Consider the following 72,089-nt stretch of genomic DNA (forward strand, 5'->3'; position numbering starts at 1 on the left):
ATTAATTTATTACCAAAGAGGAATTAATCACAAAGCAAGAGTTAAATTGAAAATAAAATAAAAGAATTGAATTGAGAGAAATCAAACTTGAGATATTATTTCTTAATTCTAAATTAAGATTAACTTGAAATCAAAAAAGCAATTAAAAGGAATTTAATTGCTTTCTCTAAAATTGGAACTCAAAGCTTTTCAGAAAAAGAACTTCAGTTGCATTGAAAAGACTCTTTTCTTGAATAAATCAAAGAATTATCTATTTTTATCATAAATGCATGGAATTAATTAAATCTTATTTCTAATGCAAACTCAAACTTCTTTTCTAATGCATTTCAATTAAACTATAATTGGAATCTATCTCAAGGTTAACTGAATCTGATTTCTAAATTATTTCAATTAATCATAAATTGTGTTTTTTCTTAATCTCTCTTGTGATTCTCTATAAATTCAGCCTTCATCTCTCATTCAAATCACCCGAGAGATTTGTTATTATACACTTTTTGCTCTGGAGTCATTGAATATATTGTGCTTGCTTTTTGAGATTATTGCATCTTAGTTTAGCTTTTTGCATATTTAGTTTATTCATGATTGCTTGAATTCGTTATTGCTTGAATTATTCATCCATCTTGCATCCATTTAGCTTAATCTCATGCTCATATAGATTAAATCCTTCATCTTGGTGTAGTCTAGTCACTAGTATTGCTTATACAAATCTGAGAGCAATCTTATACTCGCATCTTTTAGAAGGCAATTGGTTGATTTGTTATGGTTTTCGTATTCATGTTTATATCTCTCTAACCATACATGTAATGACTTAATTGAAGTGTTGTGCCTGCATGTATCAGACTTATTTCACTTTTTCACACACATAATGTTCTGACTCATTTTGTTGACTTGGTTGAGCGGGTGGGCTAGGCAAACCATCTCGCTCTACTTCTTCTGCGAGTAATTCAGTTATGACTAGAAAAGAAGGTGTTGGCAAGGTTGTACCTGATCTAAGATGTATATCACTTATATTGACAACATATGCAGGACATTGGTTTGGGTCAGTAGAATAAACATGTTGTTGTTGTGGTTTGTTGTTAGGATTAGGAAAAGGTTGTGTCGGCAATTGAGTAGGTCTAGGTGCACTAGTATTTGGGTTAGGAGGAGGCATTAGTTCTTGATGCTAAGGCTGTGGAGATGGTTGCAGGTAACTAGTAGATTGGTTTGTCCATTGTTGTCCTCCCCTCCATTGGGATGTCTGCTGCTAGTTCCCTTGAGGTGGTTGCCAGCCTCCTTGAGGTTTCTGCCAATTCCCCTGGGGTTGTTGTCATTGAGATAGAGAATTTTGATAATTAAGCCATGTATTTTGAGGATTATTCCAATGTTGTGAGGAAAAATTTCCATAGCTTTGTGGAAAATAAGGCGGCCACTGATTATTAGGTGTATAAGTATTTAGATAAGGACCATTAAAAGATAATGGGTTTGGTGACATACCTTGTCTTGGAGCCCATGGCCTTCTTTGTGCAATGTAAAAAAATTGAACATCATCTCCATCAACCGGCTTGAACTCTGGTAGAATTTGCTTGCTCTCAATACGGGCTACTGTTTTGCATTTTCAGTCTTTCTACTTATGTCTGCAGTGAGGATAGGACAATGTATCCAACTGAGTAGCCATATTATTTATGATGTCTTGCTTAAATTCTGACAACAAATGAGTAATTTCCATCCTTGAAGCTCCATAAGTGGAGGATTTACCCATACTAGATTGGTAACCTCTTCCTTTCTTGATAGTTGCTCTGTAATAGTTCTTGGATATAGTCCTGATGTCATCCCAAGGAACTTGGGTGATATATCCTCCTCCAATTAAGTCCAAGGCTTCTGTACAACTTTCATTAATCCCCCTAAGGAAGAGCAACTTTTGAGAGTCTCCATTGAGTGCATGATGTGGGGATTTCTTCAAACTAAATAGGAACCTTAAAATATAGTCTTCCAGACTCTCATTTTCCTTTTGTGGCATCCTAAAAATATCATCTCCCCTCATATCACTACCTCTACAATATTCTTTGTACTTTTCAAGGAATTTTGTTTTCATGACTTCCCAACTATCCACAACATATCTTCCTAAACTCATGAACCATCTCAATGTTGATTCCTTCAAAGTAGTAGGAAATAGTTTTATCCTGTGAGCATCAATAGTGTAGTCATAGTTCCTATAGAGGATGTCAAATTCAAATAGGAAAGTATCTGGGTCCTCTGCTACTAAGCAATAGAATTTAAGGACTGAAGCATGAATATTCTTAAGATTATTGACATCATTTTGGTCAGTGATAGGGAATTCAAAAGTGTCATGGTTAGGTGGATTTGGTGCAACCATCCTTGCTTGGTAGAGTATCAAAGAAAATGGATTGTCAAATGATTATGGTCAAATGGATCTTCAAAGTGATATTCAGGATTGTTTAAATTGGCAAATATATCATATAAAGGATTTATCTCTTATTCTTCTTCTTTTGGCTGATTGTAGAACTCATCTAAGTGATTATCAGGATAAGGGTCATTAGGAAGGAATCTCCCTAAGTCATCTCTTCTCCTACCTCTATGCATACAATGTTAACTCAGTAATAGTAGTGGATCATTACTCTATGAAACTAAAGGCTTTATTTAAAATTGCTACACTACTGGAAACAAGCAAAAAATGACTGCAATATACTCCTTTTTTTGACACCATCCCCGACAATAGTGCCAAAAATGTTTGTCTCCTATAATGGTTTTAATGACTAGGCCCTAGAGCCATACCTTAAGGATTGGACATCCATAATAAGCAGTTACTTCATCCTTATGAAGACTCATTTTCTATCAACCCGGGGCATGTACTTGAAATGGGTTAGCAAAGTATGTGCACTAGAGACCTTATTGTATCCACACTATTTATAACTGAAAGGGAAATGATACTTGGAAATGATACTTAAGTAAGGTGCATGAAAAGGAAACAACTAGAATGCTTAACAAAAACTACCTTCTAAACTAAACTCAAATGATTAACAACAATCTAATCCATGGCAAGCGAGCAGGAAACTACTCTGTCTGCTTTGGCTGTAAGAACACTCACATGATGTTTTTCCAGTGGCTACAGGAACAATCATCTGCTAGGACAACAACTATATACTGAATGAAAAATAACCGCTGAACACAAAGATCAGAATTATCATTAAGTGGGCCCCCTTAGCAAGTCTTCCCAAAACTGACTAAGTATTGCAAACTAGAATATTACCTTGTTTATCCAAAAACATTGTTACCTCATAATATTGCTAAAAAATGTTCTTTAATAAAACTAAAGACTAAAATTACAATATCTGATGTTCACTCTTTTTGAGAAGGGATATTCAAACTTTATTTTTAACCAAAGGATTCCTAACTAAGTCTAACTAATAGCAAGTCCACTCCCAAGACATTAGGAGGATGCTATTTATTACAACATAAGAAAAAGGAGAGGGAGTTACACTATGAATAAGAAACATTCAAGTTGTTTCGACTGTAGAGGAAATCTGTTGGCAACAACAACAAAGGAAAACTAAGAGGAGGGGGTGAATCAATTTTCACTAGATTAAACCAATTGAACACAATCTCAGATTTCAATCAACTGTAGCAAGAATAAAGATAAACACAATAACAACAACACGCATAACACAAATATTTTGATATGGAAAACCTAATTAAGGGAAAAACCATGATGGAAATCTACCCACAATAAGATGATACTCTGCAGTAGTATGTGTAAATGTTACAATGGGGAATGCACATGCATCCAAGCACACTGCTTAGAGCTCACTACTCAAAATACAATGACCCAGAAGGATCCAACCCTTGGGGAAGGTTCACTACCTTACAATAATGATCGAACTACAATCTAGACTACATGAACTGTAAAAATAACATCTAGTAATGCTTGATGACAGTTCTGGTTAAGCCCATTTGTCTGCCTTGCAACAATCTTTGTTCAATACACCATACCCAAGGATAAATTTTCTTATGCACACATACACCACTATCTGATAATGCAGACACCACATCTACACCCAAATTATATGAATATAACACCTGTTTATACATATCATCAACCTTGACTACTAGGTCAGCCAAACCCTCAACCCTTAATTACAAAATTATATCACACGATACATAAATCAACCACAAGAACAATACAATTCCATAGACGACATAGCATGGACCGAAATCAAATCTCCAAACATGCATCACCACTAGAAATCTTGCCACAATCAACCACAACACACTACACCACCAAAAATACTGCATAGCACGAAGAATATCACTGAATCAACAAAATCACCAATACCACGCACAAGGATCAATGCGGACCAACAAAAAAAAAAAGATGTGATCAAGAAACACCAACAAGTACATTATAACCATCAGTAATAGCTGCACCAACACCACTTATTCAAATCTTCATCAATTAACACACTAACACTCAAGAACACTTAACAACAACAATTCATACTAGAAAGATAACTTGCAGAGCACCAAATCACGAACCATCTGAGATGTAAATACACATGAACATCCAAAACACTCTCCCAAATCCACAACCAAATATATAATCATACCGAAGCACAACAGATCAAATACCAAAACACTGCAACATTGAACACAAAAGAACAGTCTAAATACCGAAATCCACAACTCGACCAAATCACCACATAGAATCAAGGAATAAAGAAAGAATGAGGTATCTCTAGTTGATTCAACATCCCAAACAGATAAACCAACCAGATCAACTCAATGCAATCACTGGAACATGTTGACATCAATGACAACAACATATCCTAGCAGCAACAATATCCAACAATCTCCCTCTTTGGCATTGATGGCAACATATGAATGTGAAAAACGGTCAATACAAAGGAATGAATTAACAACAACAAACTCACATGGTTCTGTAGAGGAAATCTAGCATAACTGCTCCCCCTAAATCTACTCTATTACAAGCATGAGTATTAAAATTTCATTATTACTCCACATGAGCTATAAATAATCAGTTGTTGACTCCTTCAATGTTTATCTTGGTGTAACTTTGTCTTCAATCCAATTAATTGGCATGAACTTCCAGATTGTGAGGACTTGACCATTTCTGGTGCTTCATTTATTCTTGCATCATGACATTAGCGTGCACAAAACAATAGGGTATATCCATTTCATATCAGAATAATATTTATCCAATTACATGCAAGATTAATATGAATAAACCACATAGCAAGGTCACCTTGTCATTTGTCATATTTAACCATAATGGAAGTATAAAGGGTTAAGTTCATGCCCACTTTTATCAAGTTCATGAAAACAACATAAAACCATCAATAATAGAGCCTTGAGACCTAAAACAATATCTAAAACCCTTGACAAAACTAGCAAGAACATAGAAGACATGGACAACATTGAGCCATTATTTGAGCTCATCAGCCATAATGATGTTGACGCATACGAATATACCAAGGACAAAAGTTGCTAGAGTATATGTGTCGGCGATGTACATGTCACTAGACTGAGGACGTTTAGAGATGGCTAAACAATTATGATATTATTGGAGAGTACACATATAAAGATTGTTTTTTATAAAGCCACTCCATACCATTTATGGAAAATTTGTGTGTTGGGATATTGTGTGAGATTTTGAGGTACATTGATAGATGGATGGCAGCTACTTATACCCGTGAACAACCAAGTATGAGTCACAACTTTGGAAATTGGTGAGTAGGCTACATTTGGAGTGAGGGATACACCGATCTATTTAGAAACTACAAAGCATATGATGTCTTTCTTTGGAGACGTAATTGATAGGCATCTACGATCGTTGCTTACAATGAAGCGTCCATTGGTCCTCATGCGGTTAAGGAGGTCCTAAGGCAGGAGTTTCTGTGGTCCTACCACATGCACCACATTAAACACTGACATTTTGGTAAAGTTCCTTGCCTTAGAGTTGTGTCATGGGGTGGCAAAGGAAAAGACGAAGAAGCTCCGTTAGATGCTATTCAAGCATGTCTTCCTTGGATAGATTGATGTTGTGCTAGACAATGTGGACAATAACCATAGGGTGCCCATGCCGCATCAATACTATTTGGAGAGTGAGCACGGGTATAAAGGTAAAATTAGGAGGTTTCCACTCATTTTGTTTGTGGAGCTCACTGAACTGAAGGAGAGGCTCAGGGACATTGACAAAAATTTAGAATTCTTGCAACATTTGGCGAGCATTCTCCCTCCCCCATCGAAGGACTGGATGAGAGCCAATATGGAATGAGAAGGTTTCTGGGTTGAGAGCAGTAGTGAAGAGGTTAACAAGGATTTAGTGGTGTCGATGTTGCTAGACTATGGCGAGGAATAATTAGAAGATGACCCAAGGTATGTGGAGGATGTGGCTAAGGGTCCGACTCACAACCATTGCAGGATCGAATGTTCGATGAAGGCTCCTGCAAAGCACACTAGGAGAATGAGGAAGGAGATGGCAAAAAGGGGTATGGTGGTGGATGTAGAGAGTCCCCTATTCATGACACTCTGAGGCCCCAAAGACACGAAGAGGAGGAGAACAAGCCAAGTCCTTTGCGACCATATTTAGTTATGTTTTTTTTTTGCAAAATGATAGTTTTGTTATAACAGTGATAGATAGGTTTTTTTGTGCAGACATTACGGGTGAAAGGGTTGGGGTAGATTATGTATAGGAAGTGTTTATGGCAGTGTATATGTTTAGTAGGTATGGGTACATGAAGCAACAATTCTATAATTTTGAATAGGGGTTGCAGTAATTTTTGATACATGCAGACATGGTATAATATGTAATTATCAGGAACAATGTACTCTTTTTTGGTACAATACAATGGGTGCTGGCCCAACTAGCTATTAACTTATCTGAAAAAAATTAATGAATTATTGTGGAATAATTATATTTTAATCTTTTATTTCTGTTTTCTTTTGATAAGAGAATATTTTAATTTTATCTTCTTTTATTAGGATATTTTATCTATTTTTTTATTAATTTATTTTAATCATCATCTTCTTCTTTAAAGTTTAATTTACATTAAGTTAAAATTTTATTTTGATTATTTTTGTCTTCTTATAGAGTTACAAATAATAATTTTGAAAGAGAATATAATTAATTTAATTTATATTTTTTCTTATAAAATTTTAATTTATTGTAGAATAATTATATATTGGAAGAATGTTGCAAATATGTGCTTGAGAGATATTTGAGAGATGTGTTGTCATTGATGTCAACATATTTCTTTGTCTAAGACAATGATGTAGTGAAGTTTAGTGAGTTAGTTTGTTCAATGTAGTAAGTATGATGAAGATCAGAGTTTGCAGATTAAAGGGTTTGTAGAGGGTTGTCTGTAGTTGATTCAGTTCAAGTTTTAGAGGTCCACATGGAGATTTGATTGAGTTATGGGTATCTGTGTTGTGGTTGGTTTTTTAGTTGTTCAATGGCGATAAAGTGACAGTATTTTGATCTGCATTGTAATATCTTGTTTTGCGGATTTGGAGGTATGTTTGGGATGTTGGTGTGTGTCCTCAATTCAAGTGGTTTGTGGTTTGGAGGTCCACAAGTGATTTTTCAAGGGTGACAATCATTGCAGTTAGTGTTCTCGAGGTTCGGTATGAAGATGCTGGTGATTCTAGAAATTTATGTTGGTGTAGATGTTGCTATGGTAATTCATGATGCTTATGGATGTCTCCGGATTGTGTGTCTTTTGTTTTGGTGGTCCGCATTGATCGTTAAGCTCGTAATTGATGTTTTTCTTTGGTACGTTGGTGTTCTTCATGTTCTTGGTTGACCAGATGTTTTGTAATGTTTTGTGGATGTTCGAGGTGTAATTCTTGGAGGTGTAACGTGTTCGTGGTGAAAGATTTGGGTCCGTGCTATGTCTTGACCGACATTGCTTGGTCCACATGTAATATTGTATTGAGTGTGGTTGTATTTTTGTAATTAGGTGGTGAGTGTTGAGACAACCTTGATGATTTCTCCAAGGTTGATGTCATGTATAAATAATTATAATAATATTTTATTCGAGTGTGAGTGTGTATGTGCGTTGAATGTATACATCTTTTGAAGGTAGAGAAGAAGCATGAAGGAGAAAGTTGTTTTGTACTTCAATGGAACTGAAACATGCATTAAGGAGATGATATTTCACAGTTTATAATTTTTGGAAGTGATCCGTGATTGTTTGTACAGGCGGTGAGCCTTTCTTGGGCAGTAAACCTTTTTATTTTGAGTAGTGAGCTCTAGGTAGTGAGCCTGAATGCATGTGCATTCCCCAAAACATTATTTTTAACAAAGTATACCTATATTGTGGGTTCATCCCCATCGTGGTTTTTCCCCTAACAGGGTTTTCCACGTACAAAAATCTTGGTGTTGTGTGTTTATGATGTGTTGCTGATTTATGCTTTCATGTCTAATTATCAGATCCGAGAATGAGTATAAGTAGTGTGAGTTTTTGAGACAACTGATTCACCCCCCCTCTTAGTTGTCTGCCCTATTTCCATCATTATCTTTAAATTTTTACTTTATTTATACAATAAAATAAATTTCATCTTAAAACCTAAATTAAAAGTTTAGAGTGAGAGATCAAGATAAATAAACTAACTTTTGATTATTAATTTCATGCTAATAATTTAAGGATATCATGTGTCCTTGGGAGTTATGCTTAGGGTAGCATGTCATTTGGATATCATCTGCATTGAGCTCTCTCCTATTATATCTCCTTACCTCTCCCTATATATCTCTCTCTTCTTCCTCTATCCTTCCAACTATATCTCTTTTGATATTCCCCTCTTTCTATCTCTCTTTCTTATGGATCCTCTTTTCATATCTCTCTACTTCTCCTCTACCCTCTCTTCATTTCCCTACCTCTCTCCCCCTCTCTATCTATTTTTATATATCTTTATCCCTCTATGTATCTATCTCCATATATTTTTCATTCGCACACTCATTCCTTGTTTCTCCCTCCCTATTTGTATTTGTATATGTATCTGTATCTGTCTGTCTGTCTGTCTGTCTCTATTTTCCTCTCGCTCATTATCTCCCTCTTTCTATTTTTATTTCTTCCTCTCCTTATTTCTCTCTCCTTCCATCTTTTCCTCTCTCACCCCTTTATATATCACAAATTGTATTAGCTTTGTCTCTCTATTCCTGTCTCTACCTCTTTCTATCCCTATTTATCCCTCTCTCCCTCTTTCTATCCCCATATCTCCCTCTCTACCTATTATCTCTCTCTAACTCATATACACACACTCCTTGTTTCTCCCACCCCATCTCTCTATCTCTCTCCCTTTCTCTATTACTTTTATTTGTCACCTTCTTTTTCACTCTTGTTCCCCGTGCTCTCTCATTCACTCCATCTCTCTTGTTACATATCTCTATCTCTCTATTTCTATATTTTCCTGTTGATCCTCTCTCTATCTCTTTCTATATACATTTCTCTATCTCTCTCCCTTTCTCTATTACTTGTATTTGTCACCTTCTTTCTCACTCTTGTTCCTTGCGCTCTCTCATTCACTCCATCTCTCTTGTTACATATCTCTATCTCTCTATTTCTCTATTTTCCCGTTGATCCTCTCTCTATCTCTTTCTATATACATCTCTCTCTTTCTCTCTCCCTATTCCTCCTTGTTTATCTATATTTTTCTTTATCTATATCACTCCCTCTTCCTCTCTCTTTCTCTTTCTACCAATATCTTTATCCACATCTATCTCCTTATCTCCTTATCTCTTTATCTCTCTCCCTATCCCTCTCCATCTCTCTATATTTTTCTCTATCTATATCTCCCCCCCTCTCTCCATCCCTCCCTCCCTCTCTATTCCCTATCTATCTCTTCATCACTACCTCTCTATCCCTTTCTCTCTTCTTGTATATATCTATCTCTATCTCTCCTCTTCCAATATACACCTATCTCTTCTTCTATCTCTCCATATTTCTCTTGCTCTCTCTCCATATCTATTTGTCTATCTCTAGTTCTCGCTATTTATCTATTTCTTTATCTCTCTCCCTCTCTCCCTCTCCCTCTCTTTATATCTTCTTACATCTCTATCTCTCAATCACTCTATCTCACCATCTATATATGTTCCTCGTTAGACTTCTCTATATCTTCCTCTCTATTTGTCCATCTCTATGCTCCTATCTTTATATGTTTATCTCTCCCTCTACATCTCTCTATCTATTTGTCCTCTTCCTCTCTTACTTTATCTTCCTTTCTACCTCTATCTTCCTCTCTCCCCCTCTATCTCTATACATGTCTCCCTCTATCTATTCATCTCTCTATCCCTATCCCTCCTCTTAGATCTCATTATTCATATCTCTTTTACACACACACACACACTCTCTCTCTCTCTCTCTTTTTTTTTTTGAGCTTCCACATCTATCTTCCTCTCTTCCCCTCTATCTCTATACATGTCTCCCTCCCTCTCTCTCTCTCTCTCTCTCTCTATTTTGAGCTTCCACATCTATCTTATCCTATCCGCTCTCTCACTTTATCTCTCCATATCTCTCTTCTTTTCTCCATCTTTCTCTTCTCTTTCTCCATCTTCATCTCCATCTCCATCTCTTTACCTTTCTCTCTCTTTCTCTTCCCCCCTCTTTCTCTCCCTTTTTTTATCCCTATCTCTACCTATCTCTCCCTCTCACCTGATTGCAAACATAACATGAGCTTGTTGGTAATGGAACTTGATTATCTTCCTAACTCAAAGGTTCTATTTCAATTATAATTGGAACCTTGTAAGTGGATGCAAAGTGGATTTGAAGCTATCACTTCTCCATTTTCTAAATGGCCTACCAATTGATCTCATTTACTAGACAAATTTATGTAAAAAATTGACCAATTTTTGCCACATTCCACACCTCTTCGGCATAAACATCACACACCAAATTACTAGTTAATATCAATTTAAAAATCTATTATTAAAATGATCTAATAATTCTACACATTACATTCGTCTTGCGAATCTCTCCATAAATATGAACTTTCAATCACAAAAGATAGTGGATTGAGTTCATATAAGAAATGCCTTGGACGTAAAGGCAATACATGCAGAAATCAAATGAGAATATTTTATTTTAAAATAAAAATAGAAATAGAATGTTTCCATACACGAGTTGTAGAAGAAAAAAGCTGCGGAGCGTTGATCCAATTTGGGGAAAGCTTGAAAGAAAGCAACACGTCAAGTCAAGGGTAAAATGAGGATAAGGTGGTAAAGAGAACGAGCAGAGTTAAATGAGCCGAGCCTGAATTCAGAATTGTAATTATGGATGAAATGAAGGAATGATTTTTGGAGACAAGGAATGGCGACGCCGATCAATGGAGCCACGCCTCCGCAGTGCTCAATCACCACAGGGCTCCCCAATGCAATTAAGCCGGCTCGATTCGGGCGACCAGAATATTCAGATGGGCATCAATGGGCACACCCACAAAGGATGGTTGTGGGTGGAGGAGGCAGGAACGTAAGCAGCAGCGTTTCAATCTTCCCTTCAATCTCCTCCAGACCGGGAGAGCTTGGGCCGGATTTCTGTGGGCGGAGGTCAACGAGGTTTGTTTCAAAACTGCATGTGGGTAGGGCGCGAACAAACTGTAGCACGGAGAAAGACAAGGGGAAGGGGAAGGGAAAGGGAAGGGAAAGGATGGAGGCGGTTTTGGAGGAGCTGCTGGAGGAGGAGGAAGAGATATTGGGAGTGCTGGGGCGGATGGGAAGAGATGAGGAGTGGGATTGTGGGTATTTGTTGAGAGAGCTGGGGAACAGGGGAGAATGCGGTAAGGCTATGCAGTGTTATGAGTGGGCGGTGGCAAGGGAGAGGAAGAGAAACGAGCAGGGGAAGCTGGCGAGCACTATGATCAGCGTGATGGGCCGCCTGGGCAGAGTGGATGTGGCGCGACAGGTGTTCGAGCGGGCGAGGGCGCAGGGCTATGGCACCACTGTCTATGCCTTCTCTGCGCTTATCAGCGCGTATGGCCGCAGCGGCCTCTGCAACGAGGCCATTCGAGTCTTTCGCCTCATGAAGTGCTGTGGCTGCAAACCGAATCTCGTTACCTACAATGCTGTTATCGATGCTTGTGGAAAGGGCGGCTTCGATTTCAAGCAGGCTCTGCTTGTGTTTGATGAAATGATAAGGGAAGGCGTGGAGCCTGATCGAATCACCTTTAATTCTCTCATTGCCGTGTGCAGCCGGGGGGGACTCTGGGAAGAGGCGCAGGGCATGTTCAAGGAGATGCTTTATCGAGGAATTGACCAGGACATTTTCACTTATAACACCCTTTTAGATGCGCTTTGTAAAGGAGGCCAGATGGACCTCGCTGCTTCCATAATGTCTGGCATGTCTCGAAGGAACATTCTGCCTAATGTGGTTACTTACAGTACTGTCATTGATGGCTATGCAAAGGCTGGACGCCTTGACGAGGCATTGGACATGTACAATGAAATGAAATATTGTGGCATTAATCTTGATAGAGTTTCTTACAATACACTCTTGTCTATTTATGCCAAGTTGGGAAGGTTTGAGGAGGCTCTTGCTGTTTGCCAGGAGATGGAAAGAGCCGGTATTAATAAGGATGCTGTAACATACAACGCTCTCCTGGGTGGGTACGGAAAACAGGGCAGGTATGATAAAGTCAAGTACCTATTTCAAGAGATGAAAATGCACTCCGTGTCTCCTAATGTGCTCACTTACTCCACTCTAATCGATGCATATTCTAAAGGAGGACAGCAGGCTGAGGCCTCGCAAATTCTAGATGAGTTTAAATGCTCTGGTTTGAAGCCTGATGTGGTGCTTTATAGTGCGCTTATTGATGCATTATGTAAGAATGGCTCTGTGGAAGAAGCTCTTGCTCTGCTCGATCAGATGACGAAAGAAGGCGTGATGCCAAATGTTGTCACTTATAATTCTATAATTGATGCATTTGGGAGGAATAGTCAGGTATGTTTCATGGCACACGCAGCGGTAAGTCTTTCCAACAGTACCTGAGTTATTTTCTCTTATCTCTTCATGAGTCCAATGTTTTGTTCTTCATCTGCTTCAGATCCATCCTAGAAGTTGTAGCGACAGTTCCAGTGTGCTGTCTATAGAGAATAATGTGCCCAGCAGTTCTTCAGAGGTTGTGAGAAGCTGGGGTACAAAAAATTCTATTGGAGACAAAGCCGAGGCATATGATGCAATAGCAATGTTTGAGCAGTTTGGAATCGAGAAAAGTCTTCCTCTATCTCTTGCCGAGGACATGAAACAGAGGTTTAAGGAGATTTTGTGCACAGTGAAAATGTTTCATAAAATGCACGAGTTGGGAATCAAACCAAATGTAGTCACATTTTCTGCCATTCTCAATGCTTGCAGGTATCAATCCATTCTTTTTTCTCTTTCTGTTGCTATATTTATTCGTTTTGAATATTTTTCTTGAAGTTGCAAACAATTGCAACAACTAAAGCAACTGATGGAATTTTTCGCTTGGAGGCACACAGACGTATGCCGCAATTATATGTTTTGGAGCTCTGGCATTTGCTACATTATGTTATTTTTCTTGTGGTAGTTGGCAATTTGTATTACCCCTAAAATAAGAATCAAAGAGCATGTGACGGAACACTGACATTTTACAGATAAAACCTGGCTTTTTTTGATGAAGTACATATATCTGAAGTTATGAAGTCCATCATATGTATTTTTAATTTTCTTTAGCATAATGCAGTCAGTGCTTCCTTTCAAATTCATGAACACTTGTTTTAGTCGGAATTCTATAGGTCTTATCATCCCAGGCCTAGTTAATCAATGGCTGTAAAGTTTAATCACTTCCTCAGGTTTTATCCCACCTTAGATCGCTTCCTTCTTATTCTTATTTCTAGTCATATTCAGCATTAACTGAACCTACGCTCAGATTACAGGGAAATTTTAACATCAGGCTTACACCTTTGTTCATAACTACAGTCTACACCTAGTCATACATTCTTGCTACCCAACGATGTTAATTCTCATAGATTGAGACATTTTTTGTGATGTGTCCGATTCGAGCATCAGTCTTTTGATTCACGCAAGGAGCTGCTGCTATTAAGGTTCCCATAGATCTCCCAAGGTTTATGGTTCAGAAGATTGGGTTTTCTATTAGGACAGATGAAGCTCTCATTAACGGGCTTATTGGCAGTTAAATGACCTTCAAACTTTCAAAGTAAGGCTCAATAATTGAGCTTAATCTTGTTCTTTAGGTTATTGGCGGCTATAGTCATTTTAAGGACTAGTTTGAGTGCAATATGGAAGATGGATGTGAGAAAATTTATCGTATCAGTTTTAATTTTTGGGTTATTTGTAAGGCTCAACGCTTAGCTGGTTTTCCAGAGCGCTACATAGGCCTTGCCTTTAGTTTAATTGCAAATCTCTGTGAGGGTTAACTCTTGATTCTGGTTAATTGCAGGGGTTGTGATTCTCAACCCCCGGCCCACATGGCCAAATGGTTAAATTTTAACGTGATAGCAAGGTTAGATGCAATTAATTCAGGTTCACTTTAGACAAATTGTTCTTTTTACTGGCACTGCCACATTTTGTAGATGTGATAGCTTTGTCCAATATGACTCTATTGAGATCAACATGTCTACTGGCAACAAAAGCTATTCTCTTAGAGGAAATGAGTACTATATGGGATCTAGTCTTGACAGAAATTCAATCAATTTTAATCTGCTTGTTGGTTCAGTTGACCATCTTAGGGAAAAGTACCTATTAGAGCAGGGATACCTTGCGATAAGGTATCCCAACGTGGTAAATCTTAGAAACTGGTTTAATATCCAGCAATTAAGCAAATTTTCAAACAAATTACTTTTCATAAGTTTTCGCTCCTAGGCATAATCATGAATTATCGTCAAGGTTAAACCTAACCTGGGTTAATTGCAGAGGTTGCAATTCTGACACCCTTGTAGTTAGAAAGTATGGACTTAAGAACGATGAAGAAAATTAATGTGGGGATACAATTCAATGCATATCAATTCATTCTGATACTTGTACAGTCCTCTAGAAAGTAGTTTAAGGACTTAAATTTGGCTCCAATTGTGATTTCACAGAAAGTAAACTCATTGGCACTATTTAATTGATTAAGTTCATTGTCTTATCAAGTAGGTGATGTTTTATTAGGATTCAATTGCATAGTTTTTGAGTCAATCTCATTGACTTGTATTTCATAAGTAGTGTTTCACAAGAATGCATCTCTCCTCGAACAGGAATCTAAGTGTTGCTCATAGGGGAGAAGCATTAGGACTTCCCAAGATGTCACCCATTCTAGTAGTACTCTGACTCAAGTGTGCTTAATCATGAAGGTCCCTCAAGATCAAACTCACTTAGCTTGCCACCCCATATGCAAAAGCTTCAACAAGTGTTGTGCTTTATGAACCATTTATTATAGAGCTCCTTAGCTCATTTATTATCAATTTTCCGCGGCATGTCAAATTATGTAATGTTTTATTAGGATTTGTAATGTCCCCTACTAGGAGGTTGCCAGTTTACCAATGATTAACATATATCATTAAATATTATTATGCCTTAAATTAAGTGTTTGAGATTAGAGAACAACTAATTCTTCATAATACAATCAATAACCAGTTATATTTAGGGGTTATCCTTATTATTTCCCTAACCCTAACAGAGGAATGAGAATTACTGTGCTAGGGCGCTTGGAAACCAATTTACAAGCAGGCTCCCTCAAGGTTTCAAGAACACAGGTCCTTACCCCATCTTGGGACTTCTCCCTCAAGGTTTCTGGAAGACCTGTCCTTACCCCATCTTGGGACTTCTCCCTCAAGGTTTCTGGAAGACCTGTCCAAACCCCTTCTTGGGACCTACCCGTCTTGTGAATTACTCTGCCTCTCACTACACAAACCAACCTATCCTCACAAAGGCATTAGCGAAGGTTTCTGGAAGACCTGTCCAAACCCCATCTTGGGACCTACCTGTCTTGTGAATTACTCTGCCTCTCACTACACAAACCAACCTATCCTCACAAAGGCATTAGCGAAAGATCAAGGACTAGGCTGTTTAATATATTGGTTTTTCATGTACTATGAATGCAATGAAATTAAGTATAACTATCATACATATCGCAGTCAGTCTATATTAATATTACTATTAAATTCTGCATAAGAACATTATCAGGCATCATATATTAAGCTTACATATTAAGCACATCCCTATGCATACCACCAAGAATAAGGATGTTACTGCCTGTAACTTAATAACAGTTCTGATCTGATCTGATCTGATCGATGGTGATGTCACTATATGCTTTTAATTCCTTTCCTTTATATCTCTCAATGTGAGGGAGAGGTCACACCTCTTCATCATGTATGCCCTTTGGCAAGAGACACCCTTTCACCATTAGCACCCTTTGAAAGAGTGCAACTCTTCATATTTCTAATTCTGCCCTTTGAAAGGGAACAATCTTTCACAATCAGATCTACACTTCTGATTCCCTAAATTATTCTCCCCTTCAATGAGTTCTCTTCTCCCTTTTATACCTCATATTTGGGAGAGTCACAACCTATCATTTCATGCTTTTTGACCATTTATTAACTTTAATCAAATTTTAATTATATTTAATTATATTTTTATTTAATTTTAATTTTGATTCTTTTGTATTTTAATTATATTATTATTATTTATTATTAAATTATATTTCACATTGGAGACATTACAGGATTCCATTACATAATTTTTGAGTCAAGCTCCAGTAGTGTGAGGATGTTGAGATGATGACACTTGTCATGGTTTTGCTCACTTAGGTTAGACACTGGGCACAATATTACAAAGTACAAAGGGAATCCAACTGAAAACTAAACATGGATTACATGGGATTGTGACTAATGGCCTGATCATGCATTGCTAGGATGTAAGGTAACTATAATGGCTTCTGGAACATCTCGGCAAAAAGGAAAAAGACCAAGGCACACATTGAAATAAGCTTCTTAAGCTTGGTTCCTTTCGAACCTTAGAAAATCTGAATTCCACAACTGCAACCAACATTCTGCATCTTTATGTACCTACACACAATCAAACTCGAGGAATTCATGTGGTTTTTCTCAACGAAAATCTTAATTTCTGCAAGAAACATTCTTTTCTTAGGGATTTAAAAAAACGTTTTAAAATAGGAAACTTTGCTGAGGATGAGACTTTTTCAAGTGCTCATCCATGGATTCATCCCAAACCAAGCGAAGGTATTCAAAACTTAGGAAGTTCAAAGGGAAGTAACACTTGCAGGTACTTTCGGTCAAGCAAAATACCTCACCTAGTGGCTGAAAGGGATTCTGCCCGAAATCTGATTTGCCACTTCTTAGGCATCTGTACTATATCTGGTATAATTTGGCACCCCTGGAAAAACTCAATGACATGCTGGTCTAGCATAAACTGGGGGCTAATAATTTGGATGCTGATAAGGGGCCATAACTACTGGAAGATAGTCACTAGCAAACACTCCTAGAGTCAATTAAGGGTGAGAAACTGAATGAAATTAAACTGAGCCTTAGGTTTTGCTAGTTCCATTGGAAGATTGAAATGAGACAAATTTTAATAGAGTTCTGCTTCTGTTCCTCAAATTTTCTTTTTTCCTTGAATCTTTATATTATAATATCAGTAGGCCTTCAATTAGACTGATATTTCCAATCTCAAGGGAGTGAAAAGACTTAATTTCATAATTACTATTAGAGTAAAGTCAGTCAGTTTAAGAGACCATAATATCAGACAATTCGAATGCAATACACAGACTAAGTCCAACAACTCCATTTTCACTTCATATTATCAAATTCAATATGATCGAAATTCTAAATCATATCTCAATGCTCTTAACAGCTTTATTTTTAAGAATCAAAATCAAATCACATTACATAGAAGCTAAGTTTAAGACTTAGATATGAATAATCTAATCATGCATGTGAACCGATTTATACTCCTGCACAACCATATGTATATTCTAACATCATTTATCTTTGAAGTGCTAAGGATAATTTCTGTTAGGCTTCGTAACCAGACTTCCAAGCTGACCAATATATGTAGAGTTCTACTTATAATACAAACAAGAGTGTAAATAAATCCGATTTGGCTGACTCAAGCTTTAACTCCGCAGTCTCAGAGACTCTTGATAATTGTAGGTACTAATTATGCAGTCTTCATTTGGGTTATACATTATTCAAAAGAACTTGAGGTGTATATGAAGGAATGAAGGAATTCACCCTCCTCCAACATTCTCCCATCACGAACTAAGCTAAAAAATTCTTTCACATGCCTTGCATTGTTCTGTATTGTAGAAGAAATATGAAGAGCTTATATCTTATGTGTGTTATTTCTGAATTTCTGACTACTAATGTGTTTAATCTACTAACTAGAAAAGCAGAGTGTGAAGGATAGAGAACGTGTTTTTGGAAGCACTCGAGAAGGCTGCAGAAGTTGACTGGAGGAGGTTTTGGATGCATGCAGAACTCTCTGCTAAATCAACAGACACTTTTGACCCATTTCCAGCACTCATAATTTGTTGCTCGCATTGGTGACTTTTCAGAGGGACTGGTGATGTAATGTCCTTAAATTATAATTACCCAAATTTTGCCCTAATTGAAGTGGGGTAGGGGGGTTAGAGATACCTGTCAGTTTGATTGAAACCCAGCAAGTAAATTAGGAAATACAGATAATCATAATTTCTTAAATAGATATATTAATTAGGAAACACCAATCGTACATATATAAAGCATAGTCCTAATTGCAAGATTAAATTATGCTTGAGAGAGTTCAATCACAAAAGGGCATAGAATAGGGTGACTAGATAGGGTGCCCTAGAGACCCTCTACCCTAGGTCCAAGGGTGGACCTTGTCACCCCCTTGGCCTCATGTGGCCCATGCCATCCATATGAGGTGGAATACCTAGTGAGGTATCCTATAACTGTTCCCCTTAATCTTGTCAACCCTATCCTACTTCTCATGATTAATGCATCCATTCGCCATGATCGAGAGCATGAGTGCCATCACAATAGGGTGCCCTGAAAGTCTATCCTTCATAGGCCCAAAGACAATTACCCTCTGTACCCCTTTGCCTCATGGGACTCTCTGGTCTTTATGCCATGAGGTGGCGTACCTAGAAGATAACCCCAACACCGTTCCCCTACTTGTAATCCTCTCGCCCTCATGGCTGGAAATACTCAGTCAATATGCAAATAGACTGGTACACATCGAGAACACGTGCAGGAATATATTTGACATATAATAAACCAACTGCAGAATATAATTAATCAGATTTCTATATACTCATTTATATATGAATAAGCAATCATAAAGCATTGCATCATAAATCATGAGTATGCAGTAATGATGTATATAGATACAGCACTTTATGCTATGCACAGGAATTCATACCAACTGTAGTGATAGGTCGGACTGCTGAGAGAAATATTTAATGACTAATAAATCAGAAACCTTCGATATCCTTTTCTTCACATTTTCCTTTATATCTTCCAAGGAGGACTACTTACTCATTGGAAACACCCGATCACAGAGGAGGCAACTCTTGTTAGACACATGCCTTTACATTAAATATAATTGTTGCCTTATCATGATTTTTATCGCCGCTTATTTATGACCTTAATAATAGTTTTTAAATACTTCTTTTTCAAATGTAATCATTGCCTTAAACTCAAGCGCTGCTTTGTTTCTTTTTATTAAATCGTCACCTTTCTATCACTGCTGTTTCATCTTAACATATCTGCTGCTTTTTCTTACACAGATATTAGAATAATTAATTCTTTTAGTCAGTTACCTTTTAGTGGTTCTATTAATGGTCATGTAGTTAGTCATTTAGCTTTTTAGTTCGTCATCTTAGTTGTGAACTTATTTAGCTTTTTGCTTTTTAGTTCGTTAAGTGAAACTATTGCTTCTTTTATAAGAACACATAGTTTGCTTTTTAGATTTTAACTTTTAGCTTTATTTAGCACTTTCCGCGTTTTAGATTCATGTTGAAGCTTTAGATTAATGGTTCGTTTTTTTAGAACATTGTCTTGTAATTCCTTTATATAGTTATTAATTAATTAAAGATCATTCAATTATTTTTCATGGTATCAGAGCATGGATAAATTTTCTGGAGAATTTATAATTCTAGAAAAAATTTATAGTGATCTTTTTTAGTGAATTTTTTCCAAAGTTTTCTTCTTGGGCAAATTTTTTAGGGTTTGCTGGAAAAAGATTTGTTTTTTTGTAGATCATGATTTTTTTTGGTGCAGTGTTTGTGGGCGAAGTTCTTTTTTGCAGGGTCATGAGGGTTTCTGGCCACAATTTTTTTAGCGACCCGTGCATGTTTTCTTCTTGGGCGAATTTTTTAGGGTTTGCTGGAAAAAGATACGTTTTTTTGTAGATCGTGATTTTTTTGGTGCAGTGTTCGTGGGCGAAGTTCTTTTTTGTAGGGTCATGAGGGTTTCTGGCCGCAATTTTTTTAGTGACCCGCGCATGTTTTACTTGCGACTTCGAAGGAAAAAATCTGTTCACAGATTTCCTTGCACACGCCCTTGCCCTAGTTTCGCGCACTGTTTTTTAATTCTTAGCACATGATTTATTTTCTGGGCACGATTTTCGTGGGCATAGAAGGGTTTTCTGTGCGCTGGAAGGAAAAAAACAAAAAACGCAATTGTTATTTTTTGTATTTCGGCGCAATTTTTTTGGCGGTGTTTTTTAAACCCACTTTCTATAGAAATTTCACACAATTTTCGCGATTTTACCCATGATTTTTTGGCAGGATCAATTTTGGGCCTAACGTTTTTCGTTGGGATTTTTTCTGCAACCTTGGGCATTTTCTGGTGGCAGCGGCAGAAGTTTTTTTTCTGTGGTTTTTTTTGTTTGATTTTTGCGATTTTCTTAGGTCCTTTTGCGCCTAGGGTTTGGAATTATTTTTTTACAAAAAAAAGAGGGTTTGCAGAAAAATTTCTAGGTCAACCAATTTCGACATTTGCATTGGGATTCGTGCCTCGAATTCCATTCCAAGGTTACAAATCCTTTGTGCAGTTGTTTCTATTTTGATTTTTTAATCATATTCTTTTGTCTTGTTTTTTGTGCCTTCACAAGGTTGACCTCATTCAACTTGGGTTTTTGTGATGGCCTCTTTGACCAACATCATGTTGGAACACAGTCAGAAGTTCAATGGCCGCAACTACAACACCTGGAAACAACGCATGTTGACGATATTTGAATACCATTGCCTTGATCAAACTGTTCTAGGCAAGCTCACTCGTCCTACAGTAGTAGGTAAAGGATCAAGACAAATTTGATGAGCAAAACCGAGAGGTTGTCATGCTTATCAAACTCGCAGTCACAAATGATCAACTCCCCTCAGGTGCCTTCAGGTAAAACGGCTAAAGAGATATGGGATCTCTTGAAGGATCTTCATGAAATGTTCGACAAGAGCTGAGCTTTCTTTCTAAAGGACATGGATGAGAAGTCATCTATCCAGGCACATGTTACGAAGATGAAGGACATCCATGACCAGTTGCAAGCTATTGGCCACACCATGGCTGAAGAGGATATGGTAGTGATCACGCTGAAAAGCCTTCCTAGATCCTATGAACATTTCATTTAAACACTCAATATCACTTATACTAGTGTTGATCTGAAGTTTCCTGATCTCTGCAACAAGCTTCTACAACAGGATCGATGGAAGCAGTAGTTTGGAAGCAGCAGTAGTTTGTCCACTGAATAGGCCTTCACAGCTGAAGTTTTGGATAGGAACAAGGGTAAAGTTCAGTTCTTCTGGCAGAAGGGACAAGGTCAATCTCAATAGTCTTCGAAGAAGAAAAGTGTACAGTGTAACTATTGTCACCAATTTGGCCATATGAAGAAAGATTGCAGAAAATTGTTGGCATTTGTGTAATCTAAACTGGGAGGGTCTCAGGAATAGGAGCAGGCTCATATTGCAGAGCGTTTTGAAGAGGAGTCAGCTTTCTATGCTTTGTGATAAGCAAATTTCAAGTTTGCTAGGTTTTCATGATTTTTTCTTGAAAAATTGTTTGAGGGTTTTTACAATTTTTTCCTAAAAAATTGTCAAAGGGTTTTCATGATTTTTTCCTAAAAATTTGTCCGTAGGTTTTCACCATTTTCCCTCAAAAATTGTTTGTTGGTTTTTTTTGATTTTTTCCTAAAAAATCATCTATAATTCGTGAAGTTCGCGTGGGATTGTGATTCGCGAGGTTTTTCAGGGTTTGATGGGTTTTTCCTAAAAAATCGTGCTTTGTTGCAATCAAGTTTGGGTCGCACCTGGAGTTGCTGGGGCGAGCATCTACAATTGTGGTATCTTGCAGTTTATTTTGGAGTTGCTAGAGAAAAAATGCTCAACACTCTTCTGCAAAAGGGTTTGCTGATTTTTCCTCAAAATCATGGTTTCAGGCTTCTATAATTCGTGTGTGACAGCTCTATAATTCGTGCATTAGGGGTACATTAGTAATCTAGAATCAGCTGTTCTTGGTCATTACCACTTCGCAGATCTTGAGAGGGTCTCCGCAGTGTTGACTTGTTTTTAAGGACATTGTCTAACACAGAATAAAACTATCAATGGTCACTTCACTCTCTCTTGATCAAAGTTAAACCGTATGCTAAGATTGCAGAAAGTTCAAACGGCTAACTCCAAGGTTCCTTCATGCAACGGACATGACTTAGTTGGCAGATGTGATTGCTGGTAATCCAAGGGGCCTTACGTTTGGATCGTTCTTTCACTTCTTCACTGTGGCTGGAACTTCATCATCGGATATGGCAATTTAGTGATGCTGCTACTTCGAACAGACTAAAATGAACTGAAAATAAAGGGGAAAGGGTTTAGAAGGATCTAAATCTATTCCTAAGGGTAGTGATATTGACAGTTAATGCTTTGGTGGACAAATTCCAAATAAATCAAGCTCTACTTTGCCAAGTTTAACTACAACTCTGCAAGAATCGGTGCAATCTTCTAAGGATGTTGAAGGATTTTCACATTGAGAAAGTGCACTTGAATACCCAACACGACGCAATCCAAGCAACTATCACAATCAAACTAAGCACAAATTTGGGGTTTAGGGTAACTTTACATTGCAACTTACAATCAACAAGATGCAAAAAGTATGAACCATGGAAATTCATCAAACACCATTACATTCTCTATTGAAATCAAAGCACTTTATCTAACAATTGAGAAAATAAAATTCTACTTTAAGTGAGGAAGGTGAAACCATGCAAGTTTTGAAAAAAATAACTTAAGTGGACACCATTAGAGAACAATGTTTCATTGTTATTTTCTCAAAAAACTTATCGCAACAATTTCATAGAAGGCTCCCTCTGTTACAAATGAGGGGGGTCACCCCCTTATATAGCCTTCTGGCCTTGACTACATACAAAATCCTAATTGGGATTTTCCCCAAAAGATTCTCCACTCAAGATGCAACAAGGTGGGAATCAACAATTAATACCCATGAAACCCATATACAATCAATTCAAATAAGCCCAAAAATGGCATCCATTTGTGCATTAAATGCACCCCATTACATCAAATTTGCCCAACATACAATGAATATTCTCCATGCAGAAATAAATGCCCATCATTCCTTCATGTGACGACGATATGCAGAAGGAATCTGTCATAAAACCATAAATATGGCGGTTGCATGCAAAAGATTCTTCATGCACTCAACATGCATTGATCAGGCCGTCGCTTAGTCAAAACATTCCAACAATAAATGTGTCGCCACTATGCCTTCACGTGATAGCTGCTTGCAAAAGATGCTCCATTGACTCAACATGCGTTGACCCAACTGCCACTTGGCGAGAAAACCCTGGAGAGAGAAAACTTCAAGAGAGAAGAATTTGATCCATGAAGAATTTTCTTGAAGTTTTTCGAACTTTCCTTGCTTTGGAGGAGGTTTTCAACAATTTTCCACCATCTCCTATTTTTTAGGGATCTTCCACAAAATTAGGGTTTTGGTTGAGGAGAGAAAATTCTCCTATGGATCCAAATTTGCAAAAATTGTGAAATTCATACAAGATTTGGTGTCTAAAAATGGATTTTTCTAAAAAATTCCCGAGGAGATTTATGCTTTTCCGTTCCTCCTTGACCCTTGGATTTTCATGCCTTAGACAATTTCTCTTTATTCTTCGACTTGAACGTGGAATCCAGCTTGGTGAAGGAATTTCATTATTTCCATGCCTTAGAAAATTTCTCTTCAACTTCTTGACTGAGCATGGAATTTTGACTTTGATGGAGGAAATTCATTCATTCCATGCTCTTCCTTGATACCTTGACTTGGGCACCTGCCTTTGGACTTGGGTAATGATTCTGCATTGGTAAGGAATTTTGTGATTTTGAAGTTTTCCATGACCATCAAGTTTTGGCGCCCTAGTACCTTCCTTAGGCGCAATTCTCCCCAAGGCAAGGAATTCCTAACTTCAACAGTTTTCCATGCAACATCAAGTTTGGCCCCCTTCCTTGTCTTAGGGCGGAATTTTGCTAGGAGGAAGGAATTTGAGGTTTTTGGCATTCTCCATGGGATTGTGGTTTTGGCGCCTAAGTCTCTCCATGGGCACCATTTTGCATTGGAGATGGAATTCCATCCATTTCTTGAATTCCAAGGACCCCCCATTTTGGCGCCCTATCTCTTCCTAAGGCACAAGTTCAACTTTGTGGTGGAATTTCTTTCATCTCGGATTTTCCTTGATGCCCCTTGTTTAGTGCCTTGATCAAGACATGGGCACAATTTTCCATAAGGCATGGAATTCATGACCTACACCATTTTCCATGCATCACCAATTTTGGCACCCTATCCAAGACTAGGGGGCCATTTTGTCTTTGGGAGGGATTTTCATACTTTTGATGAATTCCATGATGGGTTGATTTTGGCGCCCACTTGACTACCCTGGGCGCTGAATTGACTTGGGGAAGGATTTTCATGAATTTTTTTCAAGTCGGTCTTATTCTCTTCATTAGAATATATACATGAAATATAACATTTAAGTATAAGTTATACTTTAAGCTATATTTCATGTATATATTGGCAGGATGTTTGAGAGTGGTTTCAGATCTCTAGGAATTATAATGCAAATTCTAGGTTTTAGAAGATCTTTCAAATTTTTTGGCTTTCCACTCCTGGATTGATTCCCACACACAACCAAATTTTGATCACTCTGCCTGCCCTTTGACTTTTCTGGATGTAGAAGTGATCATGAACATCTAGTTTTCAGTGTCTGCCTGTAAGGACTTGCCACAAGTGGAATTTCCAAAAATAGAGACTTTTTCAAAATGTCAGTGTTAGTGCAAAATAGGACTCAGGGACACTTTCTAAAAATAGAAACTTACTAAAAATGTAAATTACTAAAAATAGTAAGTTTGATTTTTGGCAAAATGAAGATATTTTGGGGAGCAGTGAAATCCCTAAAAAATAGGAACTTTCTAAAAATAGAAAGTTGCTCAAAATTTGCTGAAATTTCATTGGGAGGTTTCTTGAAGGGTCCTGATTCCAGTGTAATGTTCAGTTTTCCCGAAACCCCCAAAATCTAGGATGGAAGACAAACCCTAAGACGACCAAAACATGCCCTAGACTCAGCCAAAATTGCTCAAATGAAAAGCAGACTTATCAAATTGACCTTACTCACTTGCAAGCTCGGAGGATTGACGAGATTGCTGCTCAAAAGACCACAAAACCGAGAGCCAAAAGACCGAGAGGGCCTAAAGAGTAGGGGTCCCCATTTGCAATGGGGCGATGTGTGAAAATGTCACAACACGCAGCAATAGAGTGTTCTTGTGTTTGTGATCAAAAGACTTGCAGTGTCTTAAGTCGGGTACTTAGTTGATACAATGATCATTAAGGGAGGGTATTAGAATAATTAATTCTTCTAGTCAGTTACCTTTTTAGTGGTTCTATTAATGGTCATTTAGTTAGTCATTTAGCTTTTTAGTTTGTCATCTTAGTTGTCAACTTATTTAGCTTTTTGCTTTTTAGTTCGTTAAGTCAAACTTTAAATTGACGGTTCGTTCTTTTTAGAACACCATCGTGTAATTCCTTTATATATGCTTGTATGTTCGTTATCAATTAATTAAAAGATCATTCGATTTTTTTTCAAGATTTTGTCTTATTTTAATTTTGTCCTATATGATTTTTGTCTTATATGACTTTGTCTTCTATCGCCACTTTTCCATTTAATCTCTACTCTATAAGAAATGAATCACTGCTTATTATAAAGGAAAAGAAATTACTCTTTTGTAATTTACTGCCACGAAATATAATCATTTGTTTATTATATAATAATTGCTGCTCTTAATGTTTACGATGATTTCAATCTGAGCAAAGATATCTTTCAAATCTGTATTGATGATTTACTATGTGAATGGTTCTTTATAGAACAGATTGTGTGTAGGAGTTGCAACTAGATATGGCGGGTCCCATGACCTCCCTTTAACCCCAATGATATTTTTGATTTATTTCATGTAGGTTAGACGAAAACCATTATACTTGTGTTCTATTTTGGCGATGACATGACAGGTGACCTCATGGAGGGTCTGGTGACCTAATACAAACCTTGGTATCTGAAGGCTGACATTGACTGTATGCTCCAACACTTGTTAGATCTGTTACTGTAGTTGGCATTGGTAATTGAAAGGTGGCAGATGTAAGGAAGGGGTATTTGTGCCTAGGGCATGTTTAGAGCTTGCCTCTATCAAGTCCCTATTTTTGCATTTTTCAACATAGAATTAGGAAGGTTTTTGGGGGTGTGTAGAGTCAGTCCTAGGTGCAGGTGTTACAGGTCTGACTTGGTATATGCAGGGTTTTGGCTGAGATTGGCAAAATCGAGAAGTGTGTGTAGGTGCTGGATGGAGTGAGGGATGGCTGATCAAAGAACCAAGAAGAGTCAGAGGTTTCCAAAAGAGTAGAGTATTTATAAAATTATAAATAGACTAATTATGTGCAATCTGACTGTTAGAACCGTACTAGGGCCAGGTTTTAGGAATGGTTTGACTGTTGGGCAGGAAATAAAATTCAAAATATCTGGGGTCACTAACATAGGGCATGGTAATGTTCAGATCATTAGCATGAGAGGTGCTATTGTATGAGTCACTAGCATGAGGGTCGCTATTGTCCAAGACGATGCAGGGGTGCAGGAAAGGTGGAACATAATGTTAGCAGCAAAAGGTGTTTACTCATAATGTACTGAGTTGTTTTTGGGTGTTCTAAGCTCGGGAAAGTCAATATGAGGTCTATTGGTGATGAATGCTAAAACAGGGGCAAAACATGGAAGCTGCACTTTTTGACATAATAAATACTTTTTAAAGAAAAATTGTAACAAATATTTTTAAGAGTAGATACATTTTCGAGACATTTCAAGATTGATTTTCAGGTTCTAGAACTATCCCTCTTAGATAACTAGCATTTCAGGTTCTAGAACTATCCCTCATAGACGAGTTAGTCAATTTTCACCAAGAGACTCCAAGATAATTTTGCTTCCATCTTTCACCTGGCCACTTTTACAATGGGTGCCAAGTTCCATTGATGGTAATTGAAGTATGAGATATTATATGAGATGAAGCAGCTTTAAAGATTTGATGTTAAATGAAATACACCATTTTCATGGCCATTGTTTCAGGATTTATTCTCTTTCAAATTCAACATAATATGCGATAATCAGAAGGCATCTTAATTTACAAATCAACAAAGGCAGAAAATATGCATTTTCGTCATACATTGCTTTTGTAGCTCCTCGGAAGCTAAATATTGTATATCAATAAGTTTTAAGTAGAGTTTAGCAATGTTGATTGTTTCCAAAGTAACATATACTTTTGTTCTGCATGGTAATTTTTGTTTTATGATTAACCTTGGTGTTCTCATTGGGAGGCTTTTGTATCTTATGGTTACAGTCGTTGTCGATCCTTCAAAGAAGCTTCCATGTTGTTGGAAGAACTGCGCTTATTTGATAGTCGTGTGTATGGTGTTGCCCATGGGCTGCTAATGGGCTTTAGGGACCAAATATGGGGGCAAGCTCAAGTGCTTTTCGATGAAGTTACTCGGATGGACTCTTCTACTGCTTCAGCTTTTTATAATGCTCTCACTGATATGCTTTGGCATTTTGGCCAGGTTTGTTTAACATATCACCTTAATTTTTGTTTGTAGGTATATGAAATCACCATGTAATTTACATTCATCTTAGAATCAGATAATTGTACAAATATCATAAATTTTAAGAAGTATCATATGCAATTTAATTTGTTCTGTTTAATTTGAGTTCTTTTATGCATACAAGCATAGAATTATAATATTATTTAGCTGAAAACCACCTTTTCATAATGTTTGTTTTGTATTAGGAACCATAGTTGCTCTTTTGCAACATGTTTCTCATCAAAGATTCCCTTGATAAGGCCTTGTACTACAACATTCCTATTGACAGCCATCTGGCTGGAGAAGTCCTGTGATCTGTAAACAGGGAGGGTATGCCTTCCACTTTTTTCATCAAGAACGGATACTTACAATGCCAACTCACTAACACTTCCTTAATACATTGTAAACTAGCTCTGCAAATGTCCATTACATTTATCAATGCCCATTTAATGTGTAAAACTCAAGCAGACTGAGCTATGCTCCCCATTCAAGTATCTCAATCAAGTTGCAATGGTCTTACAATGTCTCTAAGGTGTACTCAAAATTTTGCGGTGATAAAATGTCCAAACAACTTCAACCTTTTGTGCACTGTCAAAAATCCTGCACTGGCACTGTTTTTCACCAAGAACTACATGAACATGGAGGTTTTTCTTGAGTTATCATCCAATCTTGTCAAATGACTTCACTTGCCTTTCTTATAGACTCTCCAGCCTGAAAAATGGAAGCCTAAACATCCAAAAAGCAAGATCAAATGATTAAACCTAATTTGTATTCCATATCATGTGAGCATTTTATCGAGATTGCTACATCTGCCAAATTGGTGATTCTGAAATAACCACAGCAGTTGTGTTTTTGTTAGGGTGGTTACATGCTTGCTGCCTGTGCCAACCGCAGATCCAGCAAAAATGGTTTTCTGATCATTCTGAGGTCTGAGCTTTATTTTGGAGATTTCTGGAGATGTCCCATACCATGCCAGATTCTCTCCTGACTGATATATTTTAGGGTTCTCTTTGACTGAGTGGAACAACTTTGACACTTCGGTCGAACTTTCTTGATCCATTTTTGGACCATACCTCTCCAATTAGAAGGTGATGGGTTCCCAAAAGCTATAGGGTTACCTTAATGAGGATAGAAGAATCGTTCATCACACCAAGATGCCCTCTTGCCCTCTTGATGCCTTCTCTAAGAATGACACCCCTGCATATACCCATACCTCCCTTCTGAGTATCAAATCTGTCATTGGCACTTAGCAACCTCTTGTACATTTGCCAATATGACAATGTAACACTAAATGTTTCCCATTCAACTGAAGTTTGTGTTCGTTCCTTTTAAAGTAGATAATATCCCTCGTATAGAGATATGGACTTCCAACAATTACATCATAAACATTGAATGGGACAACATTTAATGACACTTCATCCTTAAAACTTGGGAGAAAGTCCATATCTCAAATTACATTGCTTGGTCACAATCATCTCCACTCCTTGTTTCAGCAAGCCTAATGGTTATGGCTGAGGATGATCCAAGATATCCAAACCAAGTTCACCAATCAACTTGGAAGAGAGGAGGTTTGCTTGCAAACATGCGTCAAATATATCATCCACTTTATAACCTTCTGTTTGTATTTTGATATGGAAGAGTTGAGTGAGCTCTTCTACTTGAGAGAACCATCACCTACCTTTTGTACACCCATGGCAATGCAAGTCAACCCCTTGTCAACTTTGAGCTGCTCTTTATTTCTTTGATTTTGCATGTGCAATTGGTATTGTTGCCTTTCTTCTTCTTTACCCAACATCTCTTTATCACAACATTAACATCATTACAGAAATCAGAAAATTTTATCACCATCTGTTTCTCTGCTTCCTTTTCTGTAGTCACGACTTTACATGCTTGTAAAACAGCATAACAACATTACGGAAAATATAATTTTTTATCACCTTTTCTCTACCTGCTTCTGGCATGCCAACAAATTTATCTGTGGTTTGCTGTGTCACATCTGCTAACAACATTATGTCCTGCTAAAAACCAACCACTGTTACAACTATGTTCTCTTTTATTTCCTCATTCACAAACAATTTCATGCTTTTCAAATGACATCCTCCAGTTTCAATCTCATGTTTCTTACTCGTTACTACTTTATCTGCAATCAAATCAGCACAACTGAGCTAATGAAATTAAAAAAGCTCCATAAACATTTCGTCATCTAGAGCCTCATCAAGGCAATTCTTTCTTTTCCCACTTCGACCATCATGTCCTTTAAAGGAAGAATTTTTGCTGCACTCTGAATACAATTTGTTACCATGTAATGGACTTTCAGGAATCTATTTTCTGCCTTATTATCTTTGCCCTTCTCTGCTGCAATAAAATCTATGTGCAAAGAATCATAAGAACTAAACATTTTTAAATGTACCCAAATTATAAATACCCAATTTTTTCCCTAGATCACGATTTTTAATTGAAACAAAGTAGGGTTCAGGATACCTTTCACTTTGATTAAGACCCTGCAAACAAGTTAGGAATCATTAAATCATAATTCATAAAATAGGTATCTTTAATTAGAAATCATCGAGCATATATTATAAGTATAGATCTGGTCACAAGATTCCTTAAATCAGTTTGTGAAGGCTCAACCATAGAAGAGCTAAGATAGGGTGACTCAATAAGGTGCCCTATAGATCCTCTACCCTAGGCCCAAGGGTGGAACACTATCCCCCTTGGCCTCATGTGGTCTGTGCCATCCATATGAGGTGGAGTACCTAGTGAGGTTTCCTAGAAATGTTCTCCTCAATCTGGCCACTTCCATCCTACTTCGCATGATTGAACATTCTTAATGCATTCATATATCATGATAGAGAACATGAGGATCATTCACAATAGGGTGCCCTGGAAGTCCATCCTTTCTAAGCCCAAAGGCAGTACCCTTGTACCCCTTTGGCCCCATGGGACTCCCTGGTCTTATACCATGAGGTGGTGTACCTAGAAGATGTCATGTCCCAGTATTAAATGTACCAAATACAGATATATTCTTGTTTTACAAACCTAATCAGATTGTTAATAATCATTTGAATATTAATTCGATATATTATGAATTCCAATTGATGATGTCAAAGGATAATATGTATTATGTTTCTGATTTATGCAACTATTATTTACTGTTAATGTAGTAACAAATATTAACAGTAGCCTAAATTGTTAATTCAATGATAAGTAGTCGTGTTAATGTTAGAAATTAGTTACGAAAGTTAGTAAATAACTCCTAAACAAAATTCTTATACTAATTGCACTAAGTGCGATTACATCCTTATGGGCACGTCTTTTCCTAGGCGTTATCAGTATGGAAGATACGTGACTTAGATGGTAAGTCACGCGTCCCTCCCGAGAGTTGTGACTCAGCATGCCACGATCCCCCCCCCCCCCCCCTTTTGGTATTTATGTAGTCTTTGTTTTCTAATACGGGGGGCAGCATATGTTTGTGTGGCGGAAAACATCAAGGTAGACAAGTATCGTGTTAGTGCAGTCTAGGCTCTGCACTCTGTAATGTGCCCTTTTTAGCAGACATGGAATTCTGGACGATTAGCCTATCATTCTTGACCCTCGTAGGCTAATGAGGATGGTTAGAGGGTCTTCTGAGGATTGTTTCATCTCCAACATTCAAAGATTTATGGATTTGGCCTTCGTTCGATATCATTTGGACTCCGTATGCATTACTTACTATTTATAGTAAGTCAGAGATGTTAGAGATGGACCCCTGCTATTTTTAGTAAAAGGGTATGGTCATATGCAGCTTCATCATGTCAGCTCCCAGTTTCAGACGGCGTTCAAAAAGGATGAGTAATGATGGAGATATTAATGTTTATTTAGTTTAAATAAACATTAATGGTTTTGAGCAAAGAAACGGGACTTGGACTCGGCTCGGACTTGGCAAGGCCGACTCGGACTCGGACTCAGGACTCGGCGTCAGACTCAGCTGGACTCGGGAAAGTGAAAAACTCAAGAAATTTAGAGATTTTTAAAGATTTAAAACTTGTTTCAGGCACCCTTTATTGAATACACCTTAAAGACACAATAACATCATCAAACTCGGTTCGTTTGATTACATACACAAGTATACATCAATCACATAAGCATAAACGCAAATTGTAGCTGAAGGAAATAACAAACATAGATATATAAACACTGTCAAATGTATACAATATTACAAAACTCATGGAATAAAAAATCCATGTCATCATATGATCATCATCAAATGTTTCATACAAATACCAAAGGTAAATACAACTACAAGCCTATGGATCAGAGGAGCCTGCACCCTCTGGCCCCGGCCCCCTGGGAAGGCGTCTAAGGTAGGTCCTGGATGATTCGACAGCCATAGCCGCTCCTCGTGACACCATGCGCTCACCAACATCAGGAACATCCGTGTCACTATCTGCCTCTGAATCTGCTGTATGTGCTCGTGCTCTCCGCTCTTCCTCTACCATGGTTACAGTCTCAGCTTTTGTATCTACCTGGTCGATCCAATCAGTGTCAGACTTGGAGCTTAAATTTTCCCTACTTCTATCGACGCAGTTTCCCCCCATATTTTTCTACGAGGGTTTGGGGGCAGCGCCCCTTGCGCGCTCCCTGTCGCGATACAGGGCGGGGTCGAGGGGCAGCGCCCCGCGAGGCCAAAAAATCTTATTATTTAATAAAGGTGTCGGGTGTTATTTTTCTATTGGTTGACATGTTGTAACCCTAATTTTTCTCATTCTCATGCGAACGTTGTAGTGAACAAAGACGATACCATTCATTTAAAAAAAAACTTTTTAAAATGTATTTTTTGTCATTTTACTAACCCAGCCAGTAGCCGAGTTTGAGGCTCGGTACTCGCCGAGTTTGGCGAGTTTGAGCCAAACTTGCCAACTCGACGAGTTTGCTAGCCAGACTCGGATGAGTCCGAGTCCCAGAGACTCGGCAAACATGACTCGGAGTTTAGGCGAGTCTGGGCGAGTCCGGTTTCTATGGACTTTTGAGCTTATATTATTAAGTTATAATATAAACTTTATATTATAACTTAAGTGAGGGTCAAGGTATCATAAGTTGGGGCCATTTATATTATTTTATTAGGCTCTTATATCAAGTGATTATTAAATGACTTTGTGCATATTTAATATTAAATGTCATTTAATAATCATAAATGCCTAATAAGAGAGAAATAGAGCTCTATGAGAGGATATAAAAGGTTTAATTGAAGGAAGAGCTTATTATTGATTGATGATTGCTTTTTGAAAATTGGAGAAATTTGTGAGAAGAGGAAACGAGGGTTTCATCTTCAGACTTTGAGGAGCAAAAATTCTTCGAGGTGATCAGCATTTGGGGTGTCGAAATAAACACTGAGATCTGCTAATTGGATGGCTTATGTCTGAGTCATCATTGGTGCATAATTGGTGAGAGCTTCATGAATTTGTGTGCCATTCAAGGGCAATAACAGTCATTTATTATCTGCAGACCTGGATGTGTGAATTTGCAGCTATTGACAACAGATTTCAAGTTTTCTAATCTGCTGCTACAGTGCGCGTGAACAGTGCGCAACAGTGCACGTGAACAGTGCGCTACAGTAGTTCGAATTCTATAGAAGGGAATTTAGAAAGGTGAACAGCTATATATATTTGACAAGGGCTTTGCATATGAGGAGAATCGAACCAATATATCAAGGCAGCCATTGAAATTCCAGGTCATTGTATTAGAAAATCATTACTTCATTGCATCATTTGCTATTATGATTATATCATGAAATACTTGGAGGTTGCATATGTTTAATGGAGATATAAGTTGCATATTCCACATTCATGGGAACATTCAACATTGATCAGCCACTAAGCTTTCATGCCAACTGTTTGCTTAAATGCCTAATGGCTGTAGGTATATATTGGGATGCATGACAAGTGTTTGTCTTAATGTCAACTAGCTGTACTAGTTAATTTCAGTCATTACATGTGTGTGTAAAGGTCTAAAACAGCTAGCATATCATTTCCATAACAACCTTGCATTGTTAGAAGCTTTCCATAACTTCATTTGCAGCCTACAAACCCAAAGAAGACAAATAAAAAATTCACCACAGCGGCTTCAAACATTGCATGCCAAGTGTTTGACAATATTCCTTGGGGTTCAAATAAGTGAAACAGGGTCAGATTAGCCAAGGGACACTACACACTCTCTAAAGCATGCTAGTAGGACCAGTAGTCAAAGGCTCCTTCAGCCAGGAGTTCGATCAGGTACATGATTGTTCTTTTCCCCCCTCATAAGAATATAAAAACATCATGTCATAAACCAGTAATAACTGGCGCAGTAAAACTATTAATAAATAATCTGGTTAATTTACTGATTGCATAACAATTGAATTTGATTATTAATCTGTTCATACCGCCTGGAAATTACGTATGGATTAATTGATATTAATTTAATAATAAGAAAGGAATTGTGCCAAACTACAGTGTATAATTGTAATAAGCTCTCATTCTGAATAATGGACAGTGAATATAAATTACTTGTAACTGCAATACTAACAATATCAGATATGAATGCTAAGGAACAAACTTAATACAATCTGTTAGATAAGTCAGAGTGACAAATAATATATTGACTGTCTGAACATGAAATCCAGAATTGGTGATTCAATCAATGATAATGTATAATGAATATCTAATCGAATATAATTAACTGGAAAAGGGTACTGAGTATGGCCAGGAAGTAAGACCCACACCATGATTAGTAAGACCCGGTGGGCTTATCATGGGCTGGCTGGGCAACCTGGTCATGACTCCAAACTGAGTATGATTGGGGAAATAAGACCCACACCACGCTAGTAAGACCTGGTGGGCTGGCATGGGTTGGCTGGGCAACCCCATCATAAACACACTTCCTATAACAATTCAACTATAATAGAATATGGCTTTAAGTCATGTTCTTCTATAATATGACTCAATGACATTCTGTATCATAATCATATTATATTATGACATCCTTCTTAGTTGGAACACAACATGCATCAACATGGCCACATAAAAAACTATCTAAAAGTTTGGCAGACTTACAATAATAACAATAAACTTGCTTTAAGCATGATCATTACCCAAGTCACTCTCAAGACAATGGGCAACACTATATCAAATATCAATTAGATCATCATATAATATATACTCAATAAATTATTAATAAATATTCTTAACCTTCTGATTTCATTTACCTTATGATGCAATCCCACATTCATATACTAGTCAACGGACTAGATATTGTTCACACTTTTCGTTTATACTGATTGTGACCTTAATGGTCAGCCGTAATGATTCCATATAAGAGCAATATGTTTGCAAATCAATCCTTGTATGTCACAACTTGGCACTCAGAGATTCCTATATCTTTGTCATGCCCAACAATTTGCTATTAATTATATAAATACTGTTTTCAAGACAAAACTGACTTTCAAATCTTGACCCCGATAATAACAAAGATCCTTCAGCATTTTAATCATATCAATGAAATGATCAGAAGTAGGACCACTTACTACTACTGCACAAGTTAATGACATTCAACAAGATTATTCCTAATTCGGCATTAATAAACATTAGTGCATAGAATATTGTGACGGTATGATTATTCCTTGATACTTATCTTCAATCTTTTACAATGCAAAAGATCTGCTCGAAGTGATCTATACTAACTACACAAAATTTATTATTATTATTATTACTATTGTGTCATTATCCAATATTTAGTATTTATTATGTTATATATATTTTTATTTATTTATATCCTATTATTATCATTAATTAAATCAATTTAGTCAATACTTTCCTTTAGTCAATTATTATCATTGAATAATTTAATTTTCTTAGCTTAAAGCATAAGGATTTAATTTGCCAAGGAGGGATTTATGACACAATAGTGTTAAATGAGATACGTTTTCTGAATCAAATCCATACAAAGAAATTATGCATAACAGCATACTTAATATAAAATAAATCTAGTCGTATCATAGAAAAGGGCTTAAGCAATTAAAATCTCTTCACCATGTGACTATTATGACAAAGCCCTGATATGGCATTAAGTCATGTTCTTCTGTAATATGACTCAATGAGATTCTGTATCATAATCATATTATATTATGACATCCTTCTTAGTTGGAACACAACATGCATCAACATGGCCACATAAAAAACTATCTAAAAGTTTGGCAGACTTAAACAATAACAATAAACTTGCTTTAAGCATGATCATTACCCAAGTCACTCTCAAGATATGCCAAAGCCCTGATATGGCATTAAGTCATGTTCTTCTGTAATATGACTCAATGACATTCTGTATCATAATCATATTATATTATGACATCCTTCTTAGTTGGAACACAACATGCATCAACATGGCCACAGAAAAACTATCTAAAAGTTTGGCAGACTTAAACAATAACAATAAACTTGCTTTAAGCATGATCATTACCCAAGTCACTCTCAAGACAATGGACAACATTATATCAATTAGATCATCATTTAATATATACACTAAATAAATTATCAATAAATATTCTTAACTTTCTGATTTCATTTACCTTATGATGCAAATCCCACATTCATATACTAATCTAGTTAATGGACTAGATATTGTTCACACTTTTCATTTATACTAATTGTGACCTTAATGATCAGCAGTAATGATCCCATATAACAGCAGTATGTTTGCAAATCAACACTTGTATCTCCCAACTTGGCACTCAGAGATTCCTATATCTTTGTCATGCCCAACAATTTGCTCTTAATTATGTAAACAATGTTTTCAAGACAAAACTGACTTTCATATCCTGACCCCGATCATAACAATGATCCTTCAGCATTTTAATCATATTAATGATATCATCAGAAGTAGGACCACTTACCACTACTGCACAAGATAATGACATTCAACAAGATTATCCCTAACCCGGCATTAATAAACATTAGTGCTATTGTGATGGTATGATTATTCCTTGATACATATATTCAATCTTTTACAATGCAAAAGATCAGCTCTAAGTGATCTATGCTAACTTCATTTTAATTTACAAGGGCAATCCATAAGGAAGGTACTTATCTTCAATCTTTTACAACATGCTTTTTTTACTCATCATTATAAATATACACCAATGCCCAAAAATTATAATGATTATACATTGCATAGAGTCATGGTGAAAGTGATCAACTTAAATATAAAATATTCCTAAGTATCCTCCCCAATCATCAAATGTGAGGCATACGCTACCACTGACAACTGAGGTAATATACCGATACGTGGTTATTTACCTGTGCACATCTTGGTGTTTGAAGTATGTTAAGCTCATAAATATGGATGTCAAAAAATGCCATGTTATTCTACCCAAACAAACACATGAAAAAGCAAGAGCATATGCTAGGTATGCAAACTGCTTGATGTAATTCCTCAAGGAAAAGCAACAACGCTCACATGGAATTCAAACTATTTGACAAAATGTCAAAATTGCAAGCCTTCACTCCCTAGGAATCTGCTCTTAATAGCAACAGAGCAGAATGTAATCAAATATATAGCAATATTAATGAACATAACACTTTTTAATAAAAGTAATGCCAAATGGCAACAAATGTTTACAATTGGTCCATTTACTACCAATGTGAGTTATCTCAATTGCAAGTTGAGAGCAGATTATGTTAACATAAGATATAATTCCCATCTTTTACATATAACCAGCTTATGGGATTTTTGAATAATTATCATGTTACAACGGGCATTTGATTAGCAGAACATATTGCATAATGCAAGTTCACTCCAAAAAGGAAGCATAGACTGTTAGTTACTATAATATCATACAGATCTTGTAAGGAATTTGACATATGGACCATAGAAGGTTAATCTCTCTAATCTCATAGCAACAAAATATAAAGATGCAACCCCAAGGGCTAAGTCACAAGATTCCTCGAATTTAATCCCATGAAATTTGCACTCTGGCAAACTTAAAGAAAACTTTCAAAAATCATTTCAATTTGCTAGGGAATTCTGATGGAATTAAAATATATTTAAAAATGAAGTGGTGTCTGCTTGTTGTTGCAGAGCCTAGACTCCAGACTGTTGTGTTCACTGTTGAGCTTGTAGTGAGCTCTATTCCCAGCTATTTGTTTACTAGCTGTTTGGAACATGTCCATTTTGGAAACTGCTAAGATCATGACCTCGTGTTGGGAGGGCTTTTGTACTGGGAAAAATGGAAACATATGATTAATGGGGCCGACCTCCTGCCTGCATATGATTAATGAAATCTCCGTTGTAGACATTGAAAGAGATGACTACAGGGGGTTGCAGGCCCTTAGATTTTTTTTAAATTTTTTTTCAATTTTTTAATTCTTTATATATGTATTTTCTACTAAAATAAATTTTTTTTTAGAATGTGATGATTTTAAAATTTTTTTTTAATATTCAAATTTAATACTTCAAAGTATTTAATTTAAAATTTTAATTATTAATATATTTAATACATTTGCAATGTTTAATTTTATATATATTTTTAGTATTAAATTTTTTTTTGTTAATATATATATATATATATTGAATTGATAATATATTACTAAGAATATCAGAGTACAATGAGGGGAATTGATCAAAGTGCTGACAGCAAGGATTCTGGTTCAGCACAGAAGCACAGTACAGAGGTCCATTACATCAAATTATATGCCAAATACTACTCAAACGGAAACACAGAAGCTAGCAGATGTTCACAAGCGCTCTGTATATACAGAAGATCCATCACTGGTACTGTCACTGCAGAAATTGCATCTTCAGGAAGGCATAGTGTTAACACCCACAGTATTAGCACAGGAAGAAGAACAGTCACTGTATTAACCTTCGTCACAGGTTCAAAATCATAGAGCATTGCGTCAAGCAATAGTATCACAGTAAAAATCCACGTCAATCCACCGTGTAGGTGCTTCTATATCAGAAATCTCCTCATTAAGGCTCTCATTTTCAGGTACAAGGTCTTCAACAGCTGGGACATGAACATTAGTCACATTATTGAAAGCAGTGTTCTTCAAAGGAGTGGATTGAAACTTCTTGTTGTCTTAATTTTGGAACTCTAGATGAATCTTTAGGAACTCCTCATTAGCTTTTCTTGACTGGCCAAAAACTAGCAAAATTGATTTCTGACCTGGTGACAGTAGTGTGGCCAAAGTCCCTCAGCTCATCGAAGCTCTCTCTGAACATTCCAAGAGTAAAGGTGACCTGCATAGATACAGAACTGACAATGAGTCTTCTGAAAGATTCAGCAAGCTTTCTCTCTGGCCTTGATACCATTCTTCATTTCTAATCTTCCACAAAAACCACATAATTTCAACTGATAAGTCAAGCCAGAAAATATTATATCCTCTACCAAGACCTTTAATGTAACCTAGCAAGATATCAAGCATACGATGGTTCTTGTTGGAAATCCAAGATGCCAAACCAAGAAAGAAACATAGAGTAAACCTCTTCAGCAAAGAGAGCAGAGAAGAAATCATGATTAACATTCTCAGGCACTGTACAGAATGGACAAAGATTAACAGAATGACTATGCAATGAAAGCGTTTTTAACAAGAGCCATTAAAGCATGACTTCTTAGGTTCCAGTACACTAGACCACAGGTAATTGAGGGATTTAGACCATTGGGCAGGACTAAGAGTCAAGTTCCAATACTCATTGAGGTGACTGGTCACAGCATGTCTACATCATAGAGCTGTATATCACTTTGAAGGTAACTTTAAGTAACATTGTGCCATCACACCATTGAGCCTTGATAACCATGTCAGTTTCAGAGATCATCTTAACAGGAAATTTCAGAACTTTACAAGCTTCCCTGACCACTGAGTAAGTCCTCCGGTGGGACTGAGGAAGACAGTACTCAGTACTCAGGTCAGACCAGGATGTCAGTTGCATATTATCCAGAATATGAGAACTCAGAAAAGTTCTCAATGGCTTTATTGTGTTACAGTTTAGAGGAGCACCCTTGCAACAGAGCAAGGTGTCTATTTTGTGGTGAAGATTCCACCAAATAGATCTAGCATCATAAACTTTGTTATCATTACTGCTGTAATAGTCAAAGCATCTCTTACCAAATCTCAAGCTTTCTATATGCTCTTGAAAACATTAGAATCAGAGGGGACCACAGGGATTCTTTTTTTTTTTTTTTTGTCTAATTTGTAATAGTCAAAGCCAGTGACCTTATCTCTTACCAAATCTCAAGCTTTCTATATGCTCTTGAAAACATTAGAATCAGAGGGGACCACAGGGATTTGTTTTTGTTTTTTTTTTTAATTTTTTTCTTTATTTATGTATTTTTTCATAAAATTTAATAAATTTTTACAATGTGATGATTTTTTTTTTGTTTTTTTTTTATATTAAAATTTAATAATTCAAAGTATTAAATTTTAAATTTTAATTATTAATATATTTAATGCATTTGCAATGTTTAATTTTTTTTTTTTTTTTAGTGTTATAAATTTCTTATAATATATTTGAATTTAATATAATATTATATTTATATTTAAATATTTACAAATTTATATTTTTAATAAATATATTTTATTTATATTAAAATATTTATAAATTTATATTAGTTGAATTTAATCATGATTTTTTTACTGATCGTAATCTGAATTTTATTCTTGCTGAACTTGAACACGAATATGAACACGAACACAAACCTTGTGATGTAGCCTAAGATTATAAAGTTATTACACAAGCCTTAATGACTCATTCTCAACAATTTTATGATTTAATATATCAGATATATGAATTTGAAAGTTAAGATCTTGGTCATAGGCTCCAAAACCAAGCTACATGATTAACTTCCCACTTCAAAAATTATCCCCAATCAGCGGCAATTAGCATATGGAACTTCAGGTTTAAGGATGATGTTAATATATTTCTGATGTAGATGCTGAAATATACTCTATCAACTCTCACTTGGCTTTCTCCATTTTTATTATCAAACTGCAGTAGCAAAGATAATCTGTTTTAGATGATTTTTGTGGCAATATTTCCAATGGCTGTGAAAGTACCTAGGTAGGCTTGTGGATTACATAATATGTGACACCAAACATTGCTACTCTCAATGTGCGATCAGATTGAGTTCTGTATTAGGCTACATCTAATGTTTTCCAGCTCTTGGATTCTGTGCCATCAAAATCCACAGCTGCTCACAGTGAAAAGAAGAAAGTTGTGGTAGTAAGAAAACTCAATGTTCTTAGTGTAGTATAATGGAGCTGGTGGAGCTTTACAGACTTAGTTGCCCTTCTGGTAGCAACAAATGGCACAGTAAGTTTTCTATGGAATGAGATAGTTTGGATGGGAGTTGCTGCAATGAGTAATGCCTACACTTTGCATAAAAGAAACAGAAGTTCCAAGCTGACTACTCTTTCCATTGTAAAACTAAAAAATATCCACCTCTAAAAGTTGCTGACCAAGACCATACATTTCACGGAACTGCTGTCAAATCCATTTACATTTTCCTACCACCCATGTCGTCTACCAAAAATCTTTCAGATCGCTTTGATCTGTTGATGGATGTCCATACCCTATTCTAGAGCTCCCCACCAAACTTATATCAAATCAATCAAATGGTCAAGGGCTGCCAAGCTACACTACAAAAAGGATGCTATTTCGTCCTACTTTCTCTAGGTACCCCTTTTATACTTGGCCCCACCTTAGACTTTTCTTTTGATTTGAATGAACTCTTCTTAACTTTTTTTTTGTTTTTGCCCATGCAACATCCAATGTGCAAGTTGCTTACCATGGGTGATATGAAAAATCCTCTTCAATTGTGTCTAAATGATCTTGCAACTCGGGAGAATCTTCTGATATATCATATGCTAGTTCTAGAAGCTTTAGTATTGCCTTACTATTCATATCCACCTTTTCCTGTTCTTTGATCCTATTACCATCATACTCCTTTACTAACTATTTCCTGTCCTCCATGCTCCTATTTATTTCTCCAATGGAAGTTTCTCTCTGCACTGTAGTCTTGTGTGTTACTGTCTGGTCATCTGTAGTATTATTCATTGCCTCCTTTTCTTGTTTTTGCACATAAATCACCATCTGAAGTTTCAGTTCCTGCTTATCCTGATTATTCATAGGCAAATCATATGTGCAGCCTACCAGCATATGATTTGGGACTGCCTCTTTCCACAGTAAAGGATGGAGGATGACCTGATGCTTTTCTGGGCTTGCTACTACAGCAACATGACCTATCTGAAAACAATTTCAATAGCAAAAACCCAAATTTTCATAGTCTAATGCTTGTTTCCACATAATGTCACCCTTAGATGGATGAGGATCCATCTCTACCAGGATCCTAGTTGTAGAGGTCAGCACATGCCTATGCATTTCTGGCAAAAGCGTTATAAGTTTCCCTAACATATTCCAATTTTTTCCAGAGTCGAATCAAGCCAAAGATGTAAAGGGAGGTTCTTAATTCTTACCCATTCAGAGATCCAAAAGTTTTACTTAAGCAGGTTAAACTTGGAACCATGGTTTGAGATAGAATGACACTGTCTTGCAGCTCCAAGGACTTCTCTAATTTTTTTTTGCATTCAGCATCCAATTCATGCATGATAATGAAGAATGCTTTTGCATGGGGATAGAGGATCATGATAGCTTCCAGAAATGGTTGCCATGCTCGCTTTATCCAAATCATTCAGCTCAGTAAGACTTGGCCAAATGATACTGAATCTACTTATCAGGCTTGTGCCCTTGTAATATTCCATGTCCTCGTTTTCCTTTTCACCCGTTTCTAAAATGGGCAAATCAATAACTTTGATCTTATTAGGATGCTCATGCCTTCGATTTGTTCCTCTTGACATATCCAACTCCTTGGGAATTGCATGTTGTTTCTTTGCTTGCCTAACTATTTCTGCAAGGAGCAGCCTTTAGCTGAACCATTGACTTTTCCTTGCACTTTGGCAAGATGGGAACCATGGCCTTATGGTTTATTTGGCGTTGCCAAGGCAAGTTTTTGTGAAACATTATATTTCTCTTTTCCTTGTTAGATACTTGAACAGTGCCAAAGACACTGAGAGTGGGGGGGGGAGCGAATTGGTGTCTAACCGGTAAACAAAAGATTTAAACTTGTTTGCAACTTTATAACCCAAATTAATATACCGGTAAACAAGCAATAAAGCAATAAAGAGAAATAACAGTATAACCATCAATGCACACCATAACACAGATATTTTTGGCGAGGAAACCCGGTAGGGGAAAAATCTCGGTGGGATTTGTGACCCACAATATTTACTCACTGGCCAATATGAATAAATATTACTTATACAATAGGGGCTGCACATGCAGGAAGGCCAACAACTTAGAGCTCATTGCTCAATCACAAAAAGGAGTCACACTGACTACAAAATTGGATGATTAAATCCAATGACAATGTATTGCTCAAAATGGCATCTGCAATGCTGGATTCAGTACTGGTTTAAGCCCTGTCAATACCTCTGCCATAAACCTTTCTTCGCTCTGCTCTGCTCTTATTCGCTCATAAAATTATTACATCAAAATGCATATACAGATATTCGCTCTCACATTCATTACCTAATTACATATCCTTACTTCGCTTACATACCATACATACTTACAAAATGACCTATAAGATCTCATACATATGAGTCTTTACAATACATCATGTCGGCTTTACAATAATATTACAATACAAAACAATATAATTTCCATGTCGGCTGGGAGTGCCGGTAAGATCTTCTGTTGGTGTAGATTGGGTGCCAGTAGATGATGTCTATTGCCGGTGTAACCTGTGAACCATGTTACCAGTTGGTTGCCATCAATGACAACATCAACTATTCTCATTTGAGTGTATAATGCCAACAATCTCCCCCTTTGGCATTGATGGCAACACTCATGAGAAAAATCCAAAAACTAATATCCGAAAATGATGCCCAAAACTGATCCAAAAATAGGAGTGCTCCCCCTAAGCAAATGATCTCTTCTGTACATTTTTCTCCACACTACTACTCCCCATTTGACATCAATGACAAAGGATGTCAAAAAAGAGTCAAAGAATTCAAAATTTACCTCAAAGCTTGTATCCGGTTATGTACAATTTGAAAGATATCTGCCAAAATCAGATTAAGACTTTGCATAAATTTGGTGCTGTCAGAAATAATGGTTTCAGTCTGTTGGATCATACCGGTCAGATAATGCATCTGTTGCTTCGGTGATCTTTCTCCTTGAATTGTTGCTTTAGACAGTTCAATCTGCTGTGTTATAAGGTTGTCCAATCTAGGACCAAGTTTATTTTTCAGCTTTTGGGCCTTCATTCTTATCCTTGCTTTTTCCTTTTCTAATTTCTTAATCTTTTCTTCAAAAACTGCCATTTCTTGATAAAAAACTGAAGTTAGTTCCGAAGAACCTATCATGTTGTCTGCTATATCATCAATCTCTTTTTGTGTTTTCTTTATCTCTTCCTCAATGTCTTCTGTTAGGTTGTGAGGCTTGCATGCTTCCTTATACAATTCTTTATATTCCAAAATAGTGGAATTAAGTTCCGGTAACAAAGAATCAATATGCTCAGTACAATCTTTAATAGTTTTATCAAAGAATTCACCTTTCTCCTTGTTCACCCTTTCTTTAACAGTCTCTTCATTAATTTTATCTACAGTTAGAATATTTGAAGCAATGAATTTGGACAATGTGTCCAATTTACCTAAAGATCCATCTATATGATCTATCTTACAATCCGGTGCAATCATTTTCAAAATAGGTAATGTATCATCAATGGCCTTAAATGCTATTGCGTTGCAATCTGTGATCCTCTTTATGGAATCCAAAAGTACATCTGTTACATTTGTAGGTCTATAATCCATAGTGGAAGTGCTAGGTGGAGTGTGAGGTTCTGCAGTTGGTTTCTTCTCACCTCCGGATGTCTGCACATTAACCTCTACTGCTATCTTGTTTCCATTATTGACCTTTTCATTAATCACTGTTTCTTCTTTTTGCTCACTTTGTGTTTCAATTTTGTTTTCAACTTTACCATCATCCTTGCTCTCTGCCTTGCTGACTGCCGGTTCAGCTATACTCCGTTCTTGTCCTTTTCTAGTTTCAGTTTGTGCTTCTATTTTTGCTTCTACCGGTTTCTCAATGTTAAGCTGAGTAGCATCTGGGATGGTATCTGTTTCCTTAACTTCAGCTGGTATCTCAATGTTCTTAGAGTCAACAGTGTTGACCGGTGACTCAGAGATCTTAATATTTGTAGCTTCAATTTGCTTTACCTCTGTGGTTTCCTTATCGATGACAATGTTGAAATCTTGAGTGTCCACATTCATAGTAAAAAGAATGTTTGAATCCGAATTAGTATCCTATTGTTTCATTTCTTCTGCCTTGTCTTCCGGTTGTCTTTCAATTTGTACCGGTGTCTCTGCAGTTATTGGTGGGGTGTCCTGTGCCGGTGGAGGAAGGTTATCCTTGACCGTTATATCTGTTACACTACCAATTTTACCTTTACCTTTATCCTTCTAATATACCTTTGCAAAAGACATCCATTTTCTGTCTATCCTTTTCTTCTTTCTTCTCTTTTTCCACAAAAAATATATCCCATTTGTTTGTCGTTTCATCTGTTATTTCTTTCACTCTGCCTGCCATAAGGTTAACCTGCCGGTGACCACTCACAAAAATTGTTCTATTTGCTTCTGATATTAAGTCATCAATTTCTTGTTTGGAATTAACATGATGTACAACAAGTAGAGCCTCTACTTTCAATTTCTTATCTAATTCCATTACCGACATTCTTGTTGCCTCTAACCTTAAGTATAAATCATTAGGCAGATCATCTACAACCTCAATAAGAACTTTCTTGTATATGTCAAGGTACAAAATAATGCTTTCTTCTATAGTGTCTTTATCCGAATCCTTGAAAGAATTATAAAGTTTATTCACATTGCTAAGGTTACCTTCTTGTGTGATTTCATTGATCAACTCTTCTGGTGTAAGAGTATCCGGTGCCTTAGGTTCTGATTTCTTCTTTGGACCACTAGGCTCTCTTACAGCTTGTTGTTTCTTTCTTTGAGTTCTTGTCTTCTTGGGAGATGGAGCAGGTGCCGGTGAGGGTTTTCTTTTCTTCTTGTCCACTCTCTTCAATTCAGCTGCCCTGTCATCGTCAGAATCAGAGGAAGTAGTCATAGAGGAAATGTGAGCTACCGATATTTGCTCTGATTGACTTTCTGTCACACTAGCAGCAATACCGCTAAGATTCATCAAACCTTTTGTAACATCTTTTACCATTTTAGAAGCATATTTCATGAATTTGTCTCTTTTCTTTCTCTGCTTCATCATAGCAACATCACTTTCAATGGTTTCAGCATTACCAAATATTTTCTTCGTTGGTTCCGGTGGAGCATCTAGGAATATTTTTGCATATGAGTCCAAGATGTGAGAGTCCACCTCATATCCCATTTCAGTAATCCAGATAGTTCTGGGTCTAACTGCCTCCATCCAAATTTCATCTCTTTTCACTACAAAGCATATTTGTTTGTCATATTTATCTACGATGCTCTATGGAATCCTTTCCCTCTGTTTTATTTTAGTTTGGAAATTCTTGAAATACTCTTTCACCAACTCATCACTGTTAGCTCCCATACCGGTAATTGCCTCCTTTATCTGTTTTCCAACAGAAATATCATAGGCAAAATCCTTGTGACCCATGTCGGGGATCTCTTTTGAAAAGTAAAGCATTAAACACACTGACAGGCTTCCAAATTTGAAGGTTCCTTTCTTATCACCTTTGATCTTATGCAAATTCTCTAATAGTTCACCCTTTAACCATTCACAAATATCAATCTTTGCATTGTTTAATATCATCTCATGTGCACTGTGAATGCATGAACTAGATACAAAATTCAATCTATTTGTGTGACCAACTTTATATCCAATGACCATGCTAGCAAATTTAACATTTTTATCCTTTATGTCATTGACCCTAAGTGACCGGTTGTCAAATGTGGCTTCGGTTAAGCTCATAACTTCCTTGTTAGGGATTTTCTTCTTCTTGTCAGGTCTAGAACCGGTGGAGGGTAGACCAGTAACAACCCTGATAGCTTCCTTGGTAATCTTAAATACTGAGTCCAACTACATAAGTTCTCAATGAACCCTGCTAAGGAAATAGTGGACGGCTTCATATGAGAATTCTGGCATATGGAGGATGTCTATGAAACCTGAATCCTCAACTACCTTATGTTCCGGTTTCACTACCCCATTCTTGTCAGTGATTACATTCATGTACATGTTCATCAAATCTTCAGACCCTAAACTTTCTATGTAACAATGTATGTATGCCCTAGGGTCTTCAGTAAATGCGACTCCCTTCGGGATTCTGGAGAATGCACCAATAGAATCATCCCGTTTTGCTATCTTAGGAATGATCTTGAAAATGGGTCTAGTCGTTTAATGTTTTCCACAATGGTAGGGTTTGCTACAAATTTGGGAACAAAAGATGAAGATGCCATTGCGAAAGATAAATTCCTTTTAACTGTGAAATCCTTGAATGCTTTGAAAAGACCTTGTTGCTTCACCTTTAGAATGCCTTTGCTCAATTTCGCTCTCTTCGAATGCTTGGATGCTTGGTGAATTGAAATGAGAGGTTACAGTGCCTTTATAACCAAAAATTGACTTACAACCGCAATAAATGCTTCACAGGTGAAGTGAAGACTCCACATATCTGCCGGTAAAGAAGAAATATAACTTCTTACCATCAACCGAGGGTAAATGCATGATTTTCAGTTTGTTGCCTTACCCCTAAGGATTATTCCTTAGTTAGATGAAGAATCTCCTGTCGGTGCAGGATTACCTTGTTCTGCTGGTGCAATGACAGATTCATCTCCTCTCTGATCTCTCTTCCTAATCCATTGTTTTGAAAATTCTTGCTTGATTTCAGTCACCTTCTCTTTGCTTTTGTTATTAGATCCTTTATTGTTCGCCGGTATAGTCTTGCTTCTACAAAATTTTGCAATATGCCCAATCTTGTTACATGCATAACAAGTTACATTGTTTCTCTGAATAGCCTTTCCATAACCTTGACCGGTTTGAGTTCTGCATTGATTAGATAAATGTCCAAATCTACCACAAACATTCATTCTGCAATTGTTTGAGTTATGACCATTTTTATTGCACTTGGAACATTGACCGGTGGGTAAGTTTGTATTCTGATTATTCCTAATTCTGCACTGATTTGCTCTATGACCAAATTTGTTGCAATTCTAACATTTTCCATTAAATTTATAAGCATTAGGTTGCCTTACCGGTTTGTTGTGATCATAATTGTTTGCAGTCCCGGAACTTTCTCCATGTTCAAATCCAAGTCCAATTGTTTCTCCATCAGGTTTTTGACTTTTCAGCATATCATCAAGATTATCTGAACTTTTTTTGAATTTGTCTTTGTATTCATTTGCATGTGAATCAAATCAGTTTTAAGCATATTACTTTCATAACTAAGCCTTTGAGATTCATCTGATCTTTCATTAAGTGTTCTGGCCAAATCTTCCTCATTCCTTTTTCTATCTTCAATATCCTTGCATAGTCTCATGGTTAAATCTTGCATCTCATTCTTCATGTTACTGTTCTCTTGTCTCAATTTGTCTGCAATATCTCTGAGAGTTTCTTTTTCTTCATCATCTTGATTTTGCAATTGCACATGTAGTTCTTTTCTCTTATTCTTTGCTATAACCAGGTTATCTTGAAGTGCTTTGATAAATTCCCGAGTAGTTCTAAGTTCATCTTCCAATTTGATATTCTTCAATTTTTCTGCATCAAAATCTTCAAGAGCTCTTTCCAACTGTTGTCTCAAGCTTTCCATCGGTACTGGTTTCAGAATCTTCTTCAAGCTGTTAGGCTTTTGCAAATAGAGGAATAGGCTCTGATACCAATTGTTAGATATTTGAACAGTCCCAAAGACACTGAGACGGGGGGGTGAATCAGTGTCTAACCGGTAAACAAAAGATTTAAACTTGTTTGCAACTTTATAACCCAAATTAATATACCGGTAAACAAGCAATAAAGCAATAAAGAGAAATAATAGTATAACTATCAATGCACACCATAACACATATATTTTTGGCGAGGAAACCTGGTAGGGGAAAAACCTCGGTGGGATTTGTGACCCACAATATTTATTCACTGGCTAATATGAATAAATATTACTTATACAATAGGGGCTTGCACATGCAGGAAGGCCAACAGCTTAGAGCTCACTGCTCAATCACAAAAAAGAGTCACACTGACTACAAAATTGGATAATTAAATCCAATGACAATGTAGTACTCAAAATAGCATCTGCAATGCTGGATTTGGTACCGGTTTAAGCTCTGTCAAATACCTCTGCCATAAACCTTTCTTCGCTTTGCTCTTATTCGTTCATAAAATTATTACATCAAAATGCATATACAGATATTCGCTCTCATATTCATTACCTAATTACATATCCTTACTTCGCTTACATACCATACATATTTACAAAATGACCTGTAAGATCTCATACATATATGAGTCTTTACAATACATCATGTCGGCTATACAATAATATTACAATACAAAACAATATAATTTCCATGTCGGTTGGGAGTGCCGGTAAGATCTTCTGTTGGTGTAGACTGGGTGCCGGTAGATGATGTCTATTGCCAGTGTAACCTGTGAACCATGTTACCAGTTGGTTGCCATCAATGACAACATCAACTATTCTCATCTAAGTGTATAATGCCAACATTCCTTGCATTGGTATTATCACATATACACTTGCACCTGATTCCACATTTCTTTCCTCTGTCGCTGTATCCAGCTTGTTCTGCAGTGGCAGCAAGGTATCTGCCTCATCCAGTTTAGGGTTACCTGCTTTCTCCTCTTATTTTTTCACTATGTTTTCTTGCTTTGTTGGTGTTAGACTTTAAGGTAAGTTGAAAATCATTAAAAATATTTATTACTAATATAATATTAGTAGACATTCAAAGATAAATATGATGATTTACCTGCTTTCTCCTCTTATTTTTTCACTATGTTTTCTTGCTTTGTTGGTGTTAGACTTTAAGGTATGTTGAAAATCATTAAAAACATTTATTACTAATATAATATTAGTAGACATTCAAAGATAAATATGATGATTTATATTGATTTTCCATATGCAATTGGACTAGATATAAATTGTTTTGGATTTATCCTTCACATTTAAAATTGTCTTATCAAGTATCACCTGTTATATTATTTAAGTTATATATTTTGTCCAAATTATGGCTATTTAAAAAAAATATATTCTCATCGTGAGTGTGCATGCGGGTCAGCGGGTGTGCGCAGATTGCTAGTGTACATGTCCACATGCACATACATATACCCAAATATATATATACGTGCACGTGTTTACCCAGAAGTACTGAACCTGGGTAAAAAAGTTGACAATCTCTCAACCCTGAACCCAAATTGACAACTTCAATAAAATTGTATTTTCTTATAACAAATTTGTCACCTTTTCTTATGCTGTCAATTGCACATTGTCCATCAAGTCTTTCATTTGACCTTCCACCTGTTTAGAGCATTTAACTTGGGGATTGTTTTGTAAATGGATAGTGCTGTCTTGCTCTGCCTACGTTTCTTCACAATATAGTTTTCTTGTTAGATTGGTTTTTATTCTTCCCGTGTTTTGATATGTAGAAAGTATAGTTGGCTGTTGAACCTTGTAATTTTTTGTTCTTCAGAATGTTCTAAAATGCTGCGTACAGTTCTTGGTGCCTCTGATATTCTGTCCAGTCTTGCAGAAGTATGAACAGTATAATCAAAGATTTGACTGATTTAATTTTTGTGGAATGTAGAGGCAAGGGGCACAGCTTGTTGTTCTCGAAGGCAAGCGTCGACAAGTATGGGAGAATGCATGGCGCGACTCTTGCTTGGACTTGCATTTAATGTCAGCTGGGGCTGCACAGGCAATGGTACATGCATGGCTGCTTAGTATCCGTTCCATCCTGTTTGAGGGGCACGAACTACCTAGATTATTAAGGTATAACTGCTATTTTATTTTAATTTTGTACATTCTTCTGAAATGGATTATTAATAAAATTGCAAGAAACATATGTGTCTTTTAGTAGGATTAAAAAATGTGAGCATCATTGCTTTTTGATTGTTTTTTGCAGCATCTTAACTGGATGGGGAAAGCATAGTAAAATTGCAGGTGATAGCACCCTAAGGCGTGCTGTTGAAGCACTTCTTTCGGGTATAGGTGCCCCCTTTCATGTTGCCAAACTAAATCTAGGTAGATTTATATGTACCGGCCCTATTGCGGGGGCATGGTTGAGGGAGTCTGGTACATTGGAGCTTTTGGTTCTTCATGATGTAAGAGTAAATTCAACAGATATCATTGATCAAGTTTCTCAGTTGAAATTATTGTCGGTCTAGGGGTCAGGCCTTTTGATGGCCTAACCATTACAATGCTTTTTTGATCCAGTTTTCCCCTTTTATATTTCTATTATACTGGAGGTTATGGCATGACATACAATAGATGAATGCTATTTTGGCCCCCATTCCTTTTTGTACCTTTCTATTTTAGTGGAGGTTAGGGCATGGCATACAATGGATGAAAGTAGTAAAGTTGATTAGTAGAAGAGATGTTATCCTTTACATAATTTAATACAATTTACTTATGTATTCTCTCCACAATGATGAGCTGATTGTAAAATTGTGATCAAATTATTCTGTAAGTTCATTCTCTCTTCAATGATAAACCACTTGTAAAACAGTGACTGCGTTATCGTTTATCAGTTTGACAGACCTACTACCCAACATTTCAGCAGGGTGGTAATATATACACCTTGTCATTATATTTTGTAAATTTAGCATATATTTTGAGGAATTGACGGTCCAGTGGTAGAAATCTGTGGGGGCAATAACAAAAAAATGCAAATGAAAGCTAGAGAATCTGCCAGGGTGGATGACTGTTGCATTAGTATAGCTGTTAAATAGAGCTTTTTCATTCATTGACACATTTGCTTATCTTTGACAAGGGAGATGAAATATTTCAAATTTTGAAGTAGCTCGGTATAACTATATATATTAAAATTTCTTTTGATACTCTATTATGTGCACATTCTAAATCTAGTTTTGTGCGCGTATGCTAAATCTCTTCTTTTGTGCCCATATGTCCGCAGCCTCTTCTTTTGCATTTAATTCTACAAACCGTGAGTGACCTTTGGTGATGGATGATGGTTGGTAGCATGTAATATCCCCTTTCTAAAAATAGTAATAATAAATTTAAATAAAATAAAAATAAAAATATAATTTAAATTAAAGTGTAACATAATTAAAATATGAATGGTCAAAGGACATGAAATAGAGATTTCTAAATTTCAGTTGACCATCGTATTTATTATAGAGTTTAGTTTATATATATATATATATATATAGAGTGCTGCTGTGTAAATTATATTATATACCATGACATTTACCCAGTGAACAATATATTACTCCAACATGATTCATTTGAGAACATTATATCCAATTGCTGCAAAGTGGTATTAATTGGTATAGGAGACAATGTCCGACACAAGAAAGTTGTCTGGCTTTTCCTCCAAACTGCCATACATGATACGTGAAGCCTTATCAGCATTTAACTGGAGTTCAATTAAGACTAAGACATCGCTAGGAGTAGTTAATTAAAATTAAAAGGTAGCGATTAGTTAAAAAGGGCAAATAGTGGTCAAGACGACGTAAACAACAATAATGGCTAGTCAAACAAATAATAATTAAGTACTCTAAAAGAGTGCGATTCGAGGGGTTGATGTAAAACAAAGTTATTTATTAGACAACAAGAGAGATATCAAAATCTTTAGCATAGATTAATAATATCTTTAATATTTATCAGAATTTAGTTTTTTAAATGTGAAATGATTTGGATGAATTTTTTCTTTTTCTTGTAAATTTAGATTTAAAAACATAATTTTTTAAATTAGAAGTTTTTTTATATTTTTTTACATTTAATAAATAATAATAATAGAAAGTTTCTTTTTAATTTAGTTTGTTTATTCTAAATGTAGATTTAAAAATATTTTTTTGTATTTAATAAATAATAAAAATAGAAGGTTTCTTTTTAATTTAGAGTATAGTTTTTAATTTTTTTTAAATTATATGTTATCTAGTCATAATAAATATTAATAATAGAAAGTTGCTTTTTAATTTAGATTTTAGTCTATAATTTATTTTAAAATTATCTATTATTTATCATTAAAATTACACAGATAAAAAAACTTGGTGGGTGTCATTGTAGTGTTACACCTCTTGACATAATTATGATGACTAATTCAAATATAAGTCAAAAATAATAAGTACTTTATTATATCCAAAATGTGTGATTTAAAAAGTGAAAGAGTTGCGACTCTCCCATCATGAAGGGATGAATAGGGGAGAGATTTTGTTGGTGCAATTATTTATTCTTATAAGATATAATTACATTTCACTTAAGTTAACTTAGGATAATGCATCTCATCATAGTTTGGATGAGACACTTAGGGAAGTGTGCACCTAGGGATGTAGCTTGTGGGAGAAATTCCACCTTTTGTAGTCTTATCTTGCTGTTACACTTCGCATTCAGTGGGTCATCCACGTCTTGTGGAATATTATATTATTTCTCCTACCTACCCCTACTTTTTCTTACCTACTCTTGTTTCTCATTGAGCCACATGCCATGAATGTGTGCTCACATATCCATTTGGCAATGCCTATATATGCAGGTCTATATTCATTATATTGGTTAATTCAGTTGATCATTTGTATATTGATGCGAATACAGTTTGTTCTTGTCATACTTTTGCCTCTCTTTTGTGCTTTTCATTGTGCCCTTGATCTTGGCAAAATCTCACATGGTATCAGAGCCATTGGGGTTTCATTGATTGGTTTTGGGAGACATCTTGGAAGACTTATATTTTCGGATATGAGATATTGCGCGTTTTGGAGGCAGCCTAAAACGTTTTTGACCCCACCATTGTGTTCGGGAGGCTGTTTGCATAAAAATCGAGTATAAACTTGACCTATTTTGGCGAAAGTCAAATTTTGGGTGTTGGAGGAATTTTTTACCCAATTCGGGTAGTACGGTACGAATTTAAATTTTTTTTTTATATTTTTTTATTTTACGAAATTTTTTTTTTGTTTGATTTTCTTTTAAAAAAATATAAAATTTTGTTTCGCAGATTTTTTTTGAAAGACAACTAAAAAAAAGAAAAAAAAGAAAAAGAAGAAAAGAAAAAAAAAGGGTTGTTTTTGCAGGGATCGTACCCTGTGCAACACGCATGGCCGTACCACCTGCAGGGATGCTGCCCATCGTACCTAGTCGGCTTCCCCTCCGAATTCGTAGACTGCCGTCCTCCGCAGACTTCCGACATCGGCCGCTCACGTCCTCTGCCGCTATCGCTGGCCTCCGCAATTGGCACCACCACCGGTGACAATGACCCTCGCCACTGGCAACAGTGGCCACCGACACCGCCACCGACGACAGAGGTCGTCGACAACTTTCCACCTGTCGCTCCGGCCATCGACTAACCAGCCTCCAGCGAGTCAACGCCTCCGGCTGTGACATGTCACCTCCTGGCAAACCCACGTCCGCCACATGGCAAGAGGCCACTGGCCAGTGGACAAACTTTCTGACACGTCATCCGCTCAGTCAGTGCCACGTCAACTTTTTTGTACGGTCAGCCAAGGAGTGTGATGAACATTTTGATGGTCATACGACTGTCAAATTTAACTCAATCATTTGTTGACGTCAGCCTGCGTCAGCACTTTTTTGAAATTTTTAACCCCTCTGTTGAGCAGTTTGGTTTTTTGGGTCAACTTTGGAGGCTCATAACTTGCTCAATTTTGCTCCTTTTTGGGTGCAATGTTTTTTGATTTGGGTTAATTTTTTGTGCCCTCCGCAGTGGTGTGGTTATTTTTTGATTTTGGTGCACAGGTTTTTCAGAATTTTCAGATTCTCTTAGTTGTACTTGTCCAATCCTCAATTTTGCAACTTCAAAGCTTCGTTTGGGCTCATACGACCTCCTTTTCAGGTGCCGTTTTTTTTGAAAGTGCATATTTTTTCGTCTACTTTAATAATCTTTGATCAATTTCCAGAGATTTTGAGTGGATATTGTACTTTCAGATATTGGTCTTTTTTGGCCTACTTGGTACTTGTAATTTGCTTGGATCTTAGTGTAGATCTCTTGCATTTTCAGTTTGAGTCTCTTTGGCCTCTTTGAGGCAGTTGTAAAGTTGAAATCAGAAGTCCACTTTGTCATTTTTCGCAAGTGGCCCATTGTACACGCACTAAGTAAAGTGCCAAATCATCATTTCTGAGGGGTTCTTTGATTGAGTGAATTTAGGGGGGGGGGTGTCTTTTGTGATTGTGCCTCTCCTTCCTTGTGCTCTTTCATTTTTGTTGCTATGAGTCCACATAAATTTCCACCTTTAACTCCACATAATTATGCATCTTGGAAATTAAAGCATGGAGCAAACTAATGGAAAAAGGACTCACGCATTACATAGATGGAACAATAGTAGCAACAACAGATCCTAAGGCTGATCCTAATGCTCAGTTAGAATGACTCCCTAAGAATTGCATGGCTCTTGGAACTTTGCGTAATTATGTATTAGATGACCTCATTTTTCACATTGAGAGGTGTTCTACAATCAAAGAGGCTTGGGACATCTTTTAGAAATTGTATGGTCAAGTTGATGAAATCAGAGGTTACAAGATTGACAATGAGCTCACCAACTTGGATTCCAAGAGTTTTGATACAATCCAAGATTATGTCACCAAAGCAAATGAGTTAAAGGCAAACCTTAAGGATTGTAAAATTGACAAAAAGGATGCTCAGTTGATATTCAACTTGTTGGACAAGCTTTCACCTGAATATGCAGCATTTGTTTCTAGCTTCCAAACTCATCGTTTGACAGTGGGGAGTTCCTACACCATGCCTTCATTTGATGCTTTCACATAAATATTGATGTTGGAACAATCTAAGTTGTTGAACATGGGGATTCTCAAGTCTTCAAAGTCCAAGGCTTTGGTGGCAAATCAAGGGAGTCAAGGCAAAAATTCCAACAAGAAGAAGAAGCAATCTAAGTCAAAGCCACAACATGAAAAAGGACAATCATCCTCTCCATCACAAGGCGATTTTTCATCCTCTTCCAAGAAGGGGACTCCACCTAAGAACGATAAACCAACTTGTGCTTATTGCAATAAGTATGGTCATGATGAGCATCGATGCCACACCAAACAAGTTGATGAGTTGACACATCTTCTTAAGAAGAACAACATCAATTTGCCATCCGCCTACAACAACAAGGATTCATCTCCTTCCACTTCCTCATAGTCTAAGGGAAAAGGGCAAGCATTTGTGGCTAAAACAGGTTCTTCACAACAATGGATACTTGATTCGGGTGCTTCTTATCACATGGGTTCTACAAAGGAGCAGTTTTCTTCATTGGAGCCATCAAAGGTACCTCACATTTACATAGGAGATGATACACAAGTTGAGGTTGAAGGGAAAGGTTCGGTTGAGATGGATGATGGAACATTTGAGAATGTTATTTATGTTCCTAACTTGTCTACCAATCTTCTCTTTATCTACCAAATCACTCACTATGGGAATGAGAAAAAGGTTGAGTTTAAACCTGATTTAGTTGTGGTAAAGGAACTTGATAATGATGGCTTGGTAGCAGTGGGACAAGTCAATGACAACTCAAGACTTTATTCATGAGAAAAAGGTTGAGTTTAAACCTGATTCAGTTGTGGTAAAGGAACTTGATAATGATGGCTTGGTAGCAGTGGGACAAGTCAATGACAACTCAAGACTTTATTCATTCTCCCACTTTGTGCCAAGTTCTCCTTCTAGGGCCTTGCTTACTCATTCAAATTCAAAAAGTAAGCTATGGCATGAGCGGTTTGGTCACCTCAACTATCGCTATCTTCAACAACTTAGCACTAAAGACATGGTCACAGGTCTACCTCGAATAAGTTTTTCAAAGGGTGTATGTTCTAGATGTTCCATGGGCAAGCATCCCGAGGAGAAGTTTGATAAGGGGAAAGCTTGGAGAGCTTTGGAAGTTCTTCAACTTGTTCACAACGATGTAACAGGTCCATTTCCATCACCTTCATTTAGTAGGGCCCGCTATGTCCTCACCTTCATTGATGACTACTCCCGCTTCACTTGGGTCTATTTTCTTATTCATAAGAGTGAAGTGTTTGACAAATTTCTAGATTTCAAGGCTCATGTGGAGAAGTAATCAGGGAAAGTGGTCAAGATTCTTCACACAAATAATGGAAGGGAATATGTGAACAAAAGACTTGAGGATTTTTGTACATTTGAGGGGATTGATCTTCAGCATTCAGTTGCCTACACTCTACAACAAAATGGAGTTGCTGAACGCAAGAATAGAACTCTCAAAGAAATGGCTAGCTGTATGATACATGCACATTCTCTTGATCCCGCCTTTTGGGCAGAGGCTACCAGTTGTGCCACACACATCGAAAATCGGGTTCCTCACAAATTTTTGACATGTATTACTCCTTTTGAGGCTTGGGTTGGTAGGAAACCAATTGTGAGACATTTTAGAGTCTTTGGGTGTCCAACATGGGCTCACATTCCTCCGCAGAAACACAAGGCATTGGAACCTCAGAGTAGGCCTTGTATTTTTGTTGGATATCCCGAGGGTGTTAAGACATATCGATTGATGGATCTCGAGACACATGAGGTGTTTATTGAGAGGAGTGTTCATTTTGAGGAAATCTCTCCTAGCTTAGCCTCTCTTCCTCCTCTACCTTCCTCCATTGTGGATAGTGATGAGAGTGATTCAGATGGTGAGACTCCTTCAACTTTGACTTGCAGGGTTACACCTCCACAGGGTCCACTTGCAGTTGGGGAGCCTCGTTCTCCACCTCCACCTAGACCTCATTGGGCTCGACAGACACTTGAGTCAGCAGGTTCTCTTGTTGGGGATCCTTCAGATACACGAAGGATTCGATCACAACATCAGGACCTTCCACATGCATACATTGCTACCGCTTCCGATCCACATATTTCAGGAAGCATCAGGGGTTCCCGAGTGGGACCAAGCTATGAAGGAAGAGTATAGTTCCTTGATGAGGAACAACACATGGGAGTTAGTACCTCTCCCTAAAGGGAGAAAGATGGTTCAATGTAAGTGGATCTATCAGACCAAGTTTGCAGGGGATGGTAGTGTGGATAAGTATAAGGCTCGACTTGTTGCAAAAGGTTTCTCTTAGGTTCCAGGTGTTGACTATACTGAGACCTTTGCATTCGTAGCCAAGATGAACTCCATTCGCTTGACACTTGCTATTGCTATAGCTCATGGTTGGGCTGTACATCAGATGGATGTGAAGAGTGCTTTTCTTCATGAGGATCTTGATGAGGAGATATATATGGAGCAACCACAGGGTTTCATCCAGGATTCTTCATTGGTTTGCAGACTGAGGAAATCTCTCTATGGCCTTAAGCAGGTCCCCAGGGCTTGGTATGCTAAGATGAATTCCTTTCTTCTCTCAGCAGGGTTCACCAAGTGTCATTCCGATCCGAATGTCTACATTTTGCGACAGGATGACTCACACTTGATACTTGTGCTCTATGTTGATGATTTGATCATTACAGGGAGCACCACATCTATCATTAGTAGTGTCAAATCTACTTTGCATGACAGATTTGCTATGACTGACTTGGGTCTTTTGCACTACTTTCTCGGGATAGAGATTTCACAGTCATCTTCCGGGATTACATTATCACAACCCAAGTATGCTCTTGATCTACTTGCACGCTTTCATATGGCTGATTGTAAGCCTGCATCAACTCTCTTTCTTTCAGGAGTCAAGCTTGAGGCTAGGTGCTCTTCTCCACCAGTTGATGCCACATTGTATCGTCAGCTTGTGGGTAGTCTCATCTACTTGACTCGCACACGCCCTGACATTTCATTTGCGTTTGGCATGGTTTCTCCCTTCATGCAGGAACCACATGAGCTTCATTGGAAAGCCGCCAAACACATCCTACATTACATCCAGGTACACATCATTATGGGATTCACTATGCAACAGGAACAAGACTCTGCTTGGTTGGTTACACAGACTCCAATTGGGCTGGCGATCTTGATGATCGTAAGTCCACTTCTGGTTACAACTTCCACCTTGGTTCGGGCCCCATTTGTTGGTAGAGCAAGAAGCATCATGCTATTGCTCTCTCTTCGACTGAGGCTGAGTATCGAGGGGCTGTTAACGCATCGACTGAGACTATTTGGCTTCAACATATTCTCACAGAGTTTGGGTTCTCCACTCCACGACCGTCAATTCTACATTGTGACAATCAGAGTGCTATTGCAATCTCGAAGAACCCGGTTCAACATCAGTGGACCAAACACATTGAGATTCATAGGTACTACATCCGAGAGATGATTCAGGAGCAGGTCATTGATTTGCAGTATTGTCCTACAACGGAGCAAGTTGCAGACATCTTCACCAAACCCTTCACTGAGAGTAAGTTCCAGCAGTTGCAAGCGCTCTTAGGGGTGCGAGATGTTTCATTAGGGGTGGTTAGCTGACTTCTCCTTCCTCTTTTATGGGGGGTACTTTTTCCTCTTTGAGGTTTTGTCCTTCTTCTTTGAGAGTCTTTTGTACATTTATCTCTCTTTTGGGGGGTAGTTTTTTCCCACTGGGTTTTCTCCCTTTCTCCGTTTGTGAGAGATTGCATTGCATAGGTTTGCTTGCATTTGCATATTGTACATGGGTACTTATCATGGCCTAGTCACCGGGACCCATCTTGCATTGTTGACTTGAGTCTTCATTCGCCTAAGTTGCACTTAAGGGGGGGTGTTGGTGTAATTATTTATTCTTATAGGATATAATTACACTTTACTTAAGTTAACTTAGGATAATGCATCTCATCGTAGTTTGGATATGAGACACTTAGGGAAGTGTGCACATAAGGATGTAGCTTGTAGGAGAAATTCCACCTTTTGTGGTCTTATTTTGTTGTTACACTCTACATTCGGTGGGTCATCCACCTCTTGTGGTATATTTTATTACTTCTCCTACCTACCCCTACTTTTTCTTACCCACCCTTGTTTTTCATTGAGCCACATGTCATGATTGTGTGCTCACATATCCATTTGGCCTTGCCTATATATGCAAACCTATATTCATTGTATTGGTTAATCTAGTTGATTATTTGTATATTGATGAGAATACAATTTGTTCTTGTCATACGTTTGTCTCTCTTTTGTGCTTTTCATTGTGCTCTTCATCTTGGCAAAATCTCACAGATTCATTTGTAGGGGAAGGGGGAATCAATTAGATTAGATCATATCCGAGCTGTTATTAATTACAGACAGTAACATCCTCATTCTTGGTGGTATGAATGGGGATGTGTTTAATAAGTATGCTTAATATATTAAATCCCATAATGTTTTTATGCAAAATTAATAGTAACAATAATATGACTGTAATATGTATGATATCCATACTTAATTTCATATATATTCATAATACATAAGAAATTATTATATTTTTAGTCTAAATTATGTTATTACTATCAATATTTAAGATGGGAATGAGATGCTCCAAAGAGGGGTAGTCTAAATCCAAGCAATAGGTTAAGTCCCAAGATAGGGTGGGGATCAAGGACCCATAGGCCTTGAGGCTATAGACCCAAGATAGGTAAGAGCTTGGATATGTAAACTTTGAGGGAACCTATTGTATTTGGTCTCTAACCACTTTGGTAACATACGTTGACTCTTCTCCCTTAAAACTAAAGTAGTAGCAGGGTTTGATATCTATATTAAAAACTATGAATAATGAAATTAATTGACTAATGAGGAAAATAAATAAGCATTTGTTAATAACTAATAAATCGAAAAATATCAATGACTGGCTTCATGGTTAGTCTCTCAATCAATTTTAGTATATTGAAATAGATTAATTATGTTAATCAGGTAGGAGACATTACATAACAATTTTTGTAGTCAATAAAATTTGAACAATTTTTCTTTAAATAAATAAAATAACAAAAAATCACTATGTTTTTTGTATTATTATATATGATAATATAATAAAAAGTTTAGAAAGACTTTAAGGAAATAGGCTCAAATAATATTTAAGATTGGGAAGGGTTAAACAAACTTTGGAGGTAAGAGAGGGAAGCCCTTCATGTGGCTTCTCCTCTTCAACAAGATCCTTTTTACATCCTTTTGGTATGGATTTTACTTTTAAGCAATTGTAACCTTACAATAGAAAGTTCACACATATATTAGGGGAAACTTAAAGGCTCACCTCTATGAGGACATACAACTTTCTGGATATGAATGAATATTTATAAATTCAATGTGAATATATAAAATATGTTAATATATTTAATATAGAGATTTAAGATGAAGGGCATATATTTTATGTATAAGCAATTCTAATCCTTCAATATATTACATGTCATTTTGGATCTATGCAGTCCAATTTTTGATGTGTTATGTTTGGGAAAAGACAAACAATTGAGAACTGTTTTTATTGTTTAAATATTAGTGCTATATTTAAATATTAGTGCTATATTGAGTCAGGTATAAGTTTACATGGACAATTAAGACACAATGGTGCATCTTTCTTGAAGAGGTCTACGTGAAATCTAATATAGGTATTTGAAATAATTGGAAAAGTATGTAATTGAGACTTGAAAGAATTTAATAAACGAGTTCTAAAAAAACATTATTTTTTGTCCCATGTAGTGTAAATTGTAAGTGTACCTTAAATTATTTTAAAATATATACAATTTAGAGTTAAATAGATAAAATTTTAAAAACTTTTCAAGGTATGCAATTTAGTTTAGATCATTAGTGTTATATCATTAAGAACAATGCATATGACATGGATCAATAATTGAATTTCTTTAATCAAGTGTCTAATACTAGAAATAAATAGACTAAATAGAGAATACTTCAGGTGCAACTCTTGTTGATCTATATATGCAATGCCATTTGTACCACGAGTGTTATTTCATTATATACATGTCATAGAACCACTATACTATTGTAATGGTGAAATTAACATATCCATGTCAATTGACATTTAGTTTTGTGACCATTTTGAGAGAATGGTTTAATATATGTGCATATAGACACATTGTTTGATCTTATGCAAATTAAAGTTCATTATCTAACTTTATACCCATGTTCGTAATACATTTATTTGTACCTTTTTCTTACATACAAACATTTTGATACATTATTTCAAATGATGCATTAATGGTGTTTGTACATATATCCCAATCTACCTGTTGCTTGGATCTAACAGTTTGTCTAAATAGGGTAGGGCCATTTCTACAATTGTGGGTAGAGTTGGCCTGTTAATGGGCCTTCCTGGGTTGATTCAGATTAGAGTGATAATGTGGAGGTGGTGTGGATTAAGCCTAATAATGGACGGATTAAGCCTGATAATGGATCGATTAAGTCATTTTTTATGGTGCCTGTTGGCATTTCAATAAGGATATTGAAAAGGTTGTTGATGATTATGGATATAATTGATTAAGGATGTTTATTGTCTTAATATTATTATTTTGTCATTGATGTCAAGAAATTGATTTTCTAATTCAGTATGATGTTGCCATATCTTAAGAAGTATGATTTGATGAGTATAAAGATGTCGGTAAAAGACACAGAAAGATTGTGATGAATAAGGGGAGAAATAAGTTATTCAATGGGCAACAATGACCGAGTTAGACAATGATGAGCTCATGATCTTTAGATTGTTTTGATATCGTACATATGTTGTTGACTATAAGGTTAATACTATACTATGTTACCGAGCAAAGAACCTAGTCGGTAAACCCTAAGGAACCTAGTCGGTAAACCCTAAGGTTATCGCTATCGGTTAATGAAGGTGGAATGTTTACCGAGTGAAGTTTAGTATTTACCGAGTTGCAACCGAGCTGTAACAGAATGCATTAAATGATTAAAAGTGTTATTTAATGAAGGAAGTTGATGAGCTGGAATTGATTAAATGATTGGTATGCCGTGCATGAAGTTTGTTAAAGAATCTATGGCAATGGAAGATCGGCAGGAAGATCTACAACTCAAATTGAACCGCAATACCTTAGCACAAGTTCCAAGAAATGTATGCAAGTTCCAAGGCGAGGTAAAACGTTTTCAGATCGAAGGATACATTGAACCTAGTCAAGTTTGAAGATTTGATGGCTATGATTGATCATGGGATATGTGATCAAGGAGATTAAGCGGTTAGCAAATTGTTTATAAATAAGGAACTGTTGATAAACAATGCATGCGGGCAAGTGTAAGCACAGGGATGCTACATTGTGATTACTGAGCACAGAAGCTTGAAGACCTGTTTGATTAACAAAGTATAGAGCCCAGCAGAGGGACAAGATAAGTCCTATGACTAGATTGTATTGAGCAAATAAGAATCTGATTTAGCATTTTAGATGCAAAGTTGCAAATATATTTTTATTACTGTTATTTTGTGAAGTGACAGAAAATCTCATAACCGAGTGGACTTAACAATCTTATTTGTAAAACCCTCTAGCAAGGTGACATTCTGATTGAGTGTTTGAAACCCTTTAACAAGGTCACTTCTAACAAGGTGAAGATCCTAACAGATCTGAGGGAAATCCCTTAATCGGGTCACATCTAGCAATGTGTTTGTAATCTTTAACAGGATTTGCTTTTAATCGAGCATACTCTAGAAGAGTATATTTCTTAGTGGGTCCGAAATCCCACAGTGGTTTTTCCCTATTTGGGTTTCCACGTTAAATCTGGTGTTATGAGTGTTTTTTTGATTATGTGTTCTTAAGGTTGCATGTTTTACAGTTTTGATTACATATATCTGTTTAAGCTACCGAGGTTGAATCTGTTGAATATATTGAAGATTAAGTTTGTATGATTCACCCCCCCTCTCATCTTGTTAGCTTGGCATCTATACTTAACAATTAGTATCAAAACTATCAATTGGTATCAGAGTTTTGGACTCCGGCAGAAAAAGTTTAAAGGTATTTGAGGAAAAGATCCAAAGATGTATACGAGGGATGCACCGAAGCTGAATATGTTGTTGCAGCATTGAATTGTACTAATATAGCATGGATCAAACAATTGTTGGAAGGTATAAATGAGAAAGTTACTGAGCCAGTAACTATATTCTATGACAATACTAGTGCCATTAACATTTCAAAGAATCCTGTTATGCACTCTAAGACAAAGCACATCTCTATCAAATATCATTATCTTAGAGAAGAAGCTCAAGAAGAAAGTGGTGTTGGAGTATGTTAGCACAAAGGAACAAATAGCAGATATCTTCACCAAGCCACTGCCAAGGGACACTTTTGAGTATCTCAGAAGTAAGTTAGGGGTCCTACTCCTATCTTCTACTCACTGATCGAGTTTGGTGAAAGCATCAATTCGATGACTCTAAAGAATATCTTTTAGGAGTTGATATTGATTTACACACTTTAGGATGTTTTCTAAAAGTGTGCAGGAAACAAAAATAGGGAACATAAATTGTAGACATAATGCTTTGACCGAGACTGAGTTGACACATAACAGCAAGGAATTCACTTCTTAGCGGAAGAAATCATGTTTTAGTTCTTTACTTTTTGGCACTGTTGTCAAAGGGGGAGAAGACTAATGTATGGGGGAGAAGTCTGATGACAGGGGGAGAGCATTTCAAAATCTCACAAAAATCCGAATCAATTAGGTCAAATCAATTGGTTTTGCCATCAATGCCAAAGGGGGAGATTGTTGGCATTTCAATAAGGATATTGAGAAGGTTGTTGATGATTATGGATATAACTGATTAAGGATGTTTACTGTCTTAATATTATTATTTTGTCATTGATGTCAAAAAATTGATTTTCTAATTTAGTATGATGTTGCTATATCTTAAGAAGTATGATTTGATGAGTATAAAGATGTCGGTAAAAGACACAGAAAGATTGTGATGAATAAGGGGAGAAATAAGTTATTCAATGGACAACTATTACCGAGTTAGACAATGATGAGATCATGATGTTTAGATTGTTTTGATATCCTACATATGTTGTTGATTGTAAGGTTAATACTATACTATGTTACCGAGCAAAGAACCTAGTCGGTAAACCCTAAGGAACCTAGTCGGTAAACCCTAAGGTTATCGCTATCGGTTAATGAAGGCAGAATGTCTACCGAGTGAAGTTTAGTATTTACCAAGTTGCAACCGAGCTGTAACAAAATGCATTAAATGATTAAAAGCGTTATTTAATGAAGGAAGCTGATAAGCTGGAATTGATTAAATGATTGGTATGTCGTGCATGAAGTTTGTTAAAGAATCTATGGCAATGGAAGATCGGCAGGAAGATCTACAGCTCAGATTAAACCACAATACCTTAGCACAAGTTCTAAGAAATGTATGCAAGTTTCAAGGCGAGGTAAAACGTTTTCAAATCGAAGGATACATTGAACCTGGTCAAGTTTGAAGATCTGATGGCTATGATTGATCATGGGATATGTGATCAAGGAGATTAAGCAGTTAATAAATTGTTTATAAATAAGGAACTGTTGATAAACAATGCATGCGGGCAAGTGTAAGCACAGGGATGCTACATAGTGATTAGCGAGCACAGAAGCTTGAAGACCTATTTGATTAACAGAGTATAGAACCTAGCGGAGGGACAAGATAAGTCCTATGACTAGATTGTATTGAGCAAATAAGAATCTGCTTTAGCATTTTAGATGCAAAGTTGCAGATATATTTTTATTACTGTTATTTTGTGAAGTGACAGAAAATCTCTTAACCAAGTGGACTTAACAGTCTTATTTGTAAAACCCTCTAGCAAGGTGACATTCTGATTGAGTGTTTGAAACCCTTTAACAAGGTCACTTCTAACAAGGTGAAGATCCTAACAGATTTGAGGGAAATCCCTTAATCGGGTCACATCTAGCAATGTGTTTGTAATCTTTAACAGGATTTGCTTTTAATCGAGCATACTCTAGAAGAGTATATTTCTTAGTGGGTCCGAAATCCCACAGTGGTTTTTCCCTATTTGGGTTTCCACGTTAAATCTGGTGTTATGAGTGTTGTTATGATTGTTGCCCCCTTTTTATTTTTCGTTTATAGCCTATCAAAAACAAAAAGGGTAATTATTTTCATAGGACTTAAGTCTTCATCAAACGAGTTTCGTACTCATTCGTCGAACCTTTAATAAAGTTCACAATTCGAGTTCAAGTGAAATGCGATCCATAAAGTTTTACGTTGTCATTAGTATAGTCGTTGAACTTGAACTTTGAACCTTTTCGGTTCAAGGTTCAAGGTTCAATCGGTCTTTTGTTTTGTGTTTTGCGACTGTCTCTTTAGTACTAGTCTTGTGGTCGCTTTGAACTTGAACCAATGAACTTTTCTTTTGAAATGGTTCAAGGTTCAAGGTTCATTCCTGTGTTATTGAACATTCTTTTTGTCTCTTTCTGCTTGTTCGCAAATGTGACTTGTTGTCTTTGAACTTTGAACCAATGAACTTCTTTTAAAATGAGTTCAAGGTTCAAAGCAGTGTTTTCAAATCAGCCCGATGGTGTCTTGGAAGAAAAGGCGGCGCAATCAAAACATAATTTTCCTTGGTTTTCGTGTTTTCAAATTGTAATTATGGAAACAATCATGAGAAGGCATGTCGATTGTGTGGAGTTGATTTCTAATTAATAAGCATGTCAGAATTATATCAAATCACAAGTGACTTTACACCGATGAACGAGTTGGGCCGAAGCGTGTGTTGGTTCATTTCAGTCTTTTCTGTCTTTAAATATGGGGTATCTCAGGTAAGATAATTATTGTTGCCGTTGGCGAAGAGTGGAGACGCAGAAGGTAATTTAGCTCAGTTCTTCCAAGGGTTTCACAGTTTGATGTTGAAGACAGGTGAGTTCAATTGCTTATTTTCCCTTGCTCTGTTTTAGTTTTGAAAATAGGAAAGTGTAATTCTTTGCTTCGAAGTTGAATGCGGTTTGATTGATGCAATTTAAAGAAAAAATGAGACCGACTCTACCTAAATTGGGTTGAGCATCATGCTTGGTTAGTACCCTTCCAGAGTTAGATGATACAGCCTTCATTCAGGATGAGTTAGATAATTTTCTAGAGAGGGCCAGGAACCCAATGGCCAATTCCATGATGGAAAGGATAGTTCACAGTGGTCTTGTTGAGGCCGCTGCATTCCCAATTGCTGCTCCTTGCCCAGAATTAGTATATGCATGCATGAACCGATATGATGCTAGTAATAGGTGTATTAGAGCCAATAATGGAGACATGCTAGTGCGGATTGACAGAGAAACTGTAATGGCTGCAATTGGAATTCCTCACAAAGAGCCGTATGAAGATTGGTCCATAGGAACCTCATACGCATTTTTCTCTGAGAAGAGAAGTGTTTATCGGAGTGTCATTGCTAGAAACTGGCTCCTTAAAATACAGAAGGGAGGTTCTAGGTTGCCCAAACCCTTAACAAGAGAGCATTTCATCACAGAAGTCAGGGACATCGTGATCCTTTTGAACAGGCTTTAAGGGGAATTCACATGCCTTCTATTGGGAGGGCTGGATGTATTTTTACATTTAGGTACTATTAGCTGGTGAAAAATACCTAGACTGGGCACAAGTAATTGCTGAGAGATTGCATGAAGGGTTGAGTAATTTCGTTGGAACAACTAATTTTCACATGAATTCATATTTGTTCTATATTTTAGCCTGTATCAGAGAATGACCAGGATTACATCAAGAACCCTGGGTTAATGGAATGAAGGTCTACGACTGCTATCCACATTTGCAAATACAAAAGTACACAGAAAACTTCTTGAGATGGATTGATGTCTTTGTAGGGAGATTAACTTTTGAACTGCAAGGAGATTTGAATAATAGAATGTCACCTGAGGCATTAAAGTTGGTCACCACATATGGGAGTTGTTTTATTCAATTTCCTAGATTTACTTATATCAAAATTGGAGGCTTTGAAGATGAACCTTTCAAATTACCCAGATATGCTCTCGACAGTTATGTACTTTTAGAAGTTAGCAGATAGCTAGCTCATGTGGATAAGAGATTTGGGATGAAAAGTGAATCTGAAGCAGTTTTCCCAGTTGAACTCGGACATTATAGTTGCCAAACTGTTTTTGATGCATTGAACTTAGAATTGGAACTCAAGAAGATGAATTTGCCGCCATATGTTGCTCGGTAGGGGTTCGACAACAAAGAATATGCAGTGAAGCACCTGAATACTGATGTGAACTTTTCACATATACCCCAATTAGAAGACTATTGGGCGGATTGCTGTGATGAATTTGAAGTTCAGAGAAGATTATGGTCGAGGTTCACTTTACGGCAAATCATTACTTTGAAATTGCCAATGAACATTGCAGGAATACAGGAAGTGAAAGGTGAAGATGTATTGGACCCGAAGTTCAATAAAAGAGTTCATGACCAACCTATTCCTGAAATTGATTGGGATAGGAGAGAAGAAGAAAATATTCAGTCTAGGACCTTTAATGTAATAAGGAGAACGGAAAAATGGTTAAAATATCATAGGCCTGGAATAAGACTGACTGCTGCCTCAGTCGAGAAATCAGTTGAGCAATCTCATGCTGCTGTACCAATTTCTTCTTCTAACATTATTGTTGATATTACAGGTGCCACTGGTACTCAAGGTGAGAAGGTTCAAACCAAAAGACTTAAAGAACCACTGTTTGGCCCCTCAACGGTTCGAGTCACCCATTCCAGAAGTAAAAGGAAAGGTGTAGACATTACAGGAAAAGAAACTATCATAGTTCTTGATATTGAGGAGGTGCAAGTGATTATGGGTGAACCGGAAGCAGACATCCCTGCAGCTCAAGATGTAGGTAAAGAAAAGGAGCAGCCTGGGGAAATCCCCAATCAAGTAACTACTTTGGCTACCATGGATTCATCTGAATATCAAATGCCGCCAACAAAGATATCCTCAAACATTTCAAGGTGGTTGGGAGCATCAATAAGTAAGAAACACAACGTAGTTCCTATCAGTGTACCCATGGAGGATATGGTGAGTAAATGCCTCGGGAAAACACCTAAGTCTAAAAAGCTAAAAGCAGAGGCTATACTGGAAGTGGATGAGGATACATGGCACTGGGTAGCTAAAGTGGCTAGGCCGATTTCAGACAAAGATCCAGAGAATGCAACTGAGCAGGATTTTGTTGTTGAAAAGATGGATTTAGGAACTGCTTCAAGGGCTGCTGATGCAAAACACCTAGAGTCCTTTGCTAAACGAATGTTGTCCAGAACATGGAAAGATGAGAAAGACAAATGAGAGTTGAAACAGACCGTGAAGCAGATGGCCGAGTACATTAATGCCATTCATCATCCCAGCCCACAGCCCCTGTCACAGGTTCCTCAGAATTTCGATCCTAAATCTCCCATGAACCAGAATTTGTTGGATAAGGTTCAGAGAAATCATGTGCTGGCAGAAACCTTCGAGGAGTGGCTTGAGTTCATAATTTAGCAGGGAACAGAGTATATTTCTAATCTGGTCAGGGTGTACGAGGATGCTGTGACCATAACTCAAGAGCTTGAAACAAAGGTGTCGGCCTGGGAAAAGGAAAGGAAAAAATGGGCTGTAGTTCTGGTTCAAATGAAAGATGTACAAAAGTATGGTGTCATGAACTTCCTCACAGAAAAGGTAGTAAATGATTTGGATGACAAGGTACTGCATGTGGCCAAGGAAAACATTGAATGGAGAAATTCAATCATAAAACAAGGTCACGAAGAGTCCATTAAGTTGCTAAAAGAATTGAAAGAACTCATTGCTGTGGTGCAGAAAGACTTGAAGTGCATCGATGTACAACTTCTGAAAGAAGACGGACAAACTATTGAGTAGGTAGTAGATATGGTGCAGAGTTTCAAAGGGAAAATAAATTCTGTTAAAGAATCAAAATCTTTCACCCGAGATGACTTCACCAGAGTAGCTCGCATTGAATCCATGTTGGTTGTCTGTTCGGATCACTTAGAAGTGAATAAAACTAAAGTCACGCAAGTGGGTATGGATAAAGAAGTTTGGAAGCAACGCATCCTGCACATTGGGCTCCCACATTACCAAGTTGTTCATAACTTCTCCGCGGCTCATATGGAGTGGGGAAATATACGTGGCCCCACCCACACCTTAGAGACAATTTAGGCCGTTTTCTGTTCTTTTCGTTATGGTTCTATTTACGGCTTGTAGCCGTTTAGTTAATTTCAGTTATAGACGGTTGTCTCTGGAATTTCGTATTTCATTTTGTTTTAAAAAAAACAATTAAGCCTGGCGGCTATATATGTTAGTAAGGATGTTTTTGCATGATATATAGAATTTTTGGTGTAAAAATTGGGAGGAACAAACTAATCTCACTTGTAATATCAGTGGAATACCCACCTTTGAGTGGAATGAAATATATGATACAGCTTGAGAAACCTGTGTGTTTGGAATGCGTAAAATTTCTGTTGGAATGATTATGTGTTCGTGTATCAGTTTCTTTTCTCTGATTTTTCATTTGAAGTCTGCGAATCAGTTTGGTAAATGAAACTAGATGAAAGCTTTTGAATTTCTGATTCCCCTTGTCCTATGAGACATGAGCGAGTATCAATCAGGGTTCAAATATTCTTTTTATCATCCCGTGAGCTAATTTCCATTTGAGATCAAATGTCTTGTTATGAATTTCATTATCCATCATTAAGCATTCATATTGTGTTGACTAGTGAATGTTAAAGCCTTTTGTTTACTTTCTGGTTAAAAGTGAATTACATAAAAAATATATTATTCAAAATTCATTGAATATCATATAGGGAGCTGTACCTTAATGCAAAGGGTAAAAAAAACAATGATTATTTACCCAACTGCTAGTTATCATTAGTTTTCTATTTGGGCAACAAGAGTATTTATTTGTAAATTTTGAGAAATCCAATCTGTTAACCAACAAATTTTTGGTGACTCTGCTGGGGAGTCGAATAATAAGATTAGTTTTATAGCCATAAGTTACTTTGAACTGGTTCGTAGTTTATTTTGAAGTCTGTAGAGTGTGAGCACATTGGAGACCAGAAGATATACTAGATCCCAAAGGCGAGAAGGATTAGTTGATTATGCTTTTGAAGAATTGCAAAACCTAAATTCCTTCCCTTCCTTTACACCTCAAAGAAGGGCAAGAAGTAGGCCCCCAAGATCTCCTTCTGTTCCTTCTCCATCTTCTATTTGTCACTCCTTGACCTTACATGGTGTTGTTTTTCCCACTGTGATTAATCCCACCCCTTTGAATATTATCCTTCCAATGGCTGAAAATAATCCTTGGGGTCCAGCAGTAGGACCACTTGCCCTTGGAGCAAATTTGAATCCCTTACCTAAAGGTTCTAAAGAACATTTACCTAAGTTTAATGGTGATGGAAAATTTAGTTGATGAGCATTTTAATGCTTTTAATGTTGCATGTGGTGTGTTGGCGGTTCAACATGAAGATGTAGCAATAAGGTTGTTTATTCAGACATTGACTGGAATAGCAGCCGACTGGTTTTACCATTTTCCAAATGGTGTAATAACAAATTGGCAGGATTTGAAAACTAGGTTCGAGGATAGGTTTAAAGTGGCAGAAGATGACCATTCTCTTTTAGCCCAATTAGCTCAACTAAAAAAGGAAATACCTGAATCCATGAGAGACTTTGTGGCAAGGTTTGACAAGATTGTTCATAAGATTCCAGTTAATTGGAGACCTTCTGATGATAATTTGAAATGTTTCTTCATTAATGCAATGCCTGCAGAAATAAGTTTCTTTATTCGTAGACAAAGGGTCCAGGACTTAGCCACTGCCAAAACCACTGCAGTAGAATTAGAAGATGATTTGATCAATGCAGGCAAATGGAGAAGAGAAGTTCAAGCTGCTAACTCACAACCATCAACTTCCACAACTCCCTCTGATCCC

At 36.9% G+C, this 72,089-nt stretch overlaps 1 protein-coding gene across 1 annotated transcript; it reads left to right on the forward strand.

The window, feature by feature from the left end:
- Window positions 1-11,149: 11,149 nt before the first annotated feature.
- On the forward strand, window positions 11,150-51,896 carry LOC131065523 (pentatricopeptide repeat-containing protein GUN1, chloroplastic). Its single transcript, XM_058000043.2, has 5 exons — window positions 11,150-12,944; window positions 13,048-13,355; window positions 27,880-28,096; window positions 50,977-51,161; window positions 51,295-51,896. Exons 1-5 carry the CDS (start codon window positions 11,319-11,321, stop codon window positions 51,554-51,556), a joined length of 2,598 nt encoding a protein of 865 aa, XP_057856026.2. The 5' UTR covers window positions 11,150-11,318; the 3' UTR covers window positions 51,557-51,896.
- Window positions 51,897-72,089: the final 20,193 nt, after the last annotated feature.

The sequence above is a fragment of the Cryptomeria japonica genome, chromosome 1 (assembly GCF_030272615.1).
Source record: "Cryptomeria japonica chromosome 1, Sugi_1.0, whole genome shotgun sequence".
In the NCBI taxonomy this organism is placed as follows: domain Eukaryota; kingdom Viridiplantae; phylum Streptophyta; class Pinopsida; order Cupressales; family Cupressaceae; genus Cryptomeria; species Cryptomeria japonica.

Excerpts from the sequence above, each read along its gene's own strand:
- LOC131065523 (XM_058000043.2), top strand. The coding sequence starts at position 11,319 with ATGGCGACGCCGATCAATGGAGCCACGCCTCCGCAGTGCTCAATCACC. Across the intron at positions 13,356-27,879 it reads GCCATTCTCAATGCTTGCAG|TCGTTGTCGATCCTTCAAAG; the intron begins GTATCAATCCAT and ends TTATGGTTACAG. Across the intron at positions 51,162-51,294 it reads GAACTACCTAGATTATTAAG|CATCTTAACTGGATGGGGAA; the intron begins GTATAACTGCTA and ends TGTTTTTTGCAG.